The following is a 72,089-nucleotide window of genomic DNA, read 5'->3' on the forward strand; positions in this document are numbered from 1 at the left end:
AAATGGGGTTAAGTGGCTTGCCCAAGGCCACACGGCTAGGTAATTATTAAGTGTGTGAGGCCAGATTTGAACTCGGGTGTTCCTGACTCCAGGGCCGGTGCTCTATCCACTGCACCACCTAGCTGCCCCTATCTTGCCCATTTTTTGAAACTTATGTAAACTATCTGGTCCCACTGGGACTTTAGATTTTTCGGAAATCAAATGGGATTTACCAATTAATCACACTGAGTAATTACTAAAAAAAAAAGCTCACTGAACTATTAAGTATAGCTGTGAAACATTAGGATAGTGATTTGGTTAAGTACCTGTTAGGAAAAAAAAGCCTAAATGAGCTAAAGATAAGCCCTAGGTTATCGAGTAATGATGCCTATAAAATAAACTAACTACCTTAATGATCACTAGGACTATACTAATTTCCAGGCCCCAAGAAAATACTAACCAGGATACATATTGTAGAGGCAAATTCTGCCTTGATAAAAGAATAACAACAATTTCAGTTCTTCAGGAATGGAATAGGCAGCCTGGAAGGAAGCAGTTTCCTCTCACTATATTTAATTTTGGCAAATAAAACTTTAGCATTTGATTATGGTCTCATTAAGTTCAGTGTAACATTAACATTTAAATATTCAAGTGTTCAGTTTGAGTACCTCCTGATTTCCTGCCCTGAAAATAAACTTCAAAAAGGGAGATTTTTTTTTTTAGATTTTTTGAGGCAATGGGGTTAAGTGACTTGCCCAAGGCCACACGGCTAGGTAATTATGAAGTGTCTGAGGCCGGATTTGAACTCGGGTACTCCTGACTCCTAGGCCGGTGCTCTATCCACGGCACCACCTTAGCCGCCTCTAATTCCATGAATATTTGAATAACTTTGGATAATCCCATTTTACAGTCTGTAATTTGTAAAATGAAGGTAATGTTAAGAGCATTCAAAGGGCGGCTAGGTGGTGCAGTGCATAAAACACCGGCCTTGGAGTCAGGAGTACCCGAGTTCAAATCCGGCCTCAGACACTTCATAATTACCTAGCCGTGTGGCCTTGGGCAAGTCACTTAACCCCATTGCCTTGCAAAAACAAAAAAAAATATTCATGCAATTACAGGTTTTAAATTGAAATATCAATCACCTCTTTCATATACAAGAAGAAAAAAAGACTCTAACCTGGAGGAACTCATTCATTATTGGTGTCCTCATACCTAGGAATTGGTCATCCTACTTCAAATGCAGCACTCTCTTCTTGCCCCACAATTGCATTTCGAGTTTCTTAGGATGGGATTTCAACATACGGTAATTTGTGCTACATTTTCATGACCAATACTTTTCTTTGTCAAAATATCAAGTTGTTTATTTTTTCTCCCCACCTGGTTGGGGAGGGGGAAAGAAAAGCAAAAAGGATATCTTTGTAACAACTGCATAGTCGAACAATTCAAGTTCCCATATTGGCCATATCCAAAAACGTGTCATTCTGAATAGCCCATTACCTCTGCATTATTACTGAATACTTGGAATTGTGGTTGGTCATTTCATTGATAAAAGTTTTTAATTCTTTCAAAGTTGTTTTTATAATGATATGTTAATTGTTTTGATTCTCATTTCACTCAGGACCAACTTGTACATCTCATATTTCTAACTTGTTTCATAATTTCTCCAATGCCATATTCCATTATATTCATATGCCATATTTTGTAGATTTCATTCCTCAAATGACAGGCACCACCATAGTTCTCTACGAAAAGAACCACTATAAATATTTTTTTAGCCAAATAGATCTTTTTTCATCTTTGATCTCCCCGGTGCATAAAGCTAGTGGTGATATCACAGGATCAGTTCAGTATCTTTTGGGACATAGTTCCAAACTGCTTGCCAGAATAACTGGACCAACTTCATAGCTCCACCACGAGAGAATCATTGTGACTCTCTTTTTTGTGGGCAATGGAGTTAAGTGACTTGCCCAAGGTCACACAGTATCAGGTGTCTGAGGCCATATTTTTAACTCGGGTCCTCTATTCCCAATTCAGAATTCGTGAAGTAATTGTTTTTATGGTTAAAATTAGGTTTAAAGAACTGAATTAGCCACACAGACACCTGTCACAGATTTATCTCTGAATCTGCCTGAACAGATTGGAAACTTTTTATAAATCTATCACAAAACCAATTCTCAGAGGCAAGGGAAGACACTGTATTAATTTTGTGGTAGTCTTTCTATTCTGGTAGCAAAATCCAGAAACTACTGGAGAAAGATTTGAGTTCCAGCTCTGTCACTAACTTGAGTGTGACCTTGGTTGCTTGGAATTGTATTTAGATTACTATTTTAATCTTTAAAACAGTTCAACTTGTGGTTGTTGAAACAATGCATATGAAAGCATTTTGAAAAGTAAAACACTATCCGTATTTTGTGGTATAAAAACAGGAACAGCAGTGTTCAGACCACATTAATTGTACCAAGTTTATATAATTTTTTTTCCTTTTGAATATCAGTATTAGTTTATGATGGTATTTAATTAGTTTAGTTCCTTTGTTTCTGGTCTCTTTCTGTACCTTTTATTATTTTGCACCTAGTCTGGAAACATTAATTTTGCTGCTTTGATCTGACAATTTATAATTCATTACTGTTAATAGCAATAGAATAAGTATTATAACTTAGTAAATAGTTATTGAGCATTTATCTATCTGTTGAGAGCATCTGTAGCCTAGAGGGAGTGTTAGATGAAAAAACACACACACACACACACATACAAGACTTGCCCACAAAAGTTTTTGTTTTCTTTCTGAGAAAAACTCCCCATGATAGATCTTAATCACTGTACTTATTACTGGATATTTAAAAGGGTAAAGTTTTTTGAAATAAATGAAAATATAACTGCATGATCAGCAGAGCTTAATTTTTTATATTAATAGAACCATGTCACTAAATAAATTCCTACCACTTTTGACAATTACAGGGAAAAATACAAAAGAGTAGGAAAGAAGAGCAAATAGGAATATAGAGCAGAAGTGGGGAGCCGCTGTACATTTAGTATGAGCAAATAAAACTTTAGCATTTGATTATGGTGTCATTAACTTCATCCAGGGTCACTACCTCTGGATTTCCTACCCTGAACTCTAGTAAAATCTCAAAAAACGGGATTCTTTTTTTAAAAAAGTTAGTAGAAAACAAAATATTAAGTAAGTAGGTAGATACAGATATACCAGTGGGAAGAAAAAGTTTTGAGTAAGAAGAGCTTAAAGCAAGCAGCAGGCCAATTGATTAAAGGACTAAAAAAGTTCAGATGGAGCAAAGGGCCTCATTCCTTTATTAGCTGTTTGTTGATTATTATGTTAGGAGTGTCATTTTCATTATCAATTTCAAAAGATCCACCGAATGTCTTTGAAGGGATAATTGAAATAATTGAAAGATTGGAATTGTGACTGACATAGGAAACTTTACATTTTCTCCTGAGGTCTGCCAATTTTTCGGTTGCTGAAATCTGAGCTTCATGAACTAGCTATCTTAAAAATATACAGCTGTTTGTAAAACTGCATTAGCTATAAACCAAGCAACTTGGCTAAGGGCCACATGAATTCTTTTTCTCTTAGCATTAATCTGGCAGAGGAAGAGTTCTCTCCGTGTGTGTGTGTGTGTGTGTGTGTGTGTGTGTTGGGGGTGGTAGAAGGTTGGAAAGATCGGGATTCAAGCTTAACCAGTAGGCACCGGTTTTGTGACCCAAGGCAAGTCAAATGACTTGTCCTCCAGACCTACTTTCAGGCAAGGTGCAGATCTACATAGGTGGAGGAATTTCCTCCTTGGAGTTTCCTTTACCAAAGAAATAAAAGGTCTTGCCTCCGCCCCAGCCCCGCCCCAAAGGGGGAGCACGGTAAAGGCAGATCTAGTTTTCAGTGTTCAGTAATATTTAATAATCAAAGAAATTTTTCTTGTGCCATTTTAAAGCATTTTTATTTAATAATGCAAAAACGTGGCCATCATTAATGAGCTTTAGAAAGCACTACGGGTGAGCCCAAGGAAAAATTTAAAATAAGTGATCCCCTACAGCGGTGAAATCACAATTTAAGGGGGGATAAAGACCCCTTTCATAGAAGAAAAGACCTTTAGTTCCTCTCTTCACCGATTTTCCCTTTTTCTGGTTCCCACGGCGCTGGTAAGAGTGGGGAGTTCTCTTCTCTCTCCACCCCTGCCCAAAGGCTTGTTGGTTTCTCGAACTGCTCTACCCAGAAACTAGGTGAAAACAAGCAGCCCACTCACCTGGGCTGGCGGCCCGGGCCCGAGCTCCTCTCGGAGGGGAAACGGACGGACCAGCTCGGGCCCTCGCGCGGCTCAAGTTAGGAAATCGCGGCACGGTCCCCGCCAGCGCCTGGAACGCCTCTTCCTCGTGTGCCTCCCCTCCCCCACCCCAAACGCCCGCCCGGCCCGGCCCGGCCTCCCACGGGGCCCGGGAGCGCCCCGGGGCCGCGGGCCGGGCCCGAGCTGGGTGCCAGCAGCCCCGCCCAGCGCGCTCTGCACTGTGGCGGTTCGGCGGAGACACGTCCTGGAAACGCCCGGACAGGAAGAGCGGCTCCGACTGACACGTGGACTTGACGCGGCGCTCCTCGGGAGTCTGGCTCTCCCTGCGGACCGGACCCGCGAGATTCGGGGGCGTGTCGGAAGGAGGACGAGACGGTTCGCCGGCCGACCCGGTCCTGGGCCGGCCCCTCCCGGCCCTGTCCTGCCCGGCCCAGCCTCCTGGGACAGGCACCGGTGCTCCCGGGACTGCTCCGCCAGCCGCGGCTGTGCAGCCATGGGCAAACGCGCCCGAGGCAGCCCAGCAGAGCCCTAGCGGAGGAGGTCCCCCTCCTGGCTCCCGTCCCCCCGGGGACCATGGCCTCAGGACACTGTAAAGCGGGGCTAGCCCCGCTCCATCACCACTGTCACCATCAGCTCCAGCATCAGCTGTCGCTCCAGCCGCCGCTGGGGTCCAAAGCACCTTGCCCCGAAAAGATGAAGAGAGATGGCAGCGCAGAGACTTACTGGTCCAGGTAGGAAGAACTAGCCCTGTGCCTGAAGTACCTATCTCTAGGTCTTCTGACCTTTAAGGCCCTCCGTCTCTGTAGCTTTAAAAGTTATGATTTTTAGATGACCAGTTTTAAAAGAGAGAGAGAGAGAGAGAGAGAGAGAGAGAGAGAGAGAGAGAGAGACTGTGTGTGTATGTGTGTTGGGAGAAGGTCGCATATTAATATGTATTGTAAATAGTAGCAAGGCTACAGGTGTAAGCCTTAGGGATAGTGTCTGAGGAATGAGTAATGTCTAACTTGTTTTTGCAGAGGATCTTGTTTGTCACCAAGATCACTCTCACAACGGTTTTATTAAATTTGGACGTTATATACACAGATGACCTGAACGTTTGGTGCACCCCCTCTTGGGATAGGCAGACGAATATGGGAGAAAGCAAAATTACCAGGCTCAAGCATAATGGGACTCCCACACCTCTGAAGGACTATAAGGTAGAGGGGGGGGCGGGGAAGAAAGAGATTAATTAATCTGGAGATTAACTTGAATTCTGTTTGTGTATTTTATACATAAATATGGACAGACATTTCAAAAAGTTTTTACTATTAGTATGGAGTTTTGCTGGTACAGTTAAAACAGCTACCTATTCTCAGTGTGAGTGAAAGAATAATCTTTAAGATTTTCTAAGTCCTTTTCACATTGTTATCCCATTAGATTCCCTTATCCCTGAGAAATAAGTATTATAGATATCACTAATTTTGCAGAGGGTTAAGTAAGCTCTGAGATATAAGACTAAAAAGTTAAATTGCAGAAAGTTTTGACCAGAACTCAAACCTAGTCTTTGCAACTTACTGTGGGACTTTGACCAAGGTATTTTTCCTCCCTTTTACCTTAGTCTCCTCATCTGTAAAATGAGGGGGGTTGATCTGCAAGGGTTTCTTCGGGCTCTTTTAGAGAGTATGAATTTTAGATGAAGTATTTGGTCCTGAGTTCACTGAATGGCCCACAGCACCCTGCCACCTCTCCAAATACTTATTTTTCTCTGTGAAAGAGATACTTAGATTCCAAGACAGATCCTGGGAATTTTGCTGACTTAGGTACAACTACAGAAAGTTGCTTAACTTCTCAGTGTTTGCAAAAAATGAACATTTTTATATAGTAAATAAAACCAATTCAATTCAAACATTAAGTACCTACTACATACCAGGCATTGAGAATGGAAGAGAAGCTTTCTAAAAACTCATTTTTAAAATGAGCTACAAATTCTCCCTCCCAAAACATACACACACACACACCAAAAAACAAACTGAAGACTCACAAAAAAATTTAGATATAATGGGAAAATACCTGCAACATTCACATTTTAATTAGGATAGTGATGAAGATTAAGAGAAACAATATAAGGATTGGGGTAGGGATGATTCTGGTAGGAATGTGTAGGAAAGATGCAGAAATGAAAAGTGAGCAATCAGTCAAAGAAAAACCCTCAAATTAAAATGAAAATGGCAAAATAGTGACAAAACAGATGAATAAAGAACATGGTGAATTATAAGGGAGTATTACAGGTAGGTTGGGAGGGGGAGGGAGAGTGACACTTGAAGAATTGAGTAGGCAACTGCCTACTCAATTGAGGCAGACTTTTCTCTTCCAGTGACCTATTAAAGTCTGTGGGAGCTGTACTTTGAGGCATAATTTTAGATTCTGGGTTACTTTGAACCATAGTTTAGATTCTGGGCAGGTCACTCACACTCTCCATTTCCTTCCTTTCACCACTTTTCTTTCACAATTATTTGGTTCTCAAGGTGGAACATGACTTAGCTCCATTCCTGAAGCAGTGGTATATGATAATTTACAGGGCTTGGTGATAATTCATAGAGCCTGAGTGTTTTAAAAAAAAACCAGCATGGTGGGGGGGCGCTAGGTGGTGCAGTGGATAAAGCACCGGCCCTGGAGTCAGGAGTACCTGGGTTCAAATCCGGTCTCAGACACTTAATAATTACCTAGCTGTGTGGCCTTGGGCAAGCCACTTAACCCCATTTACCTTGTAAAAACCTTAAAAAAAAAGAAAAGAAAGAAATCTCCATTCAAATCATACCTTTATCACTTGTTATATGTGATATTGAGTAAGTCAGTTATTTTGGGCACAAAACCCATCTGTAAAAGAAAGGGAGTTGAATTAGACAGTCCTTGAAGTCTAAATCTATGATCTTTATAATGCCAATACTACATTGCATTTATATAGAGTCTACAGTCTCTTTAATTTCTATGGATTCAAGTACCATCTCTATAGGGATGACTTCTCTGTGAGCTTTAGTATTGCATGGCTCAAAATGGATGGGCCTTAGGAATCTCAAACTTAGTTTAAAACAGAACTCATCACATTTTCCCCTAAACCTGTTCTTTTTCCTAACTTCTTTTTCCGTTGAAGGCACTATTATCCTTCCAGTTACCCTGATTCACAGACTTCATCACCCTTGACTCCTGTCCCACCCCACATATCCAATCAACTGTCAAATATTGTAACTTCTACCATGATATCTTCTTGCAATTGTACTTTATCTCTGTTCCCAAGATTTTAGTTCAGGGCTTTAATCACCTCTTGCCTGGACTGCTGCAGTAGCTTTCAACTTGACCTCCCTGTCTCAAGTCTTTCACCTCTTCATCTCATCAAGCCAATACAGCTGTCAAAATTATGTTCTTAAAGTACAAGTCTGACCTGTCATTCCTGCTCAAAAAACTCCACTGGCTTCCTTTTGCCTCTTGGGCAGCTAGGTGGTGCAATGATTAAAAGCATTGACCCTGGGGTCAGGAAGACCAGGGTTCAAATTTGGACTCAGATATTTATTAGTTGTGACCTTGGGCAGATCCTTTAACCCTGATTGCCTTGAATCCTGGGCCATCTCCAGTTGTCCTGATCCATATCTAGCCACTTCACCCAGAGGACTTTGGAGGAAAAAGTGAAGCTAGAGACCTAGCACAGAACCACACCTTCACTCAAATCCAATTCTCAAGCATGTCATGGCATCACCTCCTTGATGTCATGGTCTTTTTTGAAAACAAAGGACAAACATCATCATCATTATTGTGATTATTTGCCTTTAGGATAAAATTTAAATTCCTCTCTTTCTCTTCAAAGTCTGAATATAGTTTATCTTTCCAGACTTATTTCACATTAACCCCACTGACTTGCACCCTGTAGGTATGTCTGACTGGTCTATTTGCTATACCTCACACAGAACCTTTTGTCTTCTCTGTACTTTTGCACAGGCTGTCCTCCATGCCTGGAATATACTCTTTCCTTACTTCCATCTATTAAAGTTTTTAGTTTCTTTCAAAGCTTAGCTCAAAGTATCATCTCCTACTTGAGACTGCTAGTGTTCTGGGGGAAGAGTAGAAGGATTTTTGTAATATGTACTAGTTGTTTCTCCTAATATTATTTAAAGTATCTGAGGGTAGGTGTTTTATTTTTGTCATTGACTCTCTAGCACCTATCAAAGTATTTGGAATATACTAGGTGCTTAATAAATGCTTGTTGATTAATTAATTCAAGCACTTCAACATAAAAGTATTGCTGTTTGATCATTGTAACACCTTTCTAAGTACTTAGGATAGACACTATTATATTCATTTGACAGTTGAGGTATCTATTGCCCACTGAGAAATGGTCATACTGCTCTATAGTGGCATATTTAGGACCCAGGTCCACATTGTGTATGCTTTCTACTTGTGGCACAATGAAGACAGCAGCTTTTGTTGTCCTTATTGTTTAAAAGTTCACCAAATTTGAAAATACTCAGGACTGCTTCAATCCTTTTCAGTTTTTGTTTTTTACAAAAAAGTCAACTATACTTCCTTATTGGCAAGGCAAAAGAGAATTAAAAAAAAAAGTAGAAATAAAAGGCTTGCCCACACTTTAACAATATTTAACCACTAGGTAGTTGGAACTTTCTATTTCCTGTGGCATCTAGGTCTTATTGGTTCTCTGTTTCTTGTGGCTGGATGAGAGCTGAGAAGGGAGCAGCACCAGGATGGGGATCAACACACAAAATCATGGTAATCAGGTATAACTGAGAGTGATTCTCTAGTCTAGAGAAAGGTGTGGCAGTACCTTTGATAATTCCACTTCCAATGAAGAATTTCTTAGTGTGAATGTTTGTTAAAAACCTAACCTCCCCTTTTCAATTTTCTAGTAATAGTAAGAAATAATATTTCTTTAATAGCCCTTTCCAAACTTCCTCTCTTCCCTTAAAGGTAGGTAAGAGATTGAGAACAAAAATCTTACTTAGGGAAATAGATTAAGGGGAGAAAATATATATATATTTTGTCTTTCCCTATCCCTTGAAGTAATGATGTTATGATCCACTCTCCATTCAGAAATGATATTTATTCCTTGAGAGAAGTGGTTAAAGATGTAATTGGATTAATAACTAATTGTTTTACCTCTGTAAAGAACTGTTCTGAAATATTAAATATTAAAGTATAAAATACAAAGTATAAAAATATTAATATTTTTAATTAATTAATTAAATTAATATTAATTAATATTAATATTTTTCTTTAACATTGGAGTGAATTCTGGAGGTTACTATCTGAACTGAGAATTGATGAACGTTGGTGGGTAAAGAAAGAGACAATACCTTGTGGATTCAGACCACCAATCCAGAATCAAAGTAAATGATGGAAAGTGTCCTATGACCAACTTATTCTAATAGATTAGATTGATTTCATCTGCAATTGTATTGACCATTGTTTTTGCATTTACTGCCCTCACTGTATCATCAAATACTTTCCTTGTTTGTGGAGCAGGACTTAGATTGACCTTAGCATTGAATGTCAGTTGTCATGTTCTTGTCTAATCATGCTCTTGACAGAAAGGGCAAGGCACAAGAAACAGTACTGAATGCCTACTAAAGGAGTGAATAACAGATTCTGAAGATCCCCTGGCAGGAGAAGATACCAGACATTGAGGGTCTTTCTTGAACTGAACTGCCTAGCTTTTCAACATTGCTACAGAGTGTACTACAATGTGCTAGACACATTGTTAGAATGCCAGATGTATGCTTGCAAAAAAACTATTTTAGGGAGAACTCATACAGGGTAAGTTCTCACAAGGAGGTCAGAAGAAGCAATACTGAGACACCCTGATGGTCTCATTGAAGAATTTTAGAATTGCTTGTACAACATGGAAGACATTGACACAGGACTATTCAGCATGGCATGCCCTCATCAGTGAGGGTGCTGCTGCACTCTGTGAGGAAGCTGAATTGAACCAGTTCAAAGGAAACATGACATCTATAAGTTTAGAGTACCCACTCCAGGTGTTCACATGGACTATTTGTGCCCAACTTGTGGTAGAGCATTCCAAGCTCTTGTTGGTGTGATCAACCACAGTAGACACACTGTAATTTGTCTCAAACCTAGTGATATCATTTTGGTCTTCTTCAATAATGAAGGACAAGAACTATTGCACATAAAGGGAATAGAAATTTTTGACTGGTTGTGTCATGAATTTTGGGCTCCAAGGAAGGGAAGTTTTTTGTGTTAGAAGATTCAAACAATAGGAAATATTTTACAACCTTTAACTTAACTCAGCTAATCGATCATCAAGAGAAAGAAAATTTGGGCTTCACTTCCACAGATTAAAATTGATTCAGCAAATATTTATAAAGAGGTATAAGGTATATAAAAAATTAAATGGTTTCTACTCTCACAGAGCTTTGGTTCTATAGATGGGATGTAGTACATGCATAGATAAATATAATGCAGGATTCTTTGGGGAGAGAGGGATCACAACAATTGGAGGGGACCACAGAGATCTTTGTTAAAGAAGTAGAACATGGAGCTGAACTTTGAGGGATTCTGACAGGTGTTGATGAAAGAGGAGTACATTACTGGTTTGCAAAATAACTTGGGCAAATTCTTGGAGGCTGTTTAGGGAATAGTTCAGTTTAGTAGGAAATAGGTAAGAGATGGGGGAATAAAAAGAGATAAAGTGTAGAGGTAAGTTGGAGCCACAAGGTGGAGAAATTTACATGCCAGACTAAAGAGTTTGTAGTGTAATCCTATAGATAATAGGGAGCCCCCCTTTTTTATAGAGGAATAACATGATTATAACATTATTTTCATAACTATATGATAGGTGGCTCCTCATTGTGGGTGAAACTGGGAGCACACTGCGGAAGAAGATTTGTAAATGGAGAAAAGACTCAATCACCATCTACATTCTGCCTCTTTCTTCTTGACTTTCTTCTGTAGTCTCTCAGTTAACTTTACGAGTAGAATAAGAGATTAAATACTTTTGGTGCTCTTTGTTTGGTTTGGGTTTGGAAATGATCCACCCACACTGTTTAAGAAATTAAATTCGGAGTTCTTAATAATGTTGAACTATTCTGGTTTTTAAAGCATTTTTATGTTAGGGAGGGTATCTTTTTTCTATTCAAAAATATTTTTTATTCATGTAAAATATTTTTATTGGGGACTTCTTTTTATATCACAGTTTATTATCCTTAACAGTTTGAAAAGTGTGAGGTGGAACAACAGAGTTGTTTTAATTTATTTTCTTCTTATTGATAATTTGGAGAATTGTGTCATATAATTAGTTATTTTTGAAGTTCTTTTTAAAAGCATTTTCTTTCATCACTAAAATTAGTGGATTAGATTGGGGGAATGCCTGTTAGGCTTATATGTTTATGTCACTTCTTTACATACCTTGGATATCAGAATTTTATGAAAGCTAGCCTGGACTAGTAAATAGAGAGCCTGCAAGTCAGGAAGATCTGAGTTCAAATTCTACCCTTGATACTGACCTTGTGGTCCTGGGTATGTCACATTGCTGTAGGTAACTTGATAAGACTTTAAATAGCAACCCACTCTGGCCAAGGGAACTCCTCTTCATGGAGTTCCTTTACTTATGAAATCACAGGTCCAATTTCAATCCAATGAAAAAGTTATTTGATGAAAATTTTCTTCTCAGTAGATAACTTTTCTTCTTATTTTGTAGCATTGACTTTGCATAGTGCTTTTACATTTTGTATAATTGAGATTTTTTTTTATCTTATTTTTGATATCCTTTATCCCTTTGCCTATGAAGCCTTGCTTTAACTATAGTTATGAAAGATACCTCCTCTATTCTCTTCTAATTTTTAATTCCATTACCTTTTATATTTAGAGCTCATCTATTTGGAACTTATTGTGGAATATGATGTAAGATGATGGTTTAAATCTATTTTCTGCCAAACTGCTTGCCATTTTATGAAGGTGTTTTTGTCAGATAATACCCTTTACCTAATTGTTTATGTTGTTGGATTTATTAAACACTGAGCCACTGTCTTTATTTACTTCCATGTTTTATTTGTGCAGTGTGTTTCATGGATCTACTTTTCTGATTTTTCTTGATGATTTTACAAAAAGAATTCCCACTTAATGTCTCTTTTTTCACCCTTGTGGCTTTATGCTTAAAAGCATCGCTGAATGGACTGATTTCCTAATGTCATTTATCTTATACATATTATTGAATTTCAGAGATGAAAAGAACATTAGATATCAACTAGTCCAATGAGTACAAAGACTCAACAAATGATTTGTTCAAAGTCACAGAGCTAGTTAAGTGGCAAGTGTTCTTACTCTCAGTTTAGTTTGTTTTCCAGTATTCTTCCCTGCTCTCTCAAGGATTCCATCCTAATTTTAGGTGACTCTCTGAGCCTTTTTGTTTTTAGTTTTTAGTTTTTGCAAAGCAATGGGGTTAAGTGGCTTGCCCAAGGCCACACAGCTAGGTAATTATTAAATGTCTGAGGCCGGATTTGAACTCAGGTACTGCTGATTCCAGTACTGGTGCTCTATCCACTGTGCCACCTAGCCACCCCTCTCTGAGCCTTTTTGATAATTCTAATCTAACTCCTCACTCAAACATTTAGAATTGAAAGGAATCTCAGAGGCCATCTAGTTCTATATCCTTAATTTACTAACAAGGAAACAAAGACCCAGAGAGTAAAAGTAACTTGCCCAAGATCACCAAGGTAAATAAGAAGCAGAGACAGAATTTGAATGCTTATCCTCTGATTTTGAATCCAGTAGTCTTTCCATTCTGCCATAGATAACCAAACAACTACTTTTTCATATATTTTTTTTCTCATTGACCTTTCTGGAGTGTCTGTATTACACATGTTGAAGTCTAATACTCTGGCATGATTTTTGAATCTGTAACACAGATGTGATAAATTTGTTCAAGTTTGGGTTTGAGCAGAGTAATGAGGAACAAAAAGTTAATTACACTTGAACCAAATATGTAGCAAGTGGACTGGTCCTTTAAGAGAATTAACCCCAAGAAGCGGCTAGGTGGCCCAGTGGACAGAGCACCGGCCCTGGAGTCAGGAGTACCCAAATTCAAATGCAGCCTCAGACACTTAATAATTACCTAGCTTTGTGGCCTTGGGCAAGCCACTTAACCCTATTTGACTTGCAAAAAACTAACCCCCCCCCCCAAAAAAAGAGAATTAAACAAAGAGTATGTATGAGATATAGTGGGAATTATAAGGGGGAAATGGTATGATTTAGGTACTAAGAAAGACAAGATTCTGCACAAAGAAAGATGATTAGCAAAATATTGTGAAGAATTCTGTTCTTACAATATCCTTTGTGTATACCTCAGTATCTCTTTCAGGGGCCAGATAACTCTGGCCCACATCTGGGGCATGACAGCTTTGGCATAATATATGGGTCCAGAATATGTAACATATTGCAAAAGTTTCTGATCAAATACAAAATTTCTGAGATAGTTATTATCAATACAAGGATGGCACAGAAAGGCACAAAATAGCAGTTTTTTTCAGGGATGTTAGAAAAACATTAAGATAGCTTTTTGTAGGCAGAAAGTCAGCATGGAAAATACAAACTAACTATTTGCTGGCTTAATACTTTTTTTCTACCTTTCATTTCCATGGTATCAAATTCATCACAGAACTATTAAATTGAATTTCCCCTCCATTTTCCTTCCTTTTCCCCTTCCTTCCTACCTGTCTGTCTATCTATCTATCTATATCTATCTATCTATCTATTTATCTATCTTTTTTTATTATTTTGTAGTTTTCAATGGTGTAAATTAGGAGGGATAGGGTGGATTAGAGTAGGGGCAAACTGTTATCCTAGACTCAATTCCCTTCAAAGCTGATCCTAGCCTGCAACTTTGTGTCATTAACCTCCTCTATGTATTTAAAATTCCTGAAATGCATGCCTTTGTTTATACTTCAACTCTTTATTTATTGAGCATATTTCTAACCTGTGGCGTATTTACATTTTACATTTTTAATTTAAATTTTAACAGGGTCCCTCATTTGAGCTAGACCCCACTTAGCTTAGATGGAAAACCAAATGAAAAGAGATATTCTGTCACTTTTGAACAAGATCTCACATATTGGGAACATTTTATAGATAAAAATAAGGGTTACAATGTACATGTAAACTTAAAGTTCCCAGCATGACTTGATGGTCTGGAAACATTCAACTACCTTACACAGACACATGAGGTTTGTGTCCTACTAGCCAGCTTTTTTTTTTAACTTAACAATCCTGACTGTGTCACTTCATATTTAGATATTTACCTAGTGTTCACGGTGGAATGCATTTGCTAAAGGGCTGAAATGTTCTAGTCAGAATATCTGGGCTTCAAACTGGACACACCAGGAAGGAGTATAGGAGTAGGTAAGAAGGGAGCTGTTGAGACTCAATAGCAGTTTTCATCCACTTATGTAAAGGGATAGTTTGATGAAGACTTTGGTTGTAACTCTTATGGAAGAACATGTTATTTGAGAACAGTCTATTCTTTTGTAAAAGAAACCCATACTGTATATGCAATTTAATCACTCAACAAGCAATTAACTATCTGTTGTATTCCAAATCCTGTGCTATGCTTTGAGGACAAAAAAAGAATGCTGTCATTTAACTTATATTCTTTCAACAGAGAAAATATATACATCTATAAATATAAACTATATCCATATACATATTTTAGATATGAATACATTTATATTATATTCATATGTGCATTATTAAGGTAATGCAGCAGTAGTGGGAATCAGATAAGGCTTCATATAGAAGGCAGCTAGGGATTGATTTTAAGAGGCATAGTTAAGGATATGACTCATTCCAAGATTGGGACAGTCTTTGCAAAGATGGGAAGGTGGATTGGAAACCAGAAGTAAGGATTTTAAGGGCCATCAGTTTGTATTTTATATGAGAGGTAACAAGACGCCATTGGAATTTATTGAGCAGAAAAGTGATATGGTTGGTCTGGTGCTTTAGGAATATCAGTTTTAGCTATGTGAAGGAGAAATTAGAGAAGGAAGAGACTTGAAGCAAGAAGACTTAAGGAGGAGATTTTTGTAATAATCCAGTCAAGAAGTGATAACTTGAAATGGAACTACAACCATATGAATAGAGAGCTTTAATAGATACAAGAGTTGCTGTGGAGGTAGAATCAGCAACATTTGGATGTATGGGATTAAGAGATAGTGAGGAGAAGATGGCGACAAGAAGGGATCAAGTCTTAGGACTGATAAAATTCATCAGCTAAGGACTGTAACTAAACTTTCGAGAGACAGAACCCACAAAGGGACCCAGTGAGGCAGTTCTCCTACTCAAGGTAACCAGGAAAAGAGCAGAAAGACTCTGCTCCCCGGTATTGGAGAGGCAGGCGGCCTGCCAGAGGGGTGGCCCGCCAGAGCCAAAGAACCTCAGCCTCCCGGAGGCAGCCCCAGGGCGCTGGGGGTCTCAGCTCACAGCAGTAGGGGAGTCTCCTGAGCTGCACCCCGAGGAGCACCGGGCACAAAGTGGGGGAACAGCAGGAGACCTCTGCCAGAGAGAGCACGTGGAGCCCAGCCCTCAGGGCACACAGCAAGCAGCAATGTCTTTCCCCAGCCCTGATCCAGGAAACGGAAGCAGGCGGAGCCGGTAAGCAGGAGCCCCCAGGGCATGAACCCATTTTGCTGAGGGAGGGGAGTGAAGAGAGACTGCAGAGCTCTGTCCTCTGCCCCTGGAACAGGACTCTGGGGCTCTGACCACATTCAGATCCTGACCACAGTCTAGGCCCCCCAATAGAGCAGTAGCCCCCCCCACATCAGCCCCTTGGCAGAGAGGGGCGCTTATGGTCATTCACAGACCAGGAGGGAGGACAGAGGCCGCACACACTGAGACCCTTGTGGGAGTGTCCCAAAAGCTCAAGAAACGCCCCAAACCAGGCCCAGGCTGGGAAAATGAGCAAGCAGAGAAACAAAAAGAAGACTATTGAGAAATATTTTGCAAATGAGCCCAAGAAGGACCAAAATACTCAGTCTGAAGATGAGGAAGCACAAGCTCCTGCATCTAAAGACTCTTAAGAAAAACAGAAACTGGGCTCAGGCTATGATAGAGCTCAAAAAAGAATTTGAAAATCAAATGAGGGAGTTGGAAGAAAAACTGGGAAAAGAAAGGAGAGAGAGATGCAGGAAAAACATGAAGGTGAAGTCAGCAGCTTAGTCAAGGAAATCCAAAAAAATGCTGAAGAAAATAGCATGCTAAAAACCAGCTTGGGTCAAATGGATAGAACAGTTCAAAAAGTTATTGAGGAGAAGAATGCTTTAAAAAGCAAAATTGGCCAGATGGAAAAAGAGATAGGAGGACTCTCTGAGGAGAACAAATCCTTCAGACAAAGAATAGAATTCAGGGAGATTGATGAATTTACCAGAAATCAGGAATCAATACTTCAAAACCAAAAAAATGAAAAATTAGAAGAAAATGTGAAATATCTCATTGAAAAAACAACTGATATGGAAAACAGACTTAGGAAAGATAATTTAAAAATTATTGGAATGCCTGGGGGTCATGATCAGGAAAAGAGCCTTGACATCATTTTCAAAGAATTACTACAGGAAAATTGCCCTGATATTCTAGAAGCAGAGGGCAAAATAGAAATGGAGAGAATCCACCGATCCCCCAGGGAAGGAGATCCCAAAAAACCGACTCCTAGGAATATTATAGCCAAGTTCCAGAATTCCCAAGTCAAAGAGAAAATATTACAAGCAGCCAGAAGAACACAGTTCAAATATCGTGGAGTTGCAGTCAGGATCACACAGGACTTAGCAGCAGCTACATTGGAAGCTCCTAGGCTTGGAATACAATATACCGGAAGGCAAGAGAGCTTAGAATGCAGCCAAGAATGAACTGCCCAGCAAGGCTGAATGTCCTCTTCCAGGGAAAAAGATGGACTTTCAATGAACCAGGGGAATTTCAAAGCTTCCTTTTGGAATGGCCAGAGCTGAACAGAAGGTTTGATCTTCAGATACAGGACTCAGGTGAAGCATGGAGATTGGAGGAGAGGGGGGAAATATGAGGGACTTAATGAGGATGAACTGCATATATTCCTGCATAGAAAAATGACACTGATAATACTCATATGAACCTTCTCAGTTAATAGAGCAGGTAGAGAGAGCTTTTATAGTTGAAGCACAGGAGAAAGCTGAATTCGAAGATAAAATATGGTGTAAAAATGGAGTCAATAGAAAAAAAGGGAAATGGAATGGGAGAAAGAAAAAGGAGAGGGGGGAATAGTCCAAGTTATTTCACATAAGATTTTTTTTATTACAACGAGCTATTGCAATGATATGGAAGCGGGGAGGCAAGGGGGAATGAGGGAAACTTTGCTCTCATCAGAGATGGCTAGGAGAGGAAACAGCAAATATACTCAATGGGGTATAGACATCTGGAGTAAGAAGGAGTGGGGAGCAGGGGGAAGGGGTGGGGATATGAATAAAGGAGGAGAGGATGGATCATGGTGGGGAGAGTGGCCAGATATAACACATTTTCTTTCTTACTTCTTGCAAGGGGCTGGGAATGGAAGGCCTGCCCAGGACCAGGTGGATTCTGGGCCTAAGGGGTGGTATGGGAGCTTAGGGCTTCTTGGCCCCAGGACCAGGGATCTGTCTGCTGTGCTACTCAGCGACCATACAGCAAAGTCATAGTGAAAGGAAAGAGAAAACAGAGTACGTGGTAGTGGAGAAATAAGAAAGGAGGGAGTTGCGATCAGCAATGGCAAGGGTGGAAAAATATGGAAATAACTTTTGTGATGGACTTATCATAAAGAATGAGATCCACCCATGACAGAGTTGTTGGTGTTGGAACAAAGACTCAAGCACATTTTTTGTTATTATTATTTGGGGGAGGGTGCAGGGCAGGTAGGGCTGGATGGCCTGCCTGGGGCCACATAGCGAGGTGATCTTTGGGTGTCTGGGGCCGGATTTGGACCCAGGTGCTCCTGGCTCAAGGGCCAATGCTCTGTCTGCCACCCAGCCACCCCTACTATTATTACTATTTTATTTTATTTTGGGTCTTTTTTTCTTTATTATTTTTTTTTTTTTTTTTTGGTTTTTGCAGTGCAGTGGGTAAAGGGTGGCTTGCATGTCACACGGCTGGGTGATTGTTGGGTTTAAGAGGCTGGATGTGGACTTGGGTGCTCGTGGCTCCAAGGCTGTTGCTTCCTCCATTGCGCCACCTGGCCATACCTACAATTATTACTATTATTATTTTTTATTTTAATTTTTTTCTCTCCCCTTTACTTTTTTCACCCAAACAAGTCTATCTATATTCATGGGGGAGGAGGGGTATTTTGTTTACTTGTAAACAAGAATATTTTATTAATGTAAAAAACATTTGTACAAAATGAGAATAAAAAAAATAAATTAAAAAAAAGAGATAGTGAGGAGCTGAAGATGACTCTTCCTGTGTGATCAGAGAGATGTTAGTCTTCTCATTAGAAATAAGGAAGTTTGGAAAAGGAATGGGTTTGAGAGGAAAGATGATGGGTTTTGGATATGTTCAGTTTGAAATGGCTTAAGGGACATGCATTTGAAAATGACCGTAATGTAATGGGTGATAGGACTGGGGATCAGGATGAGACTAGGGATATTTAGATTGGAATTGTCAGCATAGAATGATAATTAAATTCTTGGGAACTGATAATATCAATTCACAAGAATTTATTAAGCTCTTACTATGTTGTAGGTTCTGAGAATACAAATTCAAGCACACCAGACTTTATCCTCAAGAACTGAACACATATTCATGTATTTAGATACATATAAAACATACAAGGCTGATAAAAAGTTATGCTTATAAAATTGGGAGGATGCACTGGCACCTTAAGGGACAAGGAAAGACCATTTGAAGAAAATGGTATTTGAAATGAGTCATGAAGGAAACTGGAAATTCCTGGAGAGAGACTGTTGTCCATTCTCTTCCCTTTGTAAAACCCATGACCTTTTGCTGCCTTGGTGAGCTGCTCTGTTTAAAGGTAAACCAGGCTTCTTTCACCTTCTAAGTACAGTGATGGAAAGCTTGGGTAAACTGGGTGTAAGGAATAATAAATATCCAGGGATTCTTGTCCTGGTTATTTGATTGCAAGCTTCAGATTCAGAAAACTACAACTGAGACCCTGCTTCACTCCTGGTGTCAGAGCTTGCCTCTGAACATGGTCTAACGTCTGTACAACCTCTTAAGCCTAACCCTCTAGGCACAGTATTCTCTGGGTAGTTATTGACAGAACTGCTGATTTGGCACCCATTTCTATATCCTACACAAAATCAAGGCCCTCTGTGCCAGAATTTGGATTTCTTCTTTTTTTTTTACAAGGCAATGGGTTAAGTGATTTGCCAAGGCCACACAGCTAGGTAATTATTGTCTGAGGCCAGATTTGAACTCAGGTACTCCTGACTCCAGGGCCAGTGCTCTATCCACTGCATCACCTAGCTGCCCCTGGGTTTCTTCTTAACTTGCTACACAGCCTCTCCTTGCATTGAATTCTTTGTGCAGACATTCCATCTCACAATCTGCCATCCTTTGCTGACCTGGGCTGGAAAAAGGATTCACTCTCACTTTTTCTTGGATTTCCTAATCAGGCCTCTATCTGGTACATTTTCTTTTTTTTTTTTTACGTTTTTTTTTTTTTTTTTGGCAAGGCAAATGGGGTTAAGTGGCTTGCCCAAGGCCACACAGCTAGGTAATTATTAAGTGTCTGAGACCAGATTTGAACCCAGGTACTCCTGACTCTAGGGCCAGTGCTTTATCCACTGCGCCACCTAGCTGCCCCTGGTACATTTTCTAAATCTGTGAGGAGTAGTCGTCTTGGAGTAGAATTTGACTGTACTTTTTTTTGCTATTAGTCATTTTGGTTCTGTATTCACATTGTACACACACACACACACACACACACACACACACACACACACACAGCATGGTACAGTGAGAAAAAATTCTAGATTTGGAATAAGAAGATCTGGGTTTCAATCTACCACTTGGTAAACTGTATCTCTTTAGACAATCACTTTAACCCTGGTCATGTGGGTGGTCTGCTGGCCTTTGTCTTCAGCTCTCTTCCCTTTTCCTTCTATAGTGTTTCACTTAGTGATCTCATTAATTCCCATGGATGCTGATGATCCTTTTTTTAAAACAATTTTTAATTTATTATTTATTTGTTTTTCGCATCATTTTCTTTTTTAAATTTTGTCTTTCAAATTGCTCCCATTCCCATTGAGAAGGCAGTCAACTACATGCATGTGAAATGATGCAAAACACATTTGCCAATTTTTTTTTAAAAAGCAAGAAAGATAAAGTGAGAAAATTACACTTCCATTTGTATCCAGAGTTCATCAGTTCTTTTTCTGGAGGTGAATGATGTTTTTTTCATTATATATACTTTGGAATTGTCTTGGATCATTGTACTGATCAGAGTAGCCAAGACTTTCACAACTGATATCATTACAACATTGTTTTTACTGTGCATAGTTATGTCCCAGTCTTTCTTATTTCACTTTGCATCAGTTCACATAGTTCTTTATGCTGATGACTTTTTAAAAAGCATTTTATTTATTTTGAGATTTATAATTTTTCCCCTAATCTTGCTTCCCTCCCCCCACCCCACCCCCAGAAGGCAGTCTGTTATGTTAGTCTTTACATTGTTTCCATGGTATACATTGATCTAAGTTGAATGTGATGAGAGAGAAATCATATCCTTAAGGAAGAAAAATAAAGTATAAGAGATAGCAGAATTGCATAATAAGATAGTTTTTTTAAATTAGAGGTAATAGTCTTTGGTCTTTGTTCAAACTCTACAATTCTTTCTCTGCATACAGATGATATTCTCCATCACAGATACCCCAAAATTGTGCCTGATTGTTGCACTGATGGAATGAGTAAGTCCATTAACGTTGATTATCACCCCCCCATGTTACTGTTAGGGTGTACAATGTTCTGGTTCTGCTCATCTCGCTCAGCATCAGTTCATGCAAATCCTTCCATACTTCTCTGAAACCCCCTGGTTTCTAATGGAACAATAGTGTTCCAAGACATACATATACCATAGTTTGTTAAGCCATTCCCACTAGTAGAGTTTTGCATTCTATGTCTTCCTCTATATGCTGATGACTTTTAACTCTACTTAGTCATCACCAACCTCTTTGCTAACCCCCTAGTATGCTTTCCCCTACCACTTATTAAACATCTCAAATTGGTTGTCTTACAGATAATTGAAACTCAAGTGATCCCAGAATTGAACTCATCATTTTTCTCCCCTCCCCCCCAAAAAAAACCCTTTCTAAACTTTCTTATTGTGTCATGAACACTGCCACTGCCAGTGACTTCCAGAATCAAATATGGATTTCTCTCTTTGGCTTTTAAAGCCCTTCATAACTTGCTCTCACCCCCAATTGTTTCAGCCTTTTAAACCTTTTAGGCTGATCCTATCCCCCAAATATTCTTGGGTCTAGTGACACTAATCTTGCTGATCCTTAAATGAGACATTCCATCTCTTTAGTTCCACACATTTTAAGGGTTGCTATCTGTACATGGAATACTCCTTTCTCATTACCCCTTTGACTTTCCAGGCTTACTTCAAGTCCCTGCTAAAACTCCACCCTCCATAGGAACCCTTTCACAATCCCCTTGCATTATAGTGTTTTACCTCTGAGATTGTCTCCCATTTCTCCTTTCTTGTGAGTGAAATTCAACATAGGTAGACTAAGAAACACTGACAGAGCATAAATCTGAAAATAAAGGGAGTCTAATGACTGCCTCAGCCAAAAGATCTAGATCAAGATGCAATTCTTTTTTATAAATATAGAACAAAGAACAGAAGAAGGTAGGTGAGGAAATAATACGATTTGTTGTAGAGTTGACAGCATCATGGGAATGAAGATAACATGATTGGTTACTTAGCTGATGTATGAGGAACACTGTGATTGTTTAGAAGTTGGAATTTGGGGACTAGCTACAAACCCCTCCTTCCTTCTTGTGACTAAGAAAAATTCTTTGTTACCTGCAAAAATAAAGACAATGGATTAGATTCCTTGGTTAGTAATCCAGGCATCCTTCAAGGATAGCTTGGTGGAGTAATAATATGGACCAGACTCTTTGGTGTCCACTTACATCCCTCAGGTTTCCAAGTGATTGGCAAGAAAATGAGATTTCTAAACTTAAAACATTAGAGGCCAGCAAAATTTCTGACCTATGTTCAGAGATAATCATAGTTACAGGAAAGAAATCAATTAGTTGTAAATAGGCTCAATAAGAAATGATTTAGGGGCAGCTAAGTTGCCCAATGGATAGAGCACCGGCCCTGGAGTCCGGAGTACCTGAGTTCAAATCCGGCCTCAGACACTTAATAATTACCTAGCTGTGTGGCCTTGGGCAAGCCACTTAACCCCATTGCCTTGCAAAAACCTAAAAAAAAAAAATGATTTAATTTAATCTTCTCACATGTATATAGTTTGTTTATACATCGTTATATGCATGCTTCTTCTCCCATTAGATTGTGATCTCCTTTAGACCAGGAATTGTCTATTAACTTTCTTTCTACTAGTTTTTATATCCCTATTGTTTAGCACAGGGACTGGCACTTAGTAGGCAATAAATGTGAGTAACTGCTTGATCCCAGTTTCCTTATTGGTAGTTTTGACCCAGTGACCTCTAAGGTCCTTTCCAGCTTTTAATCAGTAATACCCTAATATACAATGTGGATGCTGTTCTGTTAAAGATAATTTACATTACCTTCCTTTTTTTGAATACTGGACAAATAACAAATGGGTTACATACAGTTCATGTGTAATAATTCTAGTCTTAAAATACATAGTTTAGTATAGAGGATAGAATATTGGTCTTGAAATCAGGAAGATCTTCATTTGAATTCTTCCTCAGATACTTGCTTTCTATTTGTATGACCATAGGCAAGTTATTTAATTTTATGAGTCCTAGTTTCTTCCTCTGTAAAATAAGAATAATAGCTGTTTCTTCATCTGTAAAGGTAGGGCACTAGAAAAGTTATCTTAAAATTCTTTTTCACCACTAAATTTTAAAACCTCACCTCAGTAGAACCTTACCTAATTCTGTTGGTGACAATATTAGATATGACATTTTTTCCAAATTAAATATAAATTTAGCAAACATTGTTCTGAGTGGCCTCTTATATTCCCAGCTCTAGTTGAGTGTTGCTATTACAATACAAGATGAAACAAAAAAAAAAGATGAAACAGCCAGTCAGTATCTTCAAAAAGCAAGATGTTCCATTCTCCTTAACTTTTCAGCTTCAGATCTCAGAATGACTGACAATAAACTTGGTTTTCCTGTCTCTCAAGTCCAGAACCCTTATCTACCCACTAGGTACTGCTATCTTTCCAGCTGCTTAAGTTCCTTCTAGCTCGAAATGCTCTGGTCCTATGATTATGTCTAATCTTCACATAACCTCTGGGAAATTTAAGGCAGGGCAGGCAAACATTATCAACATTGTTTTTATACTAAGATACACAGCAAATATTTGATGTAATATAGTAAGTGGCAGTGTCAGGCTCCTAATTCCTATTTCTGGTGATAGTTGAAAATATAGTACAGTTGTAGTATTGTTTCTTCATCTATCAGAAGCAATTCATCCTCTTTCCCATCAAAAGTTCCTCTAAATTATTATGAATTCCTTTCTTATTCCCCAAATGAGCCAATCAAGAATCATATGAGTTTCATATGACTAACCTTTGCAATCTTTGTGAACAATTTCCCTTTTTCCATAAGCAATGAAATCCTCCCCTTCCCCCCTACCCTTTCCCTGAGGAACTATTACTTGTATATGTATGTGTTCTTATCTGCTTCTTAACCTCCTTTTCAGAATTTTAAGTTCATGAAAAATAACCCAAAGTTTGTCTCATTTGAAGATTCTTGGGTCAAATCTAGCTGCTCATTTTCCCAGCAAATAAACCTAAAGTTGTAATCAGTTCCTTTTATTGGATATATTCTCTTCTTGTTGTTGTTGGGTTTTTTAACTTTATACTTTTCTAGAATTTTGTATTTTTCTGACTTTGTCATATTCCTTGAGGTGTGAATTAAGTATAGCAAACTGAATTTTACGCAGAAAGGGGGAAGAGCCAATTAGTGGTTTTTCCAGAAATAAACTCTATTTATTTGTGATGTATTCTTGACCTAACAAGCATGTAAGTCTGCAGTTTTCCCTGGTACATTTAAGTTTGCTTATAGATCATTAACTATTTACCCTGACCTTCACTATTTATCTGATATGCTTGTGGTTGATAATAAAGTTTACAACTCATTTTTAGGAAATTGGATCTACCAATAGAACCTCTCAAACAGCATAAACTAATAGGGAATCCTAGAAGATATGCTTTGTCTTGCCTCAGAGATGATTCTTGGCTTTTTTTTTCATTAATTTTTTTAGGGTTTTTTTTTTTTTGCAAGGCAATGGGGTTAAGTGGCTTGCCCAAGGCCATACAGCTAGGTAATTATTATGTATCTGAGGCCAGATTTGAACTCAGGTAGTCCTGACTCCAGGGCCGGTGCTCTATCCACTGAGCCACCTAGCCGCCCTTCATTAATTTTTTTAAAGGAAAAATATCAGGTTACTTTAGTATTTTATGTCTTGCTCTGTCAAAGAGAAAACAATTCAAGTTGTTTTTAAATGGTTTAAGGTCTGCTATTAATCTGATTTTACTTTCTTGGTTCTTCTAGGCCTGAATGCCAAGTTTGGATTGTAATGTTATTATTGGGGACATGTCTTCTTTACTGTGCCCGGGTCACCATGCCCATCTGTGCTGTCTCAATGAATGAAGATTTTGGCTGGAACAAGAAGCAGTCTGGGATCCTGCTAAGTAGCTTCTTCTGGGGTTACTGCCTAACTCAGATCATGGGAGGCCACCTTGGAGATAGGTGAGTTTACTTTTTCCCATTTCAGATGTTCCATGGCTTGGCAACTTCCCTCATCCTACTTTTCTTTCTTCCAGTCCCCATTTTCCCCACATTTTTAAGGGAAAGAGGATACCTAGAGTTTTGCTTTAACTAGGTTAATGCTTATCAAGTTGGAAAAAAGGTTAGGAAAGATAATTATATAATAGGATAGGAGAGGAAATTTTGACAGGAAGATTTTTTTGAGAGAGAAAAAGTAGTAATTTTCCTTTTAAACTGTAATGAAAGAGAAAGGACTCAAGATAAAGACATATTAGAGAGGCTATCCTTATAATTTAAAGCAATTATAGGTTATGTGATCAAAGATACTTTCTTAGATCCTGTTTGGGAAGGATACATGAACTGACCCAAATACATAAAAGAACAGAAGAGTTGTAGACTCTCTCATTTCCTGGTTCATCTGGCTTGTTTGTTTAGAGGTATTGACTGAACAAAGATGACTTCACCTGCTATAACATATCAATTATATATCTCCCTTCCAGCTCCTCTTTTCAAACAGTTACATTGTAACCTCTTTATACTCTAGTCATTTTCTCTTAATTCCTTAATCTTGCCTTAAATATTAAAATATTAAACCTCTTCTTTGTAGTGAAGGAAATATATATATATATATATATATATACATACACATATATATATATATATATTATACACACACACACACACACACACACACACACACAATATGTAAAGCCAGTAGACAGAGAGGAAGAAGGTGTTTTTCCTTATCACTTCTCTAGGCCTGAGAGAATCACAATTCATTGTTTTCAAGTGTTTTTAATGTCATTATTACTTTCATTATAGTATTTATATTGTTTATTGCCATCTTGCTTCAGATGGCCTCACTTCACCCCAGTCTTCCTAATGTATCTCTTAATTCCTCATTTGTCATTTCAACTATGGTTATCACAAGGCAGAAGGAGGGAAGAAGGAGAGAAGACAGAATGGGGAAAGGGGAAAAAGAGAGAGAGAGAGGTGGAGGTGGGAGAATGAAGGTAGGGAGGAATAAGAATAAGAAAGAAAAGTAAGAAAGAGTGGGGAGGGAGAAAAAGAATAAAAGAGAGGGATAAGAGAAGAGCAAGAGGAATGGGAGAAATGAAAAGACAAAAATGCAAGTGGGAGAGGGAAGAAGGAAGAGGATGGCAAAAAAGTGGAAGAGAGGGAAGAGATGGGAGAAAGAGACAAACAGATGGACAGACAGGCTGATATATAGAGGCAAACGTTAAGACAGATACCAGAGAGAAAAACAAAAGAGAAAGGAGGGAGAGAAAAGGAGTGGGAGAGAGAAAAGAAAGAAAAGAGAGATGGGGGGGGAAGTTGAGTGGTCTTCCTCCATTTATTACCCTTTTTTTTGAGTATACCTCACTTTCCTCCTTTCATGTAAATTCCATCTCCTCTTTCTTCCAGGATTGGAGGAGACAAGGTCATCTTGATCTCAGCTTCAGCCTGGGGTTTCATCACAGCTGTCACCCCATTGCTCTCCCACATCAGCAACTCCCATTTGGTCTTTATGACTCTCTCACGAATACTAATGGGATTGTTTCAAGGTGAGTCTCAAAAGAATTTGCTGTTTTTAATTTGGTGCTTTTTTCTCTTATTTGTCACTTTCTTAATAAACTGCTCTGGTCCAAACAACCAGGCAAAACCTAGACAAGGTGTATATATGCATGTAGGTGACTAAATCTCACCTGACTCTGTACTGTTGGGCACAAATGGGAAATGGATTTCTACTTGTAAGAAAGAAATAATGTAAGAAGTTCTTTGCAAATTAGGAATTCTCCAAATATAAGAAATTATTATTATTTTAAAATATATTTTCCAATTGCATATCAAAATAATTTTTAACATTTTTAAAAATTTTGAGTTCCAAATTCTCTCCCTCCCTTTCTCTCTTCCTTCCTCATTGAGAATACAACAATTGGATATAGATTATACATGTGCAGTCATTCAAAACATATTTCTATATTAGTCAGGTTGTGGAAAAAAACAGATTCCCCCCCCCAAAAAAAAACCAAAGTTTAAAAAAGTATGCTTTGATTTGCATTCAGACTCTATCAGTTCTTCCTTTGAAGGTTGTCAAGGCCTTCAAAATTGTCTTAGATTATTACATTACTCAGAATAGATGAGTTAGTCACACTTGATCATAATACAATATTGATTTTACTGTATACAATGTTCTCCTGGTTCTGCTCACTTCACTTTGCATCATTTCATGTAAGTCTTTCCTAGTTTTTTTGAAAACATCCTGTTCATCACTTCTTATCATACAATAGTATTCCATCATAACCATAACTCATTCAGCATTCTCCAATTAATGGACATACCCTCAGTTTTCATTTTTTTTGCCACCATTAATGTTTTTGTAATATATGTGTGTGTGTGTGTGTGTGTGTGTGTGTGTGTGTATGTATATATGCCCTTTGGCCATAGTTCCAAATTGCTTTCCAGAACCCTTGGATCATTTCACAATTCCATCAAATGGTACTTTACTATCCCAATCATCCCATACTGCTTCCAAAATTTACCATTTTCTTTTTCCATCATTTTAGCCAATCTGATAGGTGTGAGGTAGAACCTCAAAGTTGTTTTAATTTGCATTTCTCTAGTCAAGAATGATAGAGCATTTTTCATATGACAATAGATCACTTTGATTTATTTGTCTAAAAACTATCTGTTCAGTTCCTTTGACTATTTTGCAATTGGGAATGACTTGCATTCTTAAAAATTTGATTCAGTTCTTTTATAGTTGAGAAATGAGACATTTAACAGAAAAACTTGTAAGATTTTCCTAGTTTTCTGTTTTCCCTTCTAATTTTGATTGCATTCATTTTGTGCAAAAAATTCTGAATTTAATGTAATCAAAATTATCTATTTTTTACCCTGTAATTCACTTTATCTTTTGTTTAATCATACATTCTTCCCTTATCCACAGATCTGACAGGTAAAGTATTCTATGCTTCCTTAATTTGTTTATTGTATTATCCTGTAAGTCTAAAGCATATACAATTTTAACTTTATCTTATCATTGCTATAGCTAGCATTTCTGGTACAATATGAGATGTTCTATATAACAAAGGTATAGTATTTTATTTTGTTCACAATTATTTTAAATGGAATTTCTCTTCCTATCTTTTCTCGTTGGACTTTATTGGCAATATATATAAATGCTGATGATTTGGGGTTTGTTTTAACTTTGCTAAAGTTAATTATTTCAATTAATTTTTTATTATTTCTCTAAGATTCTCTAAGTATTCTATTATTTCATCTTCAGAGAGTTAGTTTGGTTTCCTCATTTTCTATTCTAATTCCTCCAATTTTTCTTCTCTCATTGCTATAAGCTAGCATTTCTGGCACAATATTGAATAATAGTGGTGATATGGGCCTCCTAACTTCTGATTTTGTTTGGAGTCCTCTAGTTTATTCCCAATACTGATAATGCTTGTTGATTTTGTTATTGAGTTGATCAATTGTGCTGATCATTTTCCTAATATTTAACCAATCTTGCATTTCTGGTATAAATCCCGCTTGGTCATAGTGTGTGATCTTTGTGATGTATTGCTATATCCTCTTTGCTAGTATTTTATTTAAAATACAGGGGTGGATATGTTTTAGGAAAATTGGTCTATAGTTTCTCAGTTTTTGCTCTTCCTGGTTTAGGCATTAACACAATATTTGTGCTATGAAAGGAATTTCATAAGACCCCTTTCTTTGCATATTTTTTTCAAATATATTATTGGAATTGTTCTTTAAAAGTTTGATAGCATTAACTTGTGAATTTATCTAGTTCTTTTTTTTTTGCAAGGCAACGGGGTTAAGTGGCTTGCCTAAGGTCACACGGCTAGGTAATTATTAAGTGTCTGAGACCAGATTTGAACCCAGGTACTCCTGACTCCAGGGCTGGTGCTTTATCCACTGCACCACCTAGCTGCTCCATTTATCTGGTTCTAGAGATTTTTTCTTTGGAAGTTCATTGATCATTTGTTCATTTTCTTATTTTAAGCTAGGATTACTTAAGTATTTTTTATTCCTCTTCTGATAATCTGAGCAGTTTATATTTTTGTAAATCTTCATCCATTTCACTGAAAGCTTGAGAAGCCAAAAATGCATACAATTCCAAGGCCTGCTACGGACTTGTTGGGTGCAGCCTTGGCTGGGCTGGAGTTTATTCTCATCCCAATGAGACAAACATTTCTTACTAATAAGTTGTCTTAGAAAATTGTTTCACCTCATTCTTTTGTTGTTTTTGTCACTTTAGAATTTATTTTGAGGTCTTATTTTAATGTTTTAATTTTAATTAAATTCCATTTTAATGGAGAATTTAAGAGAACTCAGATAAATTCCTACCTTTACTCTCCCATCTTGACTTCACCTCCTATAGGGGATTATTACCAAACATTCTGGAGGTAACAGTTATCAAACATGAATAGAGGTAGCACTCTCTTAAAATGCATAACATCTTACAGTTTACATAGAATTATTCCTCCATTGTTTTGAGTCTCACAACAGCCTTGGGAGGGAAGCAGAGTAAGTCTTGATTTACACTTTTCACACAATCTTGTTGACTCCCTCTGTGACATTCCTGCTAGCTTTGCAGTCACTTGAAGACCACAATAGCTTAAAGGTTAGAAATTCTGTGCTTCTAGGTTCTAGAGATAATTCTGATCTCCATGAATTTTCCCTATTTTTTTCTCAGGACAGGAAATCAAAAAAAAAAAGAACTTGTTTGGAAACTTCTACTTCTTGCTGGCTTTGTGGTCATTAGAAAGTCTTTTAGCTACTCCGAGGCTCATTTCCTCTTCTGCAAAATAGATATAATAACACTTGGCAGAATTTATTTTACAGATTTGTTATAAGTATCAGATGAAATGATGTATGTGCTATGTAAATTTCTATTGTTGTGTGGTGGTAGTGGAGGTGATGATGATGATGATGATGACAGTGATGATGATTTTAACTGTACTCAGAATGGGGAGGTGCTTAACCCCCCCCCCAAGAACAAATATCTAACCATTAAATAAATATATAGTTTGTTGATTGAGTGATTGAAAGAATAAATGATTTAGGGAAGGCATTAGTTTTTCTATTTGGTCTGATTAGTCTGTCTTTTTTGTTCCAGGTGTTTACTTCCCTGCCTTGACAAGCCTGTTGTCTCAGAAAGTCCGAGAGAATGAGCGAGCATTCACCTACAGCACTGTGGGTGCAGGTTCCCAGTTTGGGTAAGTTCTACTTGCACAGTAATGAGATATTGGCGTTGGGGAGGAAGGGCAAAAGGAAAGAAAGCATGTCATTATGTCATCCCTCAAGCTGAGTGAGCTGCTGTTGAATTTGAGTCATGAACAATTCAGCTTCCCAAGAATGACACATGGGGAGAAAAACCAGGAACTGTTGTGGTAACAAAGGATATCAACACAGGGCACATCTGGATCTCTGGATGACAGGTATCCTGGCGGGCATCATTTCTGGATATGGAACCCTGAGGCTGTTGCTCCAGGAGACAAACAGAGACTTGTTCCTGAAACTATTCATGCCCTTTGAAATGCTGTTACTTTGTGCACACTTCTGTCTCTGAGTGTCAGGAGGATTTGGGGATTTGGGGGTTTTGGGTTTGGCAAATGGTGTGGAGGGGGGACCATTGCTTCATCTGTCTCTTTTTTATCTGTGCTGAGATGAGGTAGGTCATTCCCTGCCCTCTCTCTTCTTTTCAAATTCCCTCTATAGTCATCTTGATGTAATTTTGGACAGCAGGTATTGTGGCATAGATACGGCAGCAGGACTACAGGGCATGGAAGATAGATAGAAACATAGGCTTCACATGGTTTCCAGTAAGGGCTTCATTTGTTTGACTTTATAATGTCCCAGCCCTTGCCTTCTTTTGGACAGAAAGAGACCCTTACTAACCATGTGGAAGGGCATATGGAAGAAGACAAGTTAGTTGGGGAACGGGAGGTCATTTCGGCATCCTTTTACTTAGGATACTTGTTCTGAAGAAAGAGAAGAAATTTATTAAAGAAAAACTTCAGGTTCTTCCTTTTCTTTTGGTGCTGTGTTGAAATTTGTAATATTTGATATTGGGTGAATTGGCTAAGACTAGGAATTTTTTCTTTTAACTTGAGATATTTCTTGTGTTTGTATTAGAACCTGAGAAAGCACCCAGGTGACCCAGTGGATTGAGCCACTGGCTTGGGAGTTGGGGGTCATGGGTTCTACTGTGCATTCTGTCTTCACTTTGAACAAGTAACTTTCTATTTCAGGACCTGAGTTTCCCCTTATCACACAACAATACTCCATCACAATCATAATGATGATCACAGCTCTATTCTCCAATAGACATACTCTCAGTTTTCAATTTTTTGGCACCATGAAAAGAGCTGCTATAAATATTTTTTTCATTTAGTATCCTTTCCATTTTCTTTGCTCTCTTTGGGATACAGACCTAGTAGTGGTATTGCTAGGTCCAAGGGTATACATACATTTATCCAGTCCTTTGGGTATAGTTCCAAATTGTTCTTCAGAACAGTTGGGCCAGTTTATACCTCCACCATCAGTACTTTAGTGTCCCTACTATACCACATATACACTTCAATATCTGCCATTTTTTTCTGTCACCTTAGCCAAATGATAGGTATAAAGTGATACCTCAGTGCTATTTTAATGTTCATTTCTCTAATTAATAATGATTTAGAACTTTTTTTATATGACTATAGATAGCTTTGATTTCTTCTTGTGGAAACTTCCTGTTCACATCCTTTGAATTCAATGTTAACTCAATTCATTGTGCACGTGTGCATACACACATGCATGCACACACATGTGCACATACAACACATAAACACACCCTTTTCTCTCCTGAAAAACTAGCTTTCTGATCGATTTTCCTATCTCATTTATCATCATTCAAAGATAACCGAGTGTGTTGTCATTTCCTTCTTCAATTCATTTGACAGATTTAATTTAGTAGCCAAAGTGATCTCCCTAAAGTACAGGTCTAACCATGCTACCCTCCTAATCATTTAAATTCAGTGATTTTCCTATTAGCAACCAACAGGATCAAATATAAACTCTTGTGTTTATTTAAAACCTGTCATAACCTGACCCCTTTCAACCTTTTTTTTTTTACCCTCCTCCTAATGCTCTATGATCCAGTGGCCTTGGTGGTTTTGCTTTTTCTTATTTAAGACAATTTCCATTTTGTGACTCCATGCACTTTACTGACTGTCCTATGCCTAGAATACTCTTCTTCCACATTATTACCTCCTGACTTTTCCCTGTTTCTGTTTAAGCCTCTGCTTAAATCATATCTTCTATAAGAATCTTTTCTTCCGCCAAGTTAGGGCTTTTCCCTTTGAGATTATTTCCCATTTACACTATATATGAGCCTCTTGAAGCAGGGATTTTCTTTTTGCCCTACAATTTATCTTTATCAGTTAGCTATCTTTACAGTTAGCCTAGTAAAAATGTAATTAATGCTTAATGTCACAAAACCATATTATACTTATTCTAGAAATTCAATTTTTTTAACCCAAGAATAAGACTTTAAATTTGACCCAATATTTTAACCTGACAACACTTTTGGGGATCTTAATTCTCAACAAGGTATCAGCCAGGTCTGTAAGTCCCTTTTTTTTTTTTAAAAACAAAACTTGAAAACCAGTTTTCATCTCTAAATTCTTAGTAGAGACTTTGTAGTTTTCTGAGAATAATAGATCATATTGTGTTTGGAGCACCTTTTGAATTAGCTGGTTCCCTTCTTCTTGAGTCAGATAATGACCCAGGCCCCTTGACATAATAGAGGAGCAGGGATTTCAGTTAAAGAACCTGAGTTTGGGGGGTGGCTAGGTGGCACAGTGGATAGAGCACCAGCCCTGTAGTCAGGAGTACCTGAGTTCAAATCTTGCCTCAGACACTTAATAATTATGTAAGCTATGTGGCCTTGGTCAAGTCACTTAACCCCATTGCCTTGCAAAAACTAAAAAGAAAAAAATAAAGAACCTGAGTTTGAATATTGGTTCTGCTGTCTCTGAAGTCTGTGACCTTGTTCAAAACATTTAACTGATCTGGGTCTCAGTTTCTTTATCTATTAATTGATAGGTCTGGACTAGATGACCTTTAAGATCATCTAGTTTTAAATGTTGTGATCTATGATCTTAAATATAAGAATTGTTCTCCTCCCAACCCCATTTCTGGAATGCTCTGAATGTCCATGTTTGGTTTGTCACTGAAGGAAGTTATGTAAAGCCATATTGAAGTATAGATAGGGATGGTAAAGTTGAAAAATTTTAGGTGAGAAATAAAATTTTGATGGTCTCTTTCAACATGAGCCTTAGGAGAACATAGAGAACAGAAATACAATGAAAATCCAAACATCCTGTTAACTTTGACTGGGAAGTCAAACTTAATAGAAGCCTCTTTATTTTATACAGAAGAATTTTATTGGTGACCTTTGTTTTATTACTTTCTCTTACATCATGTAATTACATTTCAAGAATTTTACATCACAGTATATACCAAGCTTCCCTAACATATTATCCTCTCATAAAAAGGGAATCATTTGAGTAAAAATAATCAGTAAAGTGTCCTTCTGTGACAGCTTTAAGTTGAAATATTCAGCATTGGGGTGGCTAGGTGGCGCAGTGGATAAAGCACCGGCCCAGGAGTCAGGAGTACCTGGGTTCAAATCTGGTCTCAGACATTTAATAATTACCTAGCTGTGGCCTTGGGCAAGCCACTTAACCCCATTTGCCTTGCAAAAACCTTAAAAAAAATATTCAGCATTAAACCTTTGTAGTCCATTACCTGGGAGCAATGTGGCTTATGGAATTTGATTGAAGTTTAGTATTTTGTGTGTTTTATGTTATTTTTTCTCCAGTTGTTTCAAATATGTCCAACTGAAAGCCTCATTTGGGGTTTTCTGGGCAAAGATACCAGAGTGGATTGCCATTTCCTTCTCTAGCTCATTTGATAGATGAGGAAACTGAGGCAAACTGATGTTTTAGTGACTTGCCTAGCATCACATAATCTAATGTCTGAGACTGGATTTGAATTCAGGTCTTCCTGATCCAGGCCTGATACTCTATCACTCTGTGCCTCCTAACTAACATCCATTTATTATCTTTCTGACTCCAGGCAAATTCTACATATCTTTTCATGTTTCTCTGAATTCCTCATATTCATTATGTCTTATAAATGTAATAATATTCCATTACCTCCATATACCTCAATTTAGTCGGCCCTTCCACTCTAGAAACAAAGCAAGTACCGATGGATTATTTTTTTTGCAACCATATGAGGTGCATCTATGGTTTTTGATCTATATGCGGCATTTTTCTGTCTTTGTCATTGGGTTATGTCTCCAGTAATAGAATTATTGGGTCAGTGAGTATAAATAGTTTAGTGTCTTTTATGACCATCTCTTTCTTGTTTCAGTACCTTGGTGATTGGAGGAGCTGGCTCTCTTCTCTTGGACTGGTATGGCTGGCAGAGTGTTTTCTACTTCTCTGGCGTGTTTACTTTAATTTGGGTCTATTTTATGTACAGATACCTGCTGAGAGAAAAAGGTAATTCCCCAGAAACAGTTCTGCTGTCATCTCTTAGGGTGGTTCCCAGCAGGGTAGTAAGCATCTGAAGGGAAATGAATTAAATCAACACAGAGTACCTTTCTGGTGTGGAAAAAGGTTCCTGAGAGAGGTTATTGGCAAGGGTACTTTTGGCTTTGCAACAAGCCCTCTTTCACATGAGTCAAACAATTTAACTTGTCTTACAAAAGAGGCTTTTTGGAGCTCTTAGCAAAAAGTTAATTTAAATTGTTTTCATAATTGAGAGATTTGAGAAGTCTTGGGTTCAAGTCCTTCAGACCTAGAAGACCTGGGTTCAAGTCCTGCCTCTGACACATCCTGGCTTTGTAGTCCTGGTCCACTCCCTTTACCACTTAGTACTATGAGTAACTCTCTAATATTCCAAGTTTGCAGAAAAGATACCAGTCTGCATTGGTAGAGGAAGTTTCCTATACAAATTAAATCAAAAGTTTGGTTCTTATCCTTTAAATTTAGAAAATATAGAGCAAAATGTTCTCTTATGAGACCTTAGACAAAATAAATATTTCTAGGGAATCTCAAAGTCATATTTCATTTGCTATGTAAAATTTAAAGATTGAGAATCAGCTGTAGTCTCCATGGTCCTGGGAAAAGAGATATTTTTACTAAAGTGATTGATTTACTTTTTTCAATTTTTTTTTGTGGATACTCTGGAGTCGGACATAAATATGAATTCAATGATTAGACTATTTCTTAATTGTTTTTTAGAAAATTTTCTGAATAAATGAATGAGGACATTCATTTCCACTAAAATTTGTAGTCCTCGTAGATATCCTGCAAGAACTGACTTATTCCTGTTTGTTGGGGGTTGTGAAATGTTGAAAATGTGACTTCCATTAATTCCAAGTGAACATGGTATATTTAATGGTCCTGAATGAAGATTTACTTTTTAAGTATTTCTTTCCTCCAGAACTTGTAATATCTTTGGAAATTCTGGCAAAAGGATTTTCCATTTCCAAGCAGAAAAAAGTTCCCTGGAGACAGTTATTTCGGAGACCTCCTGTGTGGTGAGTAAATGTTTGTATGGTTGGTTAAGAGCATGGTGGTAAGGGGAATAGGGTTATAGGTTCAATCCCTTGGAGAACCGTTTAGCTTTGTTGTACACCAAAGCTGCAAATTGTCTCTGACCTGAGTGTGCCATCTTGAAAAGGTATGCTGCTGAGTGAAACAGAAACTGAATTGAGAGTGTATATACATGGACCAGGGCAAATTCCTACCATTGAAGAAATATTAAGTTTAAGTCCTGGTGTTGTCAGTAGTGTCATATTTTTATACAAATGACATATAATTCAAAAACTATAGGTTGTTACTCAGGCAAACTCCAACACACTACTGCCACCTCTTCTCTTTAGTTGCTTGATGTGCTTCCCCATCAACTTGCTTGGTGTGTAGTTAGGTTAAGTTTATGCCCCTTGATGCCTCTGGACTTAGCCGTTCCCTTTCTTCCTTCTCTTACAGGGCAGTCATATTTGCTCAGCTCTCTTCTGCTAGTTCATTTTTCATCCTCCTTTCCTGGCTGCCAACCTTCTTTAAGGAAACTTTTCCCAATTCTAAGGTAGGTTGACCTTTTCCTCAAGGGGGTAAAAGGATTAAAGTTGCCTCTTGCTAAGAGAGTAGTCAATTGAAGCTGGAATTTACACATAGAGAGGTTAAAGATGCTTGACTTAGAAAGAATTGCTTTTGGTCCTGGCTTCATGCCGATTAATGGTTGTATTTGACCAACAGTGTATTTTTATACTATATAATGAGTGCTTTGTTTACCTTATATTGAGGCACTGTGGTATAGTGTTTAGACAACTTTATATTATTTTTTAGGTTTTTTCCAAGGCAAATGGGGTTAAGTGGCTTGCCCAAGGCCACACAGCTAGGTCAATATTAAGTGTCTGAGACTGGATTTGAACCCAGGTACTCCTGACTCCAGGGCTGGTGCTTTATCCACTGCACCACCTAGCCACCCCTGGTATAGTGTTTAGAGATCCAGTCTTAAATCTAAGAAAATTGTCTCTGATCCATGTAGTATAGCTTTGGAAAAATCACTTAATCTCTCATTGGTCCAGGCAACATCATATTTAAAGAAATTTGTTTTTATTACTATCTTTTATTTTTATATTGTCTAAATTTCTTTTAACTTCCCAGTGAGTCGGCTTAATAATGGATTTTGTTAAAAATAAAACAAATAAGAAAAAGAGAAAAAAATCAGCAGAACTATCAGAACAGCAGAGTGTCTGGCATCATATTCCATGTCCATGGCTCCTTATACTCCTGCAAAGGAGTGGGGAAAGGTGTCTTATTTTGTCTCTTGTAAAATAGATTTTACAGTTATTTTTTGTTTTTGTATCAACTAGGTTTTTCTTCTGTATCTTTCTCAGAGAGCCATTCTCTTTAACAAGAAATTATTTTTATAAAGGTAAAAGATGAAGAAGAGTTGTCCCCCCACAAAAAACCCTAATCAACCCATTATAAAAATCTGATATTAAATAACAGTGTTTCACATCCACTCATGGATCCCACACTTTTAAATGAGTGAAAAGGTATCTTACCATATATCTTCTTTGAGATATTGCTACATTCATTTTTGATTGTCCTATGGTAGTTGCTTTTTCATTTATGTTGCTGTAGACATTGTGTTTATTTTCTTGGTTCTGCTTTACCCCAAATCAGTTCATGTAAATCTTTTCATTTTTCTCTTCATTATTCATAATACTAGTTTTTTTTACACCAACACAGTAATATTTCATTATATCCATTTGTCACAATTTGTTTCACTAGTTCCCCATTGATTGGCATCTTTTTTGTTCCCAGTTTTTTGCCACTACAAAATGTGCTTCTATAAATATTTTGGCTTTTGTGAAATTCTAGACAATAAGTAAATAAATTTCAGAGAAGCTGCCAACCTGCTTTATTAGAGGAAATTTTCTCACTTGGAAGTTCATTATATGAAGGAAATTGCAGGTCTAGTCCTTATCCCAATCCCTTTCTTTAGCTAGCATTGTATACCTCATCTAAGCCTATTATAACCGTTGCTTTTTTTCTTATTATGGCTACTCGAATACACTATCTGTCACCATCAGGGCCATCATTTGGAATATGAGGTCTAAGGATATGTTAATTCTCAGAAAGATATTAATTAAACCTTATACTCTTGTCTCTTGTGGGAACTTCATTGTTAAACATTTGCTATCAAAACTTCTTCCTTTTTTTTTTAGGTTTTTTTTGCAAGGTAAATGTCGTTAAGTGGCTTGCCCAAGGCCACACAGCTAAGTAATTATTAAGTGTCTGAGGCCGGATTTGAACCCAGGTACTCCTGACTCCAGGACCAGTGCTTTATCCACTGTGCCACCTAGCTGCCCCCAAAACTTCTTCCACTGGGCTTTGTAGAAGAATTTGTGACAATGTCTGTTTCTGCAGCTGCACTAGGATGAGACTTTAGATGAAGAATAGAGTTAGATCCGTGATGTAAGAAAAAATTATCTCTTGCTGACCTGGTGAACTCTGGGCAGGGAGTTGCCCCTCACATTCTTCCTTTCCTATTTTGAGTTACCTATAGATAATGATGGACATAGTTTCTATGTCTGCATTTCACCATGACTACTAGACCTGACCAGGCAGTCTGCTGAAAGGGAAAGGAGAAATCTCAAAATTGTCTGTGTGCCATGACATTTGTCCTGGATGTAAGACAGACTTTCCTCTGTGGTTCCCGGATTCCAGGGCTGTTGACAGCAAATCCCTCATAGGGAGACAGACAGACACACAGACATACACACACACACACACACACACACACACACACACACACACACACAGTAGTTAATCATTAAATTACACAGATACAACTCTAAGGAAAATGTCAACCTCCAACCCTCCACTTTTGCAATGATATAGTCCTACCTAGCTCTACTCTTTTCTTATGTGTGATCACCAACAGCAAATTTTATTGTACTACTTTTCATAAAAAATTCTGATGTGGATCTTTCTTAAATTTCCATGCTGATAAAATACTACTCCCCCCCCAACCCTTCCTCCTTTTTCATTTTTATACCATTGTGATAATGCTATGGCCACCCACTTTTAACATTGTTGTAATTTGCAAGTTCACATCCATACTACTTATTTTTTTGTAGGGAAAATTACTCAAAAGAGAGAGAATATGCCCAAGGAGTATGGAAAGGACCTATTCTATAAAACCTAGTTAGAGTCAGTAGCAGAGGCCTATGCCCTGAGTCCCTGAAATCTTGATTCAGTAGCTTGACTTCCTTGGTGAGGGCCTAACTCCCTCTGGGGATGTTTTATCTTTTTCAGGGTTGGGTGTTCAATGTTGTCCCTTGGATGATTGCAATCCCTACCAGCGTGTTTAGCGGGTTTCTTTCAGATCACCTCATCAGTCAGGGTAAGGACTACCTGTGGCTCCCTCCCTGTAGCTTCCTGCTAGCTTGGTCCCTAGTTCCCAAAATAGAGCAATCATGGATAAGGTGTACCTTCCCCTGAAGCTCCTCTCTGCACCCTCTTTTCTTCCTCTCTTCCCAAGAATGTGTGGAGAAAGCTAGAGTCTGGGAATGAGAATGGTACTGTACCTCTTTCACTTGATATGCTGTATCCTGAACAGGACTGTTCATTAATTTCTAGAGATACTACCTGAGGTGCAGGCTTTTCTTCCTTTTTTTTTATCTTATTTATTATTATGAACAATAAGCATAAATATTTTCATATGTAAAGAACAAAAAGAATACTGTATATCATATATAGAAAACCATGAATATTTATCATGTACAGTTTGGGTTTAAAAACATTTCATTATTTTTTACATCTATTTATCAAAATTTTTGAGTTGTGAATTCTATCCTCTTCCCATCCCTCCCCTTCCCCTGAGAAGGCAAGCAAAAGCTTTTTCTTTGTAAGGCTAGGGTGGAAACCTTTTCATTTATCTCTGGTGCCTCTAATAGAAAACAAGCTGTGGATTGAATCACAATGTTCCTCCATACTCAAAGTGCCAGAACCAAATGGGAGTGGTTTCTACCTCACCTTTAAGCCCTCATACAAATATTAAAAACAGGGGGAGGATGATGAAGCAGGAAAAGCACTTAAGTATAAGGAAATGATTGATTTTAGTCCTAGCCCAACCATTAAATACCAATTACTTAAGCTTTGGTGAGTCATTTTTCTTCCCTTGACCTTAGTCTCTTCTATAAAATGAAAGGGTTAGACTAAGTCATTAAAAACATGGGTGGTAGGAAATTCCTATGGATTTAAGGCTGTGATTCTTCTGGCTGATTTTTTTTTAAAAGAAGTCTTGATGTAGTTGTAAACTTGGGGCAGCTAGATGGCATATTGGATAGAGCATTGGATGGAGTTTTGGAGTGAGAAAGACACACAACTAGACACTCAGTAGCTGTGTAACCCTGGGCAAGTGACTCACCATAAACAATAAATTTGCCTTAGTGTTCTGATCTGTCAAATAAGCTGGAGGAGGAAATGCAAACCAATCAGTATCTTTGCCAAGAAAATCTCAAATGCTGTCTCAAAGAGTTAGACTAAACAAAATAGAAAGCACAAGAAGTTATAAATTCTTCTAACTCTGGGTTAAAGGACATCATTAATTTTATGGATTCACCATATTACATCTGGATGTTGATCAGTTGTCATGGTTTGACCAGTGGCATATGAAAATTATACTGTACATTGGAACTTTTCCAAGAACTTTCAAGTCTTTTATCTCATTTCATCCAAATCCATGCCGTACTGAATTTTGTTATCCTGGTATTCTTCAATGAGAGGCAGATTGTAGATAGGGGACTTGGTCCCAGAGCCAGAAAGACCTGAGTTTAAGCCTTACTTTAGACTGTTGTGACCTTGGACAAGTAATGTCACCTCAGTTACAGAGCCAGTGCTGCTCCTCACTGTTTCCTCATTGAGAATTCCTTATTCCAGTATTTCATGACTTGTCCAGTAAAAAAAAAAAATTGAATATAAAAGTGCTGAATGAAAAAAAGAAATTCTCATAGTTCAAGAAACTCAGATACTAGAGTGAAGTCTCTTATTCTGGGACTTGTGGTTTATCTGAAACATAGGACTTTAACTTGTGGAACTGAAGTCACAACCTTAAAAATATTTGTTGTAGTCATTGGAAGATGTGTTTTGATTGAAACTAGACCAGTGGTGATTTGATTGATGATAAAAGGCTTTGAGGAGTATTAGTAGGTTATTTTGGGTAAAATTAATAGCTAGAATTTACATAGTGTTTCAAAATTTAAAAAGTGCTTAATTTCTATTATCCCATTTGGTCTTAAAGTGACTCTATGAGGTTAGAAACATTGTTATCTTCATTTTACAGAAGAGGAATTCTATGACTCTGTAATGAGAAAAATCATTGACTTTTGACCATTTGTTGTTGAGTTCCACAGTGGGTTTGGCTTAAAGTACCTGGACTCAATGTCTCTGTCCATTACTAAATCCCTTTGTGACTTTGGACAAACCCTTAGCCTCTTCAGGTCTCAGTTTTTATCTTCTGTAAAGTGATGGGTTGGGCTAGATGATCTTTTTAACTTTAGATCCGGGTTCCTTCCTGAACCTCAATGACTTCATCTGCAAATAGAAGGGGTTGGACTAATTGGCCTCTGAGGTCCCTTTTATCTAGCAATCTGTGATGAATGCCACTATTTATTATGTTCCTATCCTAACTTAGGTCACTGAATAGATGTTGTCTCTGTCAAACTGAGACCTGGGAAAAATCTAACTTTAAAAGGCCAAGGTCTCCTACTGCATCCAGGGCCATCTCCAGTCATTCTGTTTCATAGTAGGTCACTGGACCCAGATACTAGGGGAGAAAGTAAGGTTGGTAACTTTGCAGAGTCCCCCCTACCCCCACCCCCTTAAATCCATTTCACATGCATGTCATGGCATCACCTTCCATGGCCTTCAGCACACATCAAATGTTGACATTCATGCATGTAAGCATTTACATACATACACATTTATATTTATAAGTTCATATGTATTATAATAATAATAATATTTTGTCCTTCATTTTTGAAGAAGAGCATGACGTCAGGGAGGTGATGCCATGACAAGCATGTGAATTGGATTTGAGTGAGGGGGTGCAAAGTCATCAGTCTCACTTTCTCCTCCAAAGTCATTTGGGTCCAGTGGCTATATATGAATCAGACACCTGGAGATGACCCTGATGGGAGGCAGTCAGGGTTAAGTGACTTGCCCAAGGTCACACAGCCAGTAAGAGTCAAGTGGCTAAGGTAGAATTTGAACTTCCATCCTCCTGACTCCAAGGCCAGTGCTCTATCCATTGTAGCACCTAGCTGCCCTTACAGCATAACTCTTTTTATTTATTTATTTATTTATTTTGCTAGGCAATAGGGTTAAGTGGCTTGCCCAAGGCCACACAGCTAGGTAATTATTAAATGTCTGAGACCGGATTTGAACCCACGTACACCTGACTCCAGGGCTGGTGCTTTATCCACTGCGTCACCTAGCCGCCCCAATAACTCTTTTTTTTAGAAAGATTTTATTTATTTTTAATTTTATAATTTTCCCCCCTAATCTTGTTTCCCTCCCCCCACCCCCCACAGAAGGCAGTCTGTTAGTCTTTACATGGTTCCCATGGTATACATTGATCTAAGATGAATGTGATGAGAGAGAAATCATATCCTTAAGATAGAAAAATAAAGTGTGAGAGATAGAAAAATTACATAATAAATACATAATTACATAAATAAAAATTTTAAATTAAAGGTAATAGTCTTTGGTCTTTGTTCAAACTCCACAATTATTTCTCTAGATACAGATGTTATTTTCCATCATAGATAGCCCAAAATTGTGCCTGATTGTTGCACTGATTGGAATGAGCAAGTCCATTAAGGTTGATCATCACCCTCATGTTGCTATTAAGGTGTACAATGTTTCTCTGGTTCTGCTCATCTCTCTCAGCATCAGTTCATGCAATTCCTTCCAGGTTTTCCTGAATTCCCATCCCTCCTGGTTTCTAGTAGAACAATAGTGTTTCATGACATACATATATACCACAGTTTGTTAAGCCATTCCCCAATTGAAGGACATTCACTTAATTTCCAATTCAAACAGGGCTTCTATGAATATTTTTGTACAAGTGTACATCATAAGTCTTGATTTTTTATCTCAGCTCAACTCAGCAATGAATGAATGAACGAATGAAAAAAGCATTTATTAAGTGCTTATTATATTCTAGGTTTTATGATGGACTTTGTGGATACAAACTCAAAAGATTAACAGTACCTACTCCCAAGGAGTTTCCAATCTTCTGGAGAGATGTCAACCAATATGGATATTTCTTTTCTTGTGCACCTAGCTTTGTGATTTCCTAGCAGTCTACTCTGTAGAGTTTAGGGAAGTCAGGTGCTTATTGACCACTGATAATACCCTTTATAGTTGGCTTTTCCCCCCTTTAATCAAAGATTCTTAGTAGTGTATAGTATGGAGTAACAGTCTTATTTCCCCCATTTTAGGTTATAGAACCATCACTGTGCGCAAATTGATGCAGGTATAAGTTTTAACTTTTATCTCAGATTCTCCCTCTCTGGTTTCTCACTGACCAAGGAATTTCCCTGCTAGTTGAATCCATGCTCCTAACTTTGCTTGTCTTCTTGAACGGGTCAACATGTAGCACATCTAGCACGAGTCAGAAGATATCTCGGTCACTTATAGTTCTATGTAAAGGATGGTGGAGAAACTTAAAGACTTCATTCTACTCTGGCTTATTGGACAATCTCCTCTTTAGAAATTAGTTTACACATAAAATGGGAGCAGTTCCTATTGAATTTCGTCATGGACAACACCAAGGCTCATTTGCCTTTTTCCTCATCTGAGAGCATCAGCTGGCATTGTCTGCTGAGGTGCCAGTGGCTCAATGGGGAAGCTAGACAGAGGAGGGTAGTCCTGCTTTGCTCAAAAAGGTGGTTTCAGCGAATTAAGAACACCCTATTCCCATCCCCTTCTCCTTTAAGATGGGGAGTTCTTTCATAGTGTGAAATTGGCTCTATGAATCCGTTCTGGTAACTTTTGTGTTTCTCTCACAGGTGATGGGGTTAGGTCTGTCCAGCGTGTTTGCTTTATTTCTGGGTCACACAAGGAGCTTTTGTAAATCTATCATATTTGCATCAGCTTCAATTGGACTCCAGACTTTTAATCACAGGTAAACGACTTCTCTATGTGTTGGATTGTCATCTGTTCTGTGCCATCCTCATGTTTACTCTCCTTATTTAGAGCAGTGATCAGCACATAGTAGATTTTCATCAGTTTGAGGCTTTATTTCAGTTTGCAGATGAATTTTAAAGTCATTCATGCATATCTGAGTGTTGTGACTTGTCCTTCAGTTCTAAGATGTGCCAATAAGGAGATAATAGGAATACTGAACCCAGGGTTTTGAAAGGGAAAACTGTCCATGAGTTGGGTTTGATTTTTACATTTATGTTCCATATATTCTGGTCAAATTGTATCTTTTAAAAATAATTTAAGGTATGATCATCTGACATCTGTCTCCCCTCAACTTCCCTCTTCCTTTTTTTCTTTTCCTTCCTTCTTCCATAGCAACAATATCTAGGGGCAGCTAGGTGGCACGGTGGTTAGAGCACCGGCCCTGGAGTCAGCAGGATCTGATCTCAGACACTTAATAATCACCTAGCTATGTGACCTTGGGCAAGTCACTTTACCTCATTGTCTTGTAAAAACAATAACAAAAACAAAGCAACATAAGCTCAGATGATTTATGTTGAATTAACCACTTAGTGTCTTGCTTTTTCAGTGAATGATTACTGTAATGAAATTTGAATGTTACATTTGGCATTTATGTTTACTTTTCCTGTCATTCCCATTCATAATTTTTCACTTCTGTGATGAGAGCTACTATCCTTATTTTATATGTGAGAAAACTAAAGCACCAAGAGATATGTGATAGGTTGCCCAAGAACAGAAAACAAATTGTTGTCAAAGGCTACACTAGAGCTTAAGGTTGATATGTATTTAATTGGGGTCCTTGCTAATAGATTTAACTCTATAATAATTCTTGGGGTGGCGTCTTTTTGGTGGTTTTGGTTATATTTCCCTCACTGAATTTATTTCACTCTTTCCTTTGATTGTTTTTCCCTCCTCATCATTCCTGGAAGGTTTAGTCAAGTGAAGGGATCTCAGATGCTGAATGCATTGTTCCAATTCTGCCAGAACTCACCTTTATTTTCTTTTCTGTTTTACAATAGTGGAATTTCAGTTAACATTCAGGACCTGGCCCCATCCTGTGCTGGCTTTTTATTTGGTGAGGATGCATTTTTGACTCTGCATAGAGAAGGTGGTTGTTTCCCCCACCCCTGGGGAGGAATTCGTTTTAGAAGAGCCAGCCTTATAATAATTCCTTGGTTAGGAGACCTTTCCCATATTGTTTCCCAGCCTGTCCCTAGGAGGAGGCAAGGCCACTGGGCACTGTCTAAGGATTTAATACTCCTGATGCTCTATTCCCCCCAGGAAAACACAAATAGAGATTGTCAATGTAGGATATATCTCATAGCCATCAGAAGAAAGGTTTGCCATCACTTTTCTTTCTGTTTTATTCATAGGTGTAGCAAACACAGCTGGAGCCTTGGCAGGTAAGTTGCACATGGCTCAGCAAATTTAGGTCCTGAACTCAGCCAGAGTTCAGACCTTCCTAACTAATTGATGAAAGTTATGTTCTAAGTGACTGAAACTCTAGAACCAAAGTCATCTGGAAAATCAGTATGGAGACCTCATACTCAGAATAGATACATTTCATTTTATGTTTAAGGTCAATATTTTCCTGTACAAGGTGACTTCTGGAGGACCCCAGAAGGCCTGATGACATTGCAGTTTGCACTGCAGACTGAGACACAGACATTGATTTAAATTATGTGTTTAGTCAACTGTTGGGGCTGGCAAGTAAGCACATGGGACGGGTTACGATGAACAGTTGTTTATCAGCTTAAAATAGACATTTGTTCTAGCAAAGTGAAGAGAGAGTCTCAGATAGCATCCTTACCATGGGTTATTATCCTAGAATTTCAGAGTTAGAAGCAGGGATGTGTTGGTCAATGTTTAGCAATCAGTTCTATAGGGAGGGAAAAGATACTCATGACACATTTTTAAGTTTAGTATGCATTATTAAAATTTTAAAGTCCAGACCATCAACAAGTCAATATATCAAGTCCTGATTTTTAGCTTTGCTGATTTCTGTGGTGTAAATGATTAAATGAAAATGAAACAGTAAGCTCCCCTGAATTATTTTAGCTGGCAGTAGCACACCCTGGTTGGAAAGGATCTTAAAGGTTATGTTGTTTGACTTCCCATCACAGTGGGTCATTCAACTCATACTTTAATACTTTTTATTTATGAAGCAGGTAATATGTTTAGTTCTTGTATATTGTAATTTATTTCTCTATCTTGTAATTTCTGTCCATCAGATTTATTTCTTCTTTATAGAAGAGCATACCCAACATGGCTTCCTCTCATGATAGTCCTTTTAATATTTGAAGAAAGTTTTCATATCTTGTCTCCTCCCTCTCTCCCTAGTCTATTCTTCTCCAAACTTAACATTCCCAGGTCTTTCAGGTTTTCTTCATATGACATAATTCCCAGAGACCTCTCCATCCTAGCCACTTTCTCTTGGATCTGGTACCTAGATCTGGATATTAGATTCCAGAAGTTAGGGTTGTTTGGAACAGAACTCAAACTCTTCAGAGGACCACCCCAGATTTTCCCAAAGCCTCCATGATTCAATATCCCACTCTTAATCTAATATATTCTTGATCCAGGATGATGTTGTAAATTTTAGTTGTAAATTCTTTCTTCTTTTCTCTCCTGGATTCAGGTGTTATTGGAGTTTGCCTAGGAGGATATCTGATTGAAACTACTGGCTCCTGGACTTCAGTTTTTAATCTTGTGGCCATCATTAGTAATCTAGGACTCTGCATGTTCCTGGTGTTTGGAGAAGCCCAGAGAGTGGATTTCAGCTCTGCTTATGAAGACCTTTAGCTTCCCAGCCTCCTGCTGAAAACTGACCTCTTGAACAACATAGAGCTGTGAAATTCCCACTTGATTGTTCATGGGGGGAAATATGCAATTTTAAAAAGAAAAAGGTTGGTTTGTTCTATTGATGCTGAAAACCAGAGGCAAAGGGGAAAAAACAAAACAAAACATTGTGGGCTTGAGGAAAAAGGGGAAGAGGCGAAGACCTGCTCAGACATTAGCTGTGTTCCTTTCCTTAGATCTTCCCTGATCCTAATAAGAGCCTGCTCTATGCAGATTGAGGTGTTATCCTTCGGGATACATTTACAGAGACATGGCCTTGACTAGTCTATTTACTGATAAGGAGCATTTAATTTTTGGGAGAAATCTCAGGCATGATACAGCTTGTGACCTGTCAAGGCCAGGTGTGAAATCCCCAGGGGAACTTTTCCACTGTTTCCAGAGTATGGGTCAGACCAGTATGTTATATGCAGTCAATAGAAAAGTGTCAGCTGTGAGTCCCATTTGATCCTGTGGATTCAAAACACACCTATATGTTCTTGCTGTCTCGCTCTCCGTGTTCTGTGTGTATGTCCTTACTTCGCATTCTGAGAATGCAGGAGACCTTCCAGATAAGCCATGGCTAGATGACAGTTAGCTATGGGTTTCTTCTATAATGGGGAACCATAGTCCTTTTTGAGTGCTACCCAACCAGGTACCAATTTTTTGGAGTTGGATAGTTTTTTTTTTTCATTGCAGGGGAAAGCTAACCAGCTTTGGCCCAGAGAAACAGTATTGTACAAGGAGTCCAAGAGACCTCAGTGGAAATTCAGGCCTTGGGAAGGACAATGTGTATCTGTGCTACATTCACCCCATCTGTAAAATGGGGATAATAATAACATCTGTGCTGCCCATTCCTACCTCAAAAGGCTGTTACCAAGATCATAGGGGGAGATGTGCTTTAAGCTCTTTAGAAGAAAGGTGGTTTCAAATGGTGTGGTTGTTATTAAGGGTTTCTTTGATAAGTAACTAGTATGCTGGTTAACTTCATGACTGGGGAATACATGACATTTTTCCAGAAGATGTTTACTGAGCCTCCTTTGACGAAAAAGGTAACATATTAATACCATAGAAGAATAGGCCAGACAGAATTTTATTTAAATGATGACCATTAAAAGACTAGTAAAAATCCAAGACTGTCCCGATCATTTTATTCATGTCTCTGTTTTAATTCAAATGGATAATTGTAATTTTTTTTAAAACAAGCTCTCTCTCTCTCTCTCTCTCTCTCTCTCTCTCAAATTTCATTAAGATACATGTGTGAAGAAGTTATAAACCTAAGTAAATTTCTAGTGAGGTTCCTGAAATCCAGAGTATAGAAATGTGCTTTTCATGAAAAAAGGAGTAGAATACTATGCCTGTTTTCTTGCCTAAAGTGAAGGTACTGGAAAGAATAATTTCTAAGGTTGCTTCTAGTTCTGATGTACCATTGATTTGTGAATTGGTAGCTTGTAACTCCAAAGACTTGTGGAATGTTTTGATCAGTATCTGTTTTTCAGCAGCAACAAATAATGAATTTTAACTAAATTAATTGCTTCTTAGCAGTGCTAGGAGCTTTCTATTCTGAAATCCCAGATTATTCCTTATTGAAAGAAGTGTTGGAATGGAATAGATTCACAGAAGGAAAAGTTGAATTGATTATTTCTCTTCCATCTCTTCTTTAGAAGCTCTCCCCACCCCCAGTTGGAAGTCTCCTTTTTTTCCTTGGTGATTATCCTCAATCCAGAGCAAACTGAGAAATGCTGAGTAAATACAACAGAGGCTCTGTCTCCATAGGTAAACATTGCAGGGACCTGTGGTGAGGAGGAGGCAGAGATGAGCCTCACCTCAGGTTGTGAAGGGTTGAGGCATACAGCTGGTGTTCACACTAAACTCTTGTCAAGTATATACACTCTATGATGCTAACAATCTAAGGTAAGGTTCTGGTGAAGCGCTTCTTTTCCTCCTCTGCCTCCCTTCCCCTCTGGTCCCTGTAACATTGTAACCCCTGGTCTTTACTCATTTAGTAAGAATGCATTGGGTTCTTATTCTGTTGCAGGCATCATGCTAGGTATTAGGATACAAAGATAAAAAGCAAAATCCCTGCCCTTAAGGAGTTTACATCTGCTGTACAGGATAAGGATAGGATGACTTGGGGGGGGGGGGAGGTGGGTCTTCTATAGTCCAACCTTTTAACTCTTCTAGCCACAATACCCAACAAAAACCCATATAGAATTCAATACTCATTCATGAATACAATGCAACCCACATTACCAACAAATATAATGAACCTCCAGGGCATGAAGAATCTCCATCAATGCAGATCTGTAACTTTGCAATTTATGGCCTTTAAAGGGCCTTCTAAGTGGGGTAGTGAGTAGACCACTGGCCCTGAAATCAAGAGGACCTGAGTTCAAATCCAACCTCAGATAATAATTATCTAGCTGTGTGACCTTGGGCAAGCCACTTAAACCCCATTTCCTTGCAAAAACAAAACACACAAAAACTCACCTAGAGCGCCCCTACTCCTTGAGATCTTCTCTGAGCCCCTCTAGAGATTGTAGCAACCTGTACTTCTCTAATATTATTTATGTGTCAAGTTTTGTAGTTATGTGTGCTGGCATCTTATCTTCCAGCACTTAGCATAGTGCCTGGTATGGTAAATGTTTAAAAATTTTTATTAACTGTCTGACAACTAGACCAGAAGCACATTAAGAGCAAAAATAGTGACTAGTGAAGCACAAATCAAACAGCATTATTGTTAACTGAATTTTTAGAAAGAGAATAGGGATTGTTTCAGGAGAACCAGAGCTGTGTGACCCTGGTCAAGTCACTTAACTTCTCCCAGGGCTCTAGGCGACTCTACAAGTCTACAAGTTTCAGAGAAGGTACTAATCTCTATTAATAGAGGGGATTTCCTCATCCAGAGGGATGGACAGGAATCAACCCCCCTGTCTTCAGCCATCCGTTCACTATGCTAATGAAGTCATAGATTCAGACCCTCCATAGACAGAGATAAGACACATATTAAAGGGTTTAGTAAATGCTTGATAAAACTTAAAATTTCCCAATTTATGTTAAACTCTTCAGTATTATGTGTGTATTGTTTTTATATATTTAGTGCCATTATAATTTTCTTCCAGAAAGGAATTGATAGCCTAAGAAATATGCAGTTAGAATGTGAAATTTTTTTTCTATTGAACCTGATGGATAGTTTCACAGTTGTCCAAGAGAGGGAGCTATTGGACAGGTCTCTGTCCACTAGTCCAGACTGATAATAAATTCTAAGTATGACCAACCCTAATTCCCTTCTTTTATCACTGATAAATTGAGAAAGGAAGATCTCAGGATCCTTTCATTTGATTTCAGCATTAAAAATAGTAAGTTACATTTTATTAGATCACTAAGAGCTTTCCTTACAACAATCCAATGACATAGGAAGAACAAACATTATTTGCCACCCTTACCTTTTTTGTTATAATGAGGAAACATAGACCCAGAAGGATGAATGGTGTTGCCCAAGGTGAGATAACTTGTTAGTGAAAAATCCATGATTAAAATCCTAGTCTCCTGCTCCAAGTTCACTTTTCTTTTTCATCAAACTATCATTTATATTTAGCTAAATTAACAGTTTATAAAGGATTTTCATATATCTTCATAATATCTAGGAAGTTAAGAAGGACAAGGATTATCATTCCTATTTTATAACTGATAAAATTGAGGACTAGAAAAGTCAAGTGGCTGAGACAAGATCACAAGAACTTAGATTTCTGAAAACTCAAGCTAATATACTTTCTATTATGCCACCATGCTTCTTATTATAACTTGCCTCCCAGTAGCCTGTATACAAAATATATATGTGTGTATATATATATATATATATATATACATATATATATGTATATATATATATAAATAAACAACTTAATAACACAGTATTTATCTCCCCTCTGTCAAACCCTGAGTTCATGGCTTTCCCCAGGTCTGCCTGGTAAGATGGAGGGGAAAATACACATGGGCTGGAAGAGTCACGAAAGGATTTGGAGGACAAGGAGGAATGTTCATTTAGAAATGTATAGGTTAGAAATGGCTCCATCACATGGAGAAGAGGATGAGGAAGGCCATCATCAGGCAAAAGAGCTCCATGGTCTCAGGGCAAAGCCCAGGATGGTGTAGAAGAAGAGCTGCTTCAGGGAGGGGTTCCTGGCATAAACAATAATGAAACTTACAGGTGCAGTCCCAATACCAGCTCCAGAACTGGCTACCCTCACAGCGGCAGCTTCAGCCCCAGTAAACTTGGCTGCTATGTCAATGACCCCTGAGATGGCACTAGTTTGGAATTCACATCTGGGGACAAGTGAGGTCAAGGGACCTGATGCTGCCAAAATGTAATGTTGAGGCTCTCATCTGTCCTAACCTCTGGTCTTTTTCTTTTTAGTTTTTTTTTGCCTGGCAATGGGATTAAGTGGCTTACGCAAGGCCACACAGCCAAGGTCATTATTGTCTATGGTTGGGTTTGAATTCAGGTCCTCCTGACTCCAGGGATGGTGTTCTATCCACTGTGCCACCTAGCTGCCCCCACCTCTGGTCTTAACACCACTGCAGACAATGGGCTATGTAGCAGCTGAGAGCTTCTCCTCACAAGGGCAGGGATAGAAGTGAACTTGGCATTCTTAGGGTTGAGGGGCAAAGCCAAATAGCTGCTGGAAGAGCAGAGGAGACAGGGAGGGGATATAAATATATATTTTAATAAATACATTTATAATTTCAATTACATATCACATTTCAACATATAAATAACTATATTAAATATATATATACAAATGTATTTGTGAGTGTTTATAGATATGAAAGTAAACACATACATATGTATATAATATATAATATAGCAATTGGACTCAAATAGGTTGTAAAATTATTGGAATACCTTTGTGATAAAGTCAAAGGGAAGTATGAATAATTCCATGGTGGCCTACAGGCAGGAACCAACCCTCCTCTCTGTTGCCCCTAGGCTTGTCTTTCCCTCTTACCCAATTTCATCCTACATGCTTGTCATAATTCTCCAAAGGGCATGAAGCTTAGGCCCCTATGGCAAGCCAAAATTTATGACAATCCAAACTTGAGCACATCAATTAATGAGAAATTTTCTTTTCTAAGCTTTAAGATGAAAGGTGGAGTTAATTCATTCACTCATTCAAGCTATCCCATATTAATTTAAGTGATAAAATGAACAATCATGAAAGTAGATAGAGAAAAGACAGTCACAGACAGACAGACAGATAGATAGAAGATATACAGGTAAATAAAGCATTTATTACATACCAGGAACTATCCTAAGAATGCAGAATATAAAATCTGGAAAATAATGCTACCAGCTCTCAAGGAGCTTACATTCTAAAGGGACAAGACAATATATAAAGGGAAACTAGAGAGGGGAATTGAGGAGAGAGGAAAGGGTACCTGTAGGATACCCATTCTGGAGGTGAAGCAAGTCAAAGACTGATTCAAAGAGGAGTCAATAGGGAGGCTGGGTTTTTCATGTTATGGTGCTTCCAGGAAGGCATACACAAAACTTGAGTTGTCCACAGGGTGGAATCATTCTTAGCATAATCATAGGCTTAGAATAATTGTTAAAATTGGAATTGGAATGAGGTTGTACAGCTAGAAGGAACTGAATGGACTGATAAAACTTGGTCATACCACAGGGAATGTTTAAAAATTATAAAACTATTTTGAAGTTGGGTCCATTCTGGGAATTTGGTATGACTTTCCACTATAACCCCAAGGGAGAAGGATCTGTTTGGGGGTAGAAAAGTGTATGAAATAAGTTTTTATTAAGTATTTGTTATGTGCCAAGCATATGCTAAGCCCAAAGAATACAAACATATGCAAAAAGAAAACTCAAGGAGCTTACATTCCAGGCAGAAGACAACATAGCAAAGGGAGATGTAAACTGGAGGAAGAGAAAATATCATGAGAGGAGTGGCACAAAGTAGCAAAGTCTGGAAAGTCAGAAGCAGACCTAGAAAGAGAAAGGAGTTGTTTGGTTTGAATTCCTTCTTAAAACAGAAGCCCCAGAAGTAACTCACTAATGGGAGAAGGGGGCTGGTATGGAAGAGGGGTGTTCAAGTTCAAGAAGGCCACAGGATATATGGAAGTTTCAAGATGAGGAGACCCCAGATTTGGAGGGAAATTCCAAAATAAAAGGAAGCTGTGTCGAAGTCAAAGCCCTGACGCTGGCCTTGTAAGTAAGTTTCTATCCCCACCCCCCACCCTCCTTTTTTTGCTCAATGTAAAACTGTTTGAGTTTTGATGGTTTGGGAGAATGTTGGACTTCCAAGTGGCATCCCTGAATCAGCTGATGGTAATGTCTATATTGAAAACTTGGGTTTTAGTAGATATGAATTCATGATTCTAAAAAGAATCCAGAAAAAACAGCCCAAAACAATTACCTCATGCTCAAAGGATATATCTTAAGCATCCCTATATGAAAGCAAAGAACAGGGGTGGCTAGGTAGTGCAGTGGATAAAGCATCAGCTCTGGAGTCAGGAGTACCTGGGTTCAAATCTGGTCTCAGACACTTAATAATGACCTAGCTGTGTGGCCTTGAGCAAGCCATTTAACCCCATTTGCCTTGTAAAAAACCTAAAATATATATATATATATATATATATATATGTAAAGTTGAAAGCAAAGAACTTTTCGCAACCAGAAAGCTGCAAATTGATCCATGTTATTTTAGTTTTGAAATTTACATGACTTTATTAAATACTTTAAAAGAATAGTAAGTTGTACATAATAGATTTGTAGTTTTATGTGTAATCATCTTTTTTTATATACTATATTACGGAAATACTTTATTCCATAAATTAAAAATAAAATAAATAACCCGCATACTATTTTAAAAAACAAAATCAAATCACTATCCTAAATTTCTAAATATTATTACATTTTGTGTATTATTCTCTTGGTCTTACTTTCATCATTCTGTATTATGCAAGTCTTCCTTTGCTTCTCTGAATTCTTCATATTTGGTATTCCTTATATTGCATATAATTGTTACATCCACATACTACAATTTGTTCAGTCATTTCCCCAATTAATGGATACATCTTTGGTTTCCATCTTTTTTATCATAAGTAATGCTGTTATGAATGGTGTTTTACAACTATTTGCTTTAAACTCCTTTTAAGATGGAATCTCAATAGTGGGATCTCTGGGTAAAAAGGAATGAACTGTTTAATAACTTTTCTTGTCTAATTATAGTTTTTCCCCCTAAAAATGGTCAGATCATAATTGCTTTATAATTAAAAGCACAATAAACAATAAACCAGTGGATATTTTTTTCTTTTGTTTTTTGCAAGGAAATTGGGTTAAATGACTTGCCTAAAGTCACACAGCTAGGGAAGCTATGTCTGAGATCACATTTGAACTCAGATCCTCCTGACTCCAGGCCTGGTACTCAATCCATTGTACCATCTAACTGCCCCCATCACCGTATACTTCTTCTTCTTCTTCTTTTTTTTCTTTTTTTTAGTTTTTGCAAGGCAGATGGGGTTAAATGGCTTGCCCAAGGCCACACAGCTAGGCAATTATTATTAAGTGTCTGAGGTCGGATTTGAACTCAGGTACTCCTGACTTCAGAGCTGGTGCTCTATCCACTGCCCCACCTAGCTGCCACAATCAGTATACTTCTTAATGCTGAATTGAGATTAGGAAATTTCTCTTTGTGGTTCTCCAGATCACTCTATTTGCCAGTTATACTAGAAATAAGTAACCAGAGAACCCAGATTCAAGCCTCAACTCTACCAAGTGTTATGTGACAATGGACAAATCATACCTGTTTGAATCATCAGTTTCCTTGTCTATAAAATGAGAATAATCCTATTAAAAATATGGACAAATAACCCATGTCCACAACATAGGTTCGTTATGATTATTCAATGATGTCAAGGATTAGAAAGAGCTTTGTGGTCTGTTGCATACATGAAAGAATTATTGGAAAAGGAAAATAATCTATCCAAAATTACATGATGAATCAAAGTCTGAGTCAGAATTAGCACCCAGGACTCCTGACTCCTGGGTTGGAACAGGAAGTTGAGTTAAATGTCCTAACTGTTCTGCTTCTTCCCCCCAGCACCTTTTACCAACCCATTCTTTTTTAAAAATTTTTAAAATTTTACAGTTTTTCCCCCAACCTCACTTCTTCTCTCCCCCCTCCTCACAGAGGGCAGTCTGATAGTCTTTACATTGTTTACAATGCTATACACTGATCAAAATTGAATGTCCAACCCTTTCTTTGTAGTATTATAAATTTAGATTTGGAAGGGACCCTAGAGGTCATCTAGTCCAGACCCCTTTTTTACAGATGAAGAGATTGAGGTATAGTGATGTTAGTGACATGACCCATATTAAACAATAAATGTCCAAGGTAGGATTTGAATCCAGTTCTTTTCAGTTTAAAATCCTGGTTTCAGTTACTTTAGCAAGCTGACAACTTAAAACCTCACTTAGTAATGTAATTCAAACAAAATTAAATTTAATTAGCATTAAATAAGTGCTTTGTGCTAGGGATACTAAGTCAAATCAAGTCAAGTATTCCTTAAGTATTTACTGTGTATTAGGTACAGAGCTAAGGATTGGGAATTTAAATACAAATAAAAAGAAAGACCTTTCATGCCCTCAAGGAGATTACTTTCTAATGAGGGAAGATGACACATAAAAGCAAAATCTTTGTGTGTTTCTGTGTGTGTGTGTGTGTGTGTGTGTGTGTGTGTGTCCTAAAAGGGGAGTACCTAAATGGGAAAATTCTGGAAAAAAAAAATCTGGAGAGTCAGGAGTAGATCATGTAGAGCTCTGGGAGCTTTTCTTAAGATGGATACTCAAATGATGATGATGTTTGTTTTTTGGTCTTGAAGAAGAACCATGACATCAGGGAGGTGATACTGATGCAAGGAGTTATGGACATAGGAGATGTGATTACAAACAAATTTTGTAGAAAGAAAAATGTCTGTGCCTATCTAGGGAACTCCCAGTTGTTCAAAGTGATTCCAGTGTTAAATGTGAATACGTCAAGATGGGAGCAACTCAGCTTTTCCCTCTCCAATTTCTAGTCTACCTGACCTTGGCTCATTGATGGGTCAAGCTTGCATTGAAGTGACAGTCATCCTCCCTAGGAAATGATGTGTTGGACTTAGAGGTCTTGCACCTTGGGACAGGAAAAACCAGCACATAACTTACTTATTGGAGACTACCTTGAGTCAGGTGCTAGACTACTCCCAGTGTCCCCTTTGTACAACTCACTATAGAAGTGCATTTAAGTCTGAAGGGTAGAAAAGCCTCCTTTTTCACTCTACCTTTGCCCTGCAAGGATGGGGATCTATTTCTCTCTCTTCCTAAGGTAGTGGTATGTGCTCCTGGCCTAGGCTCACAGAACTATGGGCCTCTATACCGAGTGGTGACAGAACTAAACCAGCCCTTAAAGCTATCTCTCCTTTCCCTCTCACATTCAGCTTGGTCAAGTCACCTGGCTATTTTCCTTTTCACTTTCTTTTCCCCTCAGACACCTGGACTGGTGCTTTGCTATTTAACCTGTCCTCAAGCTGCTTGCTGACTCTTTCAGGAGGAGAAAAGATTTTGAAATGTTAACTTTGCAGGCTTGTATAATAAATCCCAATTTTAAAACTCCAAGGCTATATATGAATTCTTTCACCTTCAAGATCTCTGAATCTTAAACAAGTGAATTGGTTTTGAGTGAAGGGGATGCTGTGTTAAGACACCAGCCTTACTTTCTCCTCCAGAGCCATCTAGGCCTAGTGGTTAGATATGAATCAGGATGACTGGAGATGATTCTGAATGTGGAGGCATTCAGGGTTAGGTGACTTGTCCAAGGACACATCAAATTTGAATTCAGGTCCTCCTGATTCCAGTCCTATATTCTATCCTCTGCACCACTTAGCTACCCTAGGAATTAAGCAATTACAGGAAGGGGCTTCAAGATGAGGAGGCTTCAGGGTGCCAGAGATGACACCCTGAAGTGGTGAAAAAGTTGAAAAAATCCTGTCTTTATGGGATTTATCTTCTAATGGAATAAAATATATACACATATACACATACATATATACACAAATAATTATGTTGCATGGGAGTTTGCAAGGCAATGAGGTTAAGTGACTTGCCTAAGGTTACACAGCTAGGTACTTATTACGTGTCTGAGGTCATATTTGAACTCAGGTGCTCCTGACTCCAGGGTCCAATGCTCTATCCATTTGTACCACTTAGCTGTCTCCTGAGTAGGAGAATTTGATAGGGGCAAAGGAGAGGTTCTGACAAAGTACTTTGGGGAAAAGTTAAGGAGAGAGATATCTTTTAGCTAAGAAGTTCAGGGAAGGCCTCATGGTGGAGGTGGCAACTTCGAAGTATTTCAATAGGCAGAAAGGAGGAGGTAGTGTGTTCTGTTTAGGGATCAGCAGACAGAAATGAAGGCACAGAGGCAGGATTGAGAAGGCAGAGATAGGGGAAGTTGAGTCATTCAGTTTGGTTGAAACTAGGGCTCACAAAAGAGAGTAGAGTAAAAGAAATATATAGAGTTAGCTTGGTGCCAAATTTTGGAGGTCTTTAATGCCAAACTAGGGAGTTTCTTTCTTTTTTTTTTAATGAGGAAATACTCTCTTATAATTTTTTTGTTTTTATTTTGCAAGACAATGGGGTTAAGTGACTTGCCCAAGGTCACACAGCCGGGCAATTATTAAGGTCTGAGGCTGGATTTAAACTCAGGTACTCCTGACTCAGGGCCGGTGTTCTATCCACTAACCTAGCTGCCCTAGGGAATTTCTTTCTTTTTATAAGCAATAGAGAGCAACTGAAGGTTTTTGAATAGGGGAGAAACTTACTCATATTTATGCAAAAGGAAGAATATTTTGGCAGTATGTGAAGGATGAATTGGGGAGAGGTGAGAGAGAGAGAGAGCAGGAGACCTGTTAGGTGGTTATTACATCTCCATGGAGAAGATTTAGCTTTGCAACTAAAAAGAGGGGCCAAGCCTGTCTTAGGCCAGTTAGACCATGACCAGTGTGGAACATGAGAAAATTATAGATGGAAGAAGGGAGAAGGATATATTTGAACCTTGACAGTTTCCCCAATGCTCCTTTAGCTAGACCATAACCTCATATGACTTAGAAAAGCCACACCCTAGTCCAAGCTGATGGAAAGGAAAGAGGAAAGCCAAAGACATTTTCTTTTTTAGTTATTTCAGATCAAATGGGAAAGGGGAGGTGGGATGGGAGGAAGGAAGAGAAGGGAAAAGCTGATGCATTTTTGATATATATTTTTGACAGGAATTTTACTTTATTATGTTTAATTGAAAAGTATTAAAGTCTCTAGCATGAATATTCAACCAGCAGCATTTGGTGGTGTTCCAGGAGTTATGATTGTCTGTGATTCCAGGACAGCTCTCAGCACGGGGCCCTGTCAAAGAGAGAGTGACAGTGGGGAAGCTATTAATTGAAATAGCTTCATTAATTAGTAATTAACAGCAGGGTAATGACTATGTCACACATCGTATTTCAATGAATGCCCTTCATGTGTTATGGGGCCTTTAATTAAAGGATGTGCATTTTAATTAAAGGCAAGTTCAGCCCTTTGGCCTTTGGAATACAAAAGATGTTTCCAACTTTAAAAGAACAGGGAAGAAAAGGTTAGGCAGCAGCAGCAGGAATAACTGGGGTAAAAGGTACCTGTCAAGTGACAGGGTCCTGAGTTCTAGATCATTCTCACAGTTAATGAGAAGCAGGATAGTTAATGGTAAAAGGAAGATTAATCTGGCTATACTTTCTTTCAGAGACAATTGGTCAGGTTCTCCCCCATTCCCATCTCCAGCAGCTGCTAATCTTCTGTCTTCTATATTCATTGAAACATTCATTCATTTACTCATTTCCTTATACAGCCCCCCTCCAATTGTCTGTCAAGCCCAAGATTTGCCTCAATAGAGAGGAATGTGTTCATTTTCTTTTTTCTTTTTCATCCCTAGTTTCAGTGTTATCTATTTCTAAATGTCTGATCAGCATAAATTTTAGCAAAGAAAAAAGACTTAAAGCTGGTTCCTCTTTGTCATCATGGCCATATAATACTAAAATCTCATTTTATAAGTGGGGAAATTGAGGTAAGAAAGTATCAAACTCCCTCACCTTTTTTTCCTCTGCCCCCATTCCCAGTTATCAGCTCTTCCTCTGTGTAGAAGGACTTAGTTATTAACAATATCCTGAAGCATTTTACAGCATAAAATTCCAGTCAGGATTTTAGACTGCAGAGGGTGTTTTTGGCACAGATTGAAGCTTTGTTTTTTGAAATCTTGTCCATATTTTATACAAGATAAAAACAAACATAATATTAAAATGTTATAAGGACACTGAAACCATTGTCTCCAGAAGAGAGAGAGACAGAGCAATAAGGTAAGTTTTCAGTAGGGTTTCAGGAAAAAAAAAAAAGAGACAGAAATCCCATGCAGACCTCAGAGATTATCTGGTCAATTTGATAAGGAATACCTTCAGGAATATCCAACTGGCAACCTTTAGGCTCAAGCTGCTAGTGATATTTAGGGGCTAGTCCAAACCAAATTAAAACATAATTGGGAAATGTTTAGCAAAATTAATACAAATTATAATCAATGTAAATGTGCTTTAATTCAATAACTGAACAGCAGGAATCTATTTCTGAGATCAATATCACTGCTGTATAGCATTTCCAAGCCATCTTTTAGCCTCTACTTGAAGACTTCCAGAGTCTAGGAATTTACTTCCTCCTAAAGCAACCCCTTCCTCTTCAGGAATAGTTGTCATTGTTGGGGTTTCCCCACCACCACTTTTTGCAAGGCAATGGGGCTGAGTGACTTGCCCAAGATCACACAGCTAGTATCAAGTGTCTGAGGCTGGAATTGAACTCAGATTCTCCTGACTCCAGAGCCAGTGCTCTATTCACCTAGGTGGCCCAGGAAGCTTTTCCTTATGTGAAATCTAAATCTACCTATCTGGAACTTCCAACCTAATTTCTTTGAGTTCTCCACTCTGGAGACTTGTAGTACCATCTGGTTGTAATTATCACCATTATTCTTGTTCTCATCATCACAGCAGCAGTGGTAAAGATGATGATAGTGAAAGTAGCTGTATTTGTAGTAGAGGTAGTAGAAGCAGTGGCAGCAGCTAGCACTTAAAATTTTCAGAGTACTTTGCAAATTTTTATCTCATTTCCTACAACCCTGGAAAATAGGTGCTATTATTTCTCCCATTTCACAGATGAGGAAACTGAGGCAAGGAAGTTAAGTGACCAGATTGAGGGTAACACAGCTAGTAACTGTCTGAGGCAGAATTTGAATTCAGGGCTTTTTTGACTCGAGGACCAATGCTCTATCCTTCCTTCCCTCTTACATGGAAAAACTTTCACACATTTAAGAATAACTAATATATCTCTCTAAGATAAACAAATATAGTTTCATCACCAGATAGATACTCACAGGTTTTCCAGTTCCCTCACCATTTTGGCCATTGTTTATCTGAACATTCTTCTGCTTGTCAATATTATTTCTAAAATGCAATGCTCAAAGCAGGGTACAGTATTTTGGGGGTAGTCATGTCAGGATGGAGGACCGTCACCTTTTTCACTCTTAGACACTATGTTTCTGATAATGCTTTGAAACTTCAAATTAGTTTTTTATGGTGTTGTGTCACATTGTTGTCTTGAAGACTTCAATACATTAACTTCCCCATGTCTTTTTTTTTTTTTTTTTTTTAGGTTTTTGTAAGGCAAATGGGGTTAAGTGGCTTGCCCAAAGACCACACAGCTAGGTAATTATTAAGTATCTAAGGCCAGATTTGAACTCAGGTACTCCTGACTCCAGGGCTGGTGCTCTATCCACTGCCCCACCTAGTCGCCCCACCCATGTTTTTTTTAAATGAACTTCTTAGACACATTTCTCCCATCCTGTACTTAAACAAGTTCAAGATTTTTAATTATCCCTATTAAATTTCACCTAATTAATATTCAGTCTGCACTTTCAGAACTCAATCTATTGTGCCCCCTAGCTGCCTCAGAACTCATGACAGTGACTCAATAATTATAGGAACAAATTCTTTCAAAACACTAGAACAAAGTTCCTCTAGGTCTTGTGACTTTAATTCATTTAAGGAAGGCAGGTTCTACTCTCTTACCATGTCCCCATTTGAGTTCCAAATCCCTGTTAATAACTTTTGCTCTAACCTTTCCATTGTAAAATATCATTTTTCTATGCAGAAAATACTTAAGCAAAATTGTACCAGCTACTTGAATTCTCTGGACAGTAGAGAACTGTTCTCAGCTTGCAGTGAATGAGATGGGAGGCAGAGATGGTAAAAGCACTCCAAATTTTATTAGGGTCACACAGTAGCTTATATCCGGGTTACAACTGGAAACTTGCATACTCCATAGTAACACCTAATGATTGGAAGCAGACAGTTAGGGCATGTTTGTCACCTGGACAATCTGTCTTTTGGATGACAGTTTGTAGAACAGTGTAGACAGATGACTTTGAGGCATGCACAAGGTCCCAAAGCCACCACATATTATAAACAATTAAGTGGTACAGGTCAGTTTCACAACAGTGCAGACCAAATAAATTATGGATTAGAAACATATGAAATAATTGCTACCTGTGTAAAGAATGCTTGGGGATATATTCCAATACAAAATGAAAAGAAAACCATTTGCACTTATCAGACAAAGAAATGATAAGGCTCTTGTAGATCTCTTTGCCCGATTGCAGGAGGCAATAGAAAGAACCTTAGGAGATGTAGCAGGAACAGATCTATCAATAAAACAATTAGCATGGACTAATGAAAATGCTGACTGTCAGAAAGCAATGATAGACTTAAGAAAGGCTGCCACTTGGGTGGCTAGGTGGCTCAGTGGATAAAGCACCAGCCCTGGAGTCAGGAGTTCAAATCCGGTCTCAGACACTTAATAATTACCTAGCTGTGTGGCCTTGGGTAAGCCACTTAACCCCATTTGCCTTGCAAAAAAAAAAAAAACCTAAAAAAAAAAGAAAGGATGCCACCATTGAGGAAATGATTCAAAGATGTGACAGAATAGGGTCTCAGGTGTATCACGCAGAATTAATGGCAGAAGCATTTGCTAATATGCACATGGGAAATAAAGACAATCTGACTTGCTTTGTTTGTGGAAAGCCCAGACATTTAAAGAAAAATTGTGGGAGTGCCCGAGGAATTAAACCCAGAAAGGTCAAGGCTCATCATCCTAAAACTCTGCCCAAAGTGTAAAAAGATAGGATACTGGGCATCAGAATGTAAACAAAGGAATTTAAAGGGGGAATGGGGCTCTCCCCCAGGGCCCCTCAAAAACAATCATGGGGTATGACAGTTCAGGACCAGCAGAGGATGGAATGGAAAAACCAGTATGCAACTTTGGCAGCAAGCCATCCCATACAAAAATATTGAGGGTTAAAAGTGCTGGGAAATTTAAGGTACCTCCACATGCTTGTACTGAAGTGCCTATTCACCCTTAACAATTAACGGATAAGGAATTTGCAATCATTTTGGTTCCACCAGATCCAGAATATACTCACATTATACCTTTAGCAAGGCACATGAGTGGGGAAATTTTCTCTATTGCAATAGTGAATGCTGCTGCTGCTGATGATAGTTACATAAATGAGAACCAATGTATAGCTCAGTTATTTGTTTTCTCGGGATCTTGTATAAATTGGAAGGAAAAAGAGCTCATAAAGGGGCCCAAACTGAGAAACAATAATGAAACTATGTTTACTATTACGATTTCTTCAGAAAAACCTCTTTGTATTATCCAAGTAGAAGGAATTGCTTTCCTAATCTTAATTGACACTGACATAGATTAGATTGTATTCCACATTCAGAACTGGCCACAAACTTGGCCTAAACAAGCCACTTACACTAACCTAGTAGGTTTTGGAAGCTGACAGGAAACAGAAATTTCTTGTCAACCCTTGAAATGGAGAAAAGAAGATAAAGCAAGGATTATTACTCCTTTCATAGTTGGATTCCCTACAATATTATGAAGAAGGGATATATATCGTGTCAATTAAGGGCAAAGATTAGCAGAGATTCTTTGGGGCTGCTGTTGAGTTAGGAAGGCCAAGGCTGCCACCTATATAACAGTGGCCCCTTACTGGAGAAAAGAAATACCTTTCAAAGACTAATATTGTCATAAACAAATCATCCCCAAAAGATATTCACCCATATGCTACATTGGGAGAAAGAAGGAATTATGATGTTGTGAAACCTTCTAAGGATAATGAATGTAGGGAATCCTTCAAGAGTACTTCTAATCTTTTTAAGGGTCATAAGACATATAATATAAATCATAGGCATGGGGATCATGAGTTTGGAAAACATTTCATCCAGGGGAAATACCATCTTGATTATCAAAGGTTCCATCCTATAGAGAAACCTTTTTAATGTAAGGAATGTGGCAAAACTTTTGGCTTCAGCTCATCCCTTCAGTACCATCACAAAGCTCATACTGGAGAGAAGCCTCATAGATGTAATGAAATGTGGAAAAGCTTTCATTCTTTGAAAACAGCTCAACTCCCACCAGAGAATTCATACTGGGGAAACTTTATAAATGTAATGTTTGTGGAAAAACTTTTAACTGCAACTCATTCTTTACTTTCCACCACAAAATTCAGACTGATTAGAAACCTTACAAATGTTATGAATGTGGGATGGTCTTCAGGATGAACATACAGCTGTATTCCCATCAAAGAATTCACACTAGAGAGAAACCTTATGAATATGGTAAATGTGGGAAAACTTTCAAATGGAGCACATAGTTTACTTTCCTCAAGAGAATTCATGAGAGAAAAACCCTATCAATGTAATGTATGTGGGAAGGCTTTTTCCCAGAGCACACATCTTACTTATAACCAAAGAATTCATACTGGAGAGAATTTTTATGAATGTAATGTATGTGGGAAATCTTTTAGACACAATTCGTCATTCCTTTACCATCAGAAAAATTCATACATTTTGTGAAGTTGTTTAAGAATGCATTCAATCTTGATTCCAAACATTATTTTTTGACTGGTCTTTATTGGTGTGTTCAAAAATATATCTATGTATATATTTCAACATCAATAGGACATTTTACATCTCTCCACTGGCCTGGAGAGGTGGAAAAATATTTCTATATTTTGAGATTTTGGTACCAGCCAGGATGTCCAACAATCTCACTTTGATAAGTTCCATATACAAAAGAATTATCGGGGCAACTAGGTGGTGCAGTGGATAGAGCACCGTCCCTGGAGTCAGGAGTACCTGGGTTCAAATCCAGCCTCAGACACTTAATCTTTACCTAGCTGTGTGGCCTTGGGCAAGCCCCTTAACTCCATTTGCCTTGCAAAAACCTTTAAAAGAATTGTTTCTGTGTTTATGTTTGTGTCTAACTTGTAAGTGTAATTCAGCTCTGAAATAGTTTAGGTAAGGTTTAATGTTACTCCTTTTAGTTTGAGTTTTGAATTTAATTGCTTAAAAAGGTCTAAATTAAGTAATTAATGTAGTTGGGCTCTGAACCTATCAGCTTATATCATTTGAAAGTTTGCAAGTTGCAAAGTTTGAGATATGATCTCAGCTGTGATCTAAGCTTTTGTTAACCTAAATCTGATTGACAGCTATATTCAATTTATATTAATTAAGACTTTAAGTTTTAAGTAAATGTAGATTTCCCTCTAGGGGCAGCAGGCAGGGCAGAGAGGGTGAGGTGGGGGGACCCCCCCCCAAGATGGATTGTTTTTGTTTTGTTTTGGGTTTTTGCAAGGCAAATGGAGTTAAGGGGCTTGCCCAAGGCCACACAGCTAGGTAATGATTAAGTGTCTGAGGCTGGATTTGAACTCAGGTACTCCTGACTCCAAGGCCTGTGCTCTATCTACTGCACCACCTAGCTGCCCCTCCCAGATGGATTGTTTGGGAATATAGCCCAAAAAAAGGATAGATTTCCTGCTCTCTGGAGGCTTTGAAAAGAGGGTGGGAAAGCTTTGATAGAGGAAAAGGTCACCACCTTGTGTTTAAAGAAAAAAAGAATAATTTACTCACTTAAGTTTTGTAACAAGTCTTGAGAATTTGTATGTGTTGTTATAAACGAATGAAAAGAAAAACCTGTTAGAGTGAGAGAAAATTGTATATTTTATTCATGAACCTTGCAAGATTATGGGTACCTCACCAGAGGCACGGATTGGTCTTGGAAGGGCAGGTAATTTATAGTCCTCTTTCCCCTCTTAACCCTCCCTCTTGGATTTTCATAGGCTCTCAGAGTTTGAGTTACAATCTAAGAGGTCCACCCATTCCATGACATGCCCCTAATATGATCCCCCCATCATACTATGAATGATATGCTAATGAACCCCAATCGTCACAGGGAGTGTGTGGGTTAATATTCAATTACCCAATTGTATAAACTCAGTTGCATTAGGTCAAGATCTCTAGGTCACTTTTGACAGGTTGAGAACTGGTTTGGGGTTTGCTATCCCTGGAATGGGATTAGGAAAGCTCTCCCAGTCTTGTGATTGGCTTGGCCATTCCCCCTGTGTAATAGATTCCCTAAGGGCTCCCCTCCACACCCTGTGAAGACCAACCCCTATATTCCTCACATGTGTTAAGAAGGAAAATGTAATGGGAATAAATTGTATTTCAAGGAATTTGGGGATATTGAATCACACACACACACACACACACACACACACACACACACATATAAAATCTACTGATTTCTTTTGGGGAAGAGATATTGTACTAAATTTTGTAATCTGATTTTGTTTTGATGTTAAATCAATATAGATAATTGTCAACAATCTCACAAGGTCTTTTTTTGGTAAAGGAAGAAAGTTTGTAATCGTTGTCTCATCATTTATAATATATTTATGGAAGGGAATATATATGAGCATGTATTTATCAGTTTTGTGATATTCTTGTGGCTTCAAAAAAATTCTGTTACAATATCTGGTTTTTGCTTGTTATAAGTACAAAATAGTTCAGAAAATTTTACAGATTTATTTCATGGTTACTAGAAGCCATTGAAAGGTCTACAGGTAACTGAATCAGGGAAAGCATACGAATATGAAAACTCTCCTAAAAAGGGGATATGTTTGTATTTCCACAGTTAATGGAAAAATATGAGTTCCTGAAAGGAATGTCCACATTATCACTGAGAGAACCAACATGAGGAGGAAGAGCCGCAGATACATGAGAAGGAGACATAGGAACAGACCCTTGGAAGTAATCCAACTGATGCTTCAGATATGAACTCTCACCATATCACCAAGGGATATTGGGGTCTGTATGAAATGAGACATTGAGAAGTATTCAGAGCAGTACACAAAAACCTTGTCAATATCCTGTTACACGGAACATTGGAAAAGAACATGTGTTTCCACCTTTTTAATTTATTTATTTATTTAGGTTTTTGCAAGGAAAACAGGGTTAAGTGGCTTGCCCAAGGCCACACAGCTAGGTGATTATTAAGTATCTGAGACCAAATTTGAACCCAGGTACTCCTGACTTCAGGGCCAGTGCTTTATCCACTATGCCACCTAGCCTCCCCATTTCCACCTTTTTTTAGATTGTTATCCTAATGTAAGAACTTGTTATAATATCATTGATAATTTTGTGATTCAGTCATGGGCATAATGACACTTATAATGTATCATTATATCGTGGGATGGAAAGCTATTGCTGCAACTGGATAATGTACATAACTTGTAATTGCATAGTGTTGGGGAAATGGCATTGTTACATTGTTACATTGTTACATTAACTTACTCCTTTTGGTTTGGGGTTTAAATTTAATTGACTTGGGGAAAAATAGCAAGTAAATCTGATAATACTTCAAAACTCCTGTTCATGTTATATAGGATAAACTTCCAAATCTTACAGTGATTTTGGAACTTCCCCATGCATAATATATCAGTGATGGTAATGTTTATGATCATAGTAATTCTCCTATAGTATTGTCTGAGAATAATCTGCCCTCTTGTGGATGGTTTACAGGAAATTTGCCTCAAAAAAAAAGAAAGGGGGATTTCTAAGAGGCTGTTGAGGATCACAGAGAGGTCACTGCATGCCTGGGAATGGCCTAATTGCCCTCTAGCCCAGGTTCACCCTTGGCCTAATCTTCTGGGTCAGCTCTCTGGATCTTCTTATCTGTTCCTCCTGTTTGGCACTTCCTAAACTGGTGATAGCATCATTGTGTGAGAAGAACTAGCCTGAGGAAGTAAACTTTACCATCTGAGGTCCACTGACTGGCAAGCATTTTGTTTGATCTGATAATTGGAGAACTCCACGTGAATTGGGGGTAAACCAGGGACTAAAAGGATATTTAAGCACTGGCATTTTGTAAAATAAAGGAGAATTTGTCAATCTTTGTCTCCCTCCTCTTCAACATTTGTCTGAGACAAGTATTAATTATGAATAAATGATAAGTTAGCCTGCAAGGCATGTAACACATGACTGCACATGTGGAATCCATTTCAAATTGTCTTCTCAATGAGGGGAGGGGGGAAAAGGAAGGAAGAAAGAATATGGAATTCAAAATTTTTTAAAATGAACATTAAAAATGTTTTTCCATATAATTGAGGAAACTAAAATATTGAATACTTTTAAAGAAATGAATTGTTTTCTTTAGGTGATTCCTGGTGCCTTCCACAGGAGGTTCGTAAGTAAAAAATGGATGAATACTTGTGAGATATTGTCAATAGATGACTTCTGAGATACCTTCAGACTTTTGAGATTTTGAGATTCTGTATTCTGCTAATTACTGTGGCAAATTGTTTAAGGCTACGTCTATTCTCAATAGCTGCTTCTAAGTGTCTCTATTATAGCAGCTTTTTTTGCTAATTTGCTCATAATGGGCTATTAGTCAATGATCAATAATCAGTACATTCCTATTAATTACTACCACAGTAGGTCCCAATGCAAATATGAGCAACAATTAGCTAGTTATTCCTTGGACTCAAGCCACTTCTTTTTTCTGGACATACAGTCTTCACTAATGCCCTCCTCTCACCATTTCTATGTAAGCTTTTAGCAATATGCTGCAGCTTGCTTACACCCACCATGTATCTTTTTCATTTTCATTTGGAATATTTTAAGTTCTAATTCTTTTAAGAACATCAGATTCCATTATTTATAGCCATATAGCATTACTGGAAGAATAATGGTGTTAATGAGTTAGGGTTTTGTGTTATTGAGCAGTTCGATGTCATTGAAAGTACTTCATACAATTTCCCAAATCTCTGGAAGTGCAGAGAATTTTCTCCAGTGCTAAATGCTCTCCCAGCTTCAAGCATCATAGGAAATAGATCCACGTCAAATCTACTGAAATCTGGGTATGCTTCATTGCCTATATATAATACCTGTCCAAGGTGTATATAGCTTGACTGATTATCTGTCCAGATGTCTGCTCTTTTCTAGGCAATATGCATTTTTCATCCTCTTAGTCTTTCAGGTATGGGTGGTTAAATCAATTTCTTCTAAATTGTAGTTTTTACTGAGGCTTTCTGTGCTTATGGGAATCGATAAAGTTAGTGCAAGATAGTTCATCAACAACAAATAGAAACATTTGTAGAACATCATCATTGGTAAAGAAATCCTACTTTTGTTTGGAATTCACAGAGGATGTCTTCCATGAATGCCTTACTTATATTATTTTAATGTTCATGATGTAAGCATCTTTTCTGAGAAGGGCCCTTAAAGATGTGTTTTGCTCCACCAAGTCAAATAATTAATTTAAATGATTAAACAATAAATACAGTGGGAATCCTATATTCTCAATGCTGCTGAAAGTAATAACAACAACAAGAAAGAAAAATTTCTAAAGAAAAAGCGTACTTACAAAGGACACATATACCAAGTATGCCTAGGTATATTGTCTCCAAAATAAAATCTTTGGATTTTAATTTAATTGTTTGATTCACTCTTTTAGTTTTGAAATATGAATTTTTGTGTTATACATCAAGTGCTGAATAGCTATAGCAATTTATAGAAAGTCCATGTTCTTTCACAGCATGTATCCCCACTGCTTTGACACTACATTACCCTTGGTTCTTCACTTCCCTTCTGAATAATAGTTGTGTCAGGTATGCCAAATGGAGTGTATGGTTTGTAATCATTGTTCCAAGTACTCTACTGAAATGGCATGTCAAAACTGTGGCTTTACATTTTTAATTATATGCTACATCCTTTTTATTTTAAAATGTGAATTGGGGGCAGCTAGGTAGTGCTGTGGATAGAGCACCAGCCCTGTAGTCAGGAGTATCTGAGTTCAAATCTAACCTCAGACACTTAATAATTACCTAGCTGTGCGGCCTTGTGTAAGCTACTTAACCCCATTGCCTTGCAAAAAAAAATGTGAATGGTCAAATGTTAGGATAAGAAAAGGCACGGAATTAATGCTTTGCAACCTTACCTGCTTGATACAAGAATTATAATGAATGCACCAATGTTAAAGCAAATACCTTAGACTGCTTAGTTAATAACTTATATGAAGACAATTGCCACCATCAGTTCCAGTGAATGCAATAAACTAAACCATGACTTGAACAGACTTTGTCTTTTCCTTCATAATCACATAATTCCTATTCAAAAACCATCAAACATTCCATCTGATGACCTTATCTTTGCAATTAAAAAAAGGGAACTCCTGTATCAATTATCTATCCTTCACATCCTAGATTAAATGTTTTCTAGAAGTAAAGCTGGAAATATGGATTGAAAGTATAGCTTACAAGTGTTAGAGTACAATTCATTCAGGGATTTAGAATCTTGTTTTTACTCTAATTTCTTTTCTTTTAATATACAGCTATCAAAGGCCACAGATATATAGCACTGATTGATGAGATAGTCAGAAAATGGCACACAGCTAATAAACATTTAAGAAAACTGACAGTTGTTGAATCTTGGGTGTTTAGTGTTTTTCGCTGTCAAGGTTTAAGATGAAGACAAGGATAATGCCTTGCCTAGAATGTAATGGAATGACTGATTGGCAATATTCTTTGGAAAAAGATTGAAGACTATTTAGAGTCACAAGGAAAAAAAAACACAGTCATGAGTAAAGTATATTTCTAAGTCTTTTCAATACACTTTAAAATTTCTTCTGTAATGGCAAAATTTGAACACTATTATCTTCTCAAAAACTCTACTTGCCTGAATAATTATATACAAATGATTTAATTATTTACTTCCACAATACTATGAAATAAGAAATTATATCTTCACTAAATGGAAAAAATTTGTCTTAGTTCTCCACTGTGGATGCCTTGAATGTGTCCATTGTTGTGGGATCTTCTTGACAATAAAACACTGTTCAGTTGTTTCTGAAAAGATTTCTTATCAACATTCTGTTTTGGTCAAGTTAGTTTAGCTCATTAGATAAAATTATGAAAACTGATTTGGTTCTTATAGACAAAATGTGATACTTGCATCTCATTTTTAAGTTTGTATTTTTAAATTAAAGTTTAGTTGTTAAAGAATGGGATAAAGTCAGAGATTTCTTCAGTATAATATTATAGATTAGAAATAGTTGAGCTGTGTGTTATGTCTTTTCTACCCCTCCTACCCTGACAAGCAACTTAAATGTTACCTTGACCGAAATGTAAAGAGTAAACTGACCCTGTCTTATCTGGATTGAAGTCAAGATGCTTCTACATTCCTTGTCCTGGAGGGGGAGAACCTGTCTCTGAATTAAATGCTTTTTCTTTAGATTTTTTTTTTAGGTTTTTGCAAGGCAAATGGGGTTAAGTGGCTTGCCCAAGGCCACACAGCTAGGTAATTATTAAGTGTTTGAGATGGATTTGAATCCAGGTACTCCTGACTCCAGGGCTGGTGCTTTATCCACTGTGCCACCTAGCTGCCTGTTATGCTTTTTCTTTAGAGTAATTTATGCATTTAGATTGTGAAGACCACATTCCTCACTAATGAGGATGGGTCAGGGGAGGTGGAGGGAATTGCTTTAGTATAAATGGATTTTGAATTCCTTGTTCTGTGCATCTCTCTCTTAGAGTGGGATCCAATTCTTGAGAATTGAATGAAACTTTTCTCTTCATACCTTGAGAAATCTCTGAATTTTATTTAAGTGGGTAGACTCATCCCACACAGTTGGGGGCTCATTTTGGGATTATATGCTCACTGGGAACCATTGCCCCCTCAGAACTTGGCTAAAAGGTGCCCCTGCCCAAAATTTGGCAGTTTATCATTTTCTGGGAGTCTTGGTTTCTCCTCTGTGCAAGTCACCCAAAGTGGAGAGACTCAGTAGGAAGAGAAAAACAAATCCATGGCAAAACTTGATTGATCAGTGGGGACAGGAGTCAGTAACTCTGTGCACAGGGCCCAAAGAGAAGGTAAGACCTTGGAATCTGCTAGATTCCTTAGAAGGTCAGAACTATTTGGGTGACTGAAGATTGGGGGTTACCCCACCGTATTGGGTGTAAGAGACTTGGATCTAAGGGCACTTGATTTTGAGAGGTCTCTGTCATTATTTAAAATAGGAAGAGCTTAGTCCTAGCCTTCCCCTGTGGTACATAAGGTAAATAAGACTAAAATATAAAGGGAAAAGTAAGAAGAAAATGATTAGTATTGTTGTCTTGTATGGGGGGAAATACAAGTATAAGAGAAGGAGCACATTTGGTCTGCCTTTGGGAGGCAGATATTGTCAGATGCGACACTGAAATCTCCCCTCATGGCATTCTTAAGATGTCAGGAATTTGCCATTGGCCTGTTTGTTGATATATGTTGAAATTGTCAGTTTGGAAAATTCTGTTGCGTTTGTTTAATCTGTGCTTATGCCTCATCTGTCTTTATGTGTTTAGATCATCTATTTATTTGTGTGTTTAAGTTCCTCCATTGATTTGTTAAATGGGGAGAAAAGTTCCCCTAAAAATTTCCTTGGGTTGCCTCAGTTTTAAATTGCTGCTCTTTGTTTATTTCAGTCACCTAGATTTTTAGGCAGTATTCATCTAATTCCCTCATTGTCTTTCCCCTTGAGCCTATTTTCTGCCTGTGTTACAATGGGTAATATGATCACTCCCTCCTCACCCCTGCATTGTCTCTTGAGCATTTCCAAGAAGGATTTTTAAAAATTTTTTATTTAAAAAGGAATGGATTTTGGTGTTAAATTGACTGAGACCAAACTACTCACCTTGTTATTTTACTATTAAGAGTAGCCCCC

General features: G+C 37.9%; 1 protein-coding gene across 2 annotated transcripts; it reads left to right on the forward strand.

Moving 5' to 3' along the window:
* Positions 1–4,413: 4,413 nt before the first annotated feature.
* On the forward strand, positions 4,414–48,010 carry SLC17A9 (solute carrier family 17 member 9). Of its 2 annotated transcripts, XM_074210449.1 has the most exons (13): positions 4,414–5,005; positions 25,002–25,199; positions 26,643–26,782; positions 30,352–30,451; positions 34,659–34,789; positions 35,736–35,832; positions 36,284–36,380; positions 39,125–39,212; positions 43,315–43,349; positions 43,885–44,000; positions 45,061–45,116; positions 45,415–45,444; positions 46,680–48,010. In XM_074210449.1, the coding sequence occupies exons 1-13, from the start codon at positions 4,848–4,850 to the stop codon at positions 46,841–46,843; spliced, it is 1,410 nt and encodes a 469-aa protein (XP_074066550.1). In that variant the 5' UTR covers positions 4,414–4,847; the 3' UTR covers positions 46,844–48,010. The 2 variants fall into 2 exon arrangements, with proteins under 2 accessions (XP_074066550.1, XP_074066551.1); XM_074210450.1 differs by lacking the exon at positions 45,061–45,116 and having other exon boundaries at positions 46,680–46,803.
* The last annotated feature ends 24,079 nt before the right edge of the window (positions 48,011–72,089 follow it).

This window comes from Macrotis lagotis, chromosome 1, assembly GCF_037893015.1.
Source record: "Macrotis lagotis isolate mMagLag1 chromosome 1, bilby.v1.9.chrom.fasta, whole genome shotgun sequence".
In the NCBI taxonomy this organism is placed as follows: Eukaryota; Metazoa; Chordata; class Mammalia; order Peramelemorphia; family Peramelidae; genus Macrotis; species Macrotis lagotis.

Coding starts and splice junctions, on each gene's coding strand:
- SLC17A9 (XM_074210449.1), top strand. CDS start 4,848: ATGGCCTCAGGACACTGTAAAGCGGGGCTAGCCCCGCTCCATCACCAC. Junction 5,006..25,001: donor GCAGAGACTTACTGGTCCAG/GTAGGAAGAACT, acceptor TGGTTCTTCTAG/GCCTGAATGCCAAGTTTGGA. Junction 45,117..45,414: donor CTGTGCTGGCTTTTTATTTG/GTGAGGATGCAT, acceptor TTTTATTCATAG/GTGTAGCAAACACAGCTGGA.